Genomic DNA, 72089 nt, shown 5'->3' on the forward strand with positions numbered 1-72089 from the left:
CAGGTGCAAGGACAGTTGGTTCGGTAGTAAAAAGGTCTTTGTCTAACAGTTGAATTATGAAGAAAGCCAGACATGGGAGTGCATTGGAATGTGCCAATCGCAACTCCTCGTGCCGACAGTGTCTGGGACTCAAGGCCAAGCTGATGGACGATGGAAGATGGACGTAGCCGAATGGAAAATCACTGGAAGAAGACCTGGTCGAGGAGGTGTGCCAGAGGGCGTGTTCTATGTTTTGGGGTTTCGTATTAGGGACAGCGCCCCGAGGGTTGAGCAGTTGAGAGTAGGACAGCCCGAGCAGAAGAGAGTAGCCCAGAGCAGAGAGAAGAGGTAGGCGAGGAGCTAGAAGGAGCATTTTTAGATCAAGCTCTCCAAGTGAAGACTTCTTAGGAAGTTCACTTCTGACACCTTTTCATGATTTTTGGGTCTTCAGGGAATGTTAAGCAGGGACGTCATCCAGCATAGAGTAGGGACAGAAATGCTTTGGTTTAATGATTCCTAATATCGACATTAGCTTGGTAGTTATCTACCTCATGCTTTTAGAAGCTGTACTTTTGTTCATATTTAGTCGTATGCGGATTCTTCGTAGAGTGGCATTTGTATTAGTACCCATTTACCTGTTGAGCCTTGTGCTAAGGTGCTTGTATCTGCAGATGTTCTTTCTGATAATAAAATCCCGATAGAAATAGCAATTGGCTTCCGAGTCTTCCATTATGTCAAATTGCGGGAAGTATTCTTTGATAATTGTATTTGCTCCCTCCACGCTATTAGGCAAGTAAAAAGGTTCAGTCGACCAGAGTGGGTTCTTGAGATAAATGGATACAAGAAAATTGGTCCCCAGCACTATTTTAGGATTCTTTATAGGAATGGTCACTTATTCCCGACTATAAACTATCCCAAATATGGCAGACTAATTAAACTTCACTCCTAAAACTGAAAATGGCCATTAACAGTTGATTTTGACTGTCACAGTTAAAGTAAATTTTTAACAGGGATCCAAACTAAAGGGGGCTGCCTTAGTCTGAAACACATCTGCCCCTCCTCTTTCTCTGGTCAATGGGCCTCGTGACTCTGCCTATCAGATTCCCCTCTTTCCTGCTCAGGAATGAACAAGAGGTCAGAAAATATCCTTAATCCTGGGCATTGCAGCAAAGAGATACACCCCAGACTAACAGAGGGGCGGCCCTACCTCTGCCTCAGCCACATATAATCTGTACCTTTTCTGCTCACAGGCTCTCAGAGCAGCCTCCTGCTACACAAACTCACCTGGCATCTGTCCAGTCTATGGCACACACCTGTGCACGTAACTCTTTGTGACCCGCTGGGGTCATGTGGCCTCTCAGCTGGTGGTATTAGGAACCTAGGATGGGCTGCCAGTCCTTTCACTCTTCTCTTGGTACTTCTGTTCAACGCTTGTGCAGTTGTTCTTAATTCAGTTTCAATTTCATATGTTTACGTAAAATTAATTACAATTATGCAATACATTGTTTATTAAAACTATCCTTCTAAACTCCTATGATAAAACAATATGATTTGTAATTTAAAACTCATCCAAATAATTACTCCTTCAGCAAAGACGGAAATAGGGAAAAAAACATTATCAACTGGAGCCCTGAAAAGACGCATACGTGGTGCTGTGGTAATAGATCAGTCTCAGATAAAAATAAAAGCACCTCCCCAGGAAGGCCCTGACTATCCAAGGAAAAATCAGAGTCTCGGTTGGCATTTTGTTGGTACTCTTTACCCTTCAAGCGTAACAGGGCTACACCCATTAATTTAACCATTCATCATGTGAAGGTCCTCTCCCCTCAATGCATATTTTAGAGCGTCTATCGCACCCCTCTTTGTTAAAGAGTGGACTAAGCCATCTTTGTCGTTCAGGTAAGACAGCAGTGCAATTACCAATGATATGTATTAATTTTTTTTTTTTAACTTACGAACATCATGAGACATACAATAATGCATCCAATAGCAGAACGGTATCATGTCAGTTCTACACAGCAGAGAATGCAGCATATAGTGAACACAACAAGACTCTACAATGTATTAAACACAGGAGGGTATGATCATTGATAAAGAGACTGACAAGGGAAAGGGCAAATGCTATCTAGTGCCTTGACTGCCGAAATATGAAGAAGATGCAGCAGCAGGAGAATGAGGGGTTGGGCTCCGGGGGTCTGATTTCAGAGAGAGTAAATAAGCACGGAGGGGTTGCCAAATATCTTTAGGTCTAGCAGTGAGGGGGTTGTAGCATGGCATGAACTTCACTTTTCAGGTCACAGTATGCCATGCTATGTAGCATTGCCTTAATAGTAGGGCATATGCCACTGCCCCAGCGGAGTGCTATCTCTCTCTTGATGGAGCAAGGACTTGTTTGTAAGAGACTTGCTTGTACTCAATTCTCTCATCTAACTTATTAACATGAAATTTTAATTGTGCCTTGTGACTAATCATCACGCATTTCATAAACATAAAGGGTAGAGAAGCTTGCCTATGTGTTTACTACCCATTAATAAAGATAGCGGACTAAACGCGGCTGTAACAGGGAAAACTTTACTGCGCATGCGTCAATTGCATCTACGCAATGTGATGTCTATCAACTTGGAGGGAATTTGCTGCGCATAAGCAGAACGCATTAATATGACGTCTTTAAGACCCACATGCATGGCACCTGCTTTGCTGCTTAGAAAACGCTCTATTTACTAAAAGCTAATGCGTGGAAAGTACTAATAATTTAATTTAAGGGAAATAGAGTAGAGGTGGGTGGTATACAGTTTAAACCATTTATTTTTTAAAACAATATTTTCTCTTTTTGACCTTTCCATTAGTTCATAATTGGGTCTTCTCGTCATTACTTGAGTGTTCTGAGTGAAAGTCATCTGCGCATGTCCAACCGAGGTGCACCCGGAAGAATGACACGATTTTTGACTCACAGCCAAGGTCACAGACTGCTAAACCGTCGGAACCCAAACGTCAAGAGTTCAAATATTAAAGTCATATGGGACATTGTTGATAATTTGTGGCAGATATGAATAAAATCCGAATGAGAAAATAAAGAATGAATATAAATTAAGGGGATGGATTTATGAACAAAGGACAACTTGATGTGATGACCTAACACCCCTTGCCTGTCCAATAAGAGCTCCTAGTTTTACGATATTGCAACTTTTAGGGGGTGGTACATGAGTCCCAAAAGGTATAATTGGGGTAGATTAGTTAGTTAGAGTGTGTAATCGCTGCGGCTGAATGGAAGAGACCAGATCGATCGATGTGTGCGGTAGTGATGCGGTGAGCCATAGGTGCTGTTGGAGTGACGAGTGATGCTGATGAAAATCGATCCTACCTTAAGCAATTGATTAGAAAGAAGATCGCAGAAGAATCTCTAGGAGGAAGAGAGTGTCAGAGAGGGGTGCGACAAGTTCGTCGGTTCTAGAGAGGTCCACTATCCTGTCCTGATTCCCGTCCTGAAGCCTTTGTCGCCTGTTCTGTCCCAAGGGACCTTACCAGCACTTTGGTCAGGGAGTTGGTCTTCACACCATCTTTGGTAAAATACAATTTGTATATTTCTGATGTACTGCTCTCTCTATCCTCTCCGTTCTGAGCAAAATTCATTGCACTTAATCTGAGAGTGTATTTGATTAATTGAATTTTCCTTCTTTGATTGGTGGTGCCTGTAGTGTGCATTTGAGATGGTTCACTCACATTCAAAATTTAGATAAAGGTTTTTAAAACTTCTGTGCTTTATTTGTTTATAAAATCATAAGTAAATTAAGGTTATGTGCATTTTCACCATCAACTAGTTCCACCTAATTTGGTCCATCGACCAAATGGAAAGAACTTACTGATCAGGGAAAGGTTAGTTAGGATGAACAACTAATCTTGAGAAATTAATCAACTTATTATAGTGTTTAACTCTAGCGGTTTTACCAGATATTGTGTGTGTATGATTTGATGGGCCAGGTGAGTATATGGTTTTGCAGTATCTGTTGTTGGTGCGCCGCTCGATCAGTTTTCTGGTAGCAGAGCTATAGTTATTATTGACTAGTTTGGTGATGAGTATTGATTATTGATTTATGTTTTACCAAAAGCAGTAAGCGTCTCATTTTATATTGTCTGGAAAATTCCCAGGAAAGGAATAGAGGGTGGTAAATGGAAGCCACACTGCAGTGAGGTTACTCGTCTGTTGGAATAGCACTGGCTGGCAGTGTTAAATTAGGGACTATTTCGTATAAAAGTGAGAGTGATTGATAGCAGAGAGTTCGCTGGTGAAACTTTGGTCTTATATCTCCTAGTAAGAGTAACACCGAAGGAGCAGCAGGTTCGGCCGAGCTTGAATGAAGGGTAAACAGTGGTTTTATTGACAGTGAAAGGGGGGCAATTCTGAGTCTCCAAGAATAAAATTGGAATCTATCCTTTGGTTTTAGTGGAACAGGCTGAGTAGCAAATGTTTTTATATTGTTACTAGCGAAGAAATTAATGAAAAGTATTGAGAAATAAGTTTTCGTATTACCTTGTGAAAGGAGGGTCAGTCGTTGGAGCCGTACTGACGTCACAGAGTGCCGCACTGGGCTTGTTGGAAACAGCGGGTGTGTGTGACAAACGCAGATTGTAAAGGAGAGGTCAGTATTAAGGAGTGACGTCACAAAAGGCCGCGCTGGGATTGGTCAAGCCACGAGCGTGAGCCTGATTCTGATTGGAGAGGTAGAAGCCAGGCTAGGATTGGACAAAAGAAAATTGTATGTGGAATTCTGATTTGGCTGTTGTAGGGAATCGCCCTGATAGACGATTTCAAGGGTTTGCAGAAGACAATGTTATATCTCGGCCCTTACCCAAAATGTATAGAGAAGAGAGAAAAATGTCATTAATAAAGAAAATTAAGAATTTTTTTAAGAAAGATAAGCCTGTATTTACTAGAGAGGGAATTCTTATCCCGCCACCGAAAACACCTGCTTCATTTATGATGATGGAGAGGGGTTATCATACCTGTGTATGGTTGGAAAATTGGATAAAATACACCAAAGGTGATGGAGTGCTAGCTTTCACAGAACATCGTACATTCAATGGGGGAATTCTTCAGAGAATAAGAATGAATGATTTAGAACCAAGACCCAGGTTAACTCAATATGAAGCTTTGGAAAAGTGGGAGACTGAGTCATATGAGCTTGAGAAATCCAGAGGTGGTAGATATAAAGGATTTTCCCCTACATATTTAGAAAACGAAACATCTATTTGAGACAGGTTATGGAGAATCAGAGGATGAATTTTTGGAGGACATTTTAATTAAAAATCCTCCACCGTATAATAAAGGGACCAGTGGAGTAGTTACTCCAAGTGCACCAGCATTGGGAACACCCTTAGTTCCTCAAGTTTTACATGATAATTCTATAAATAGAGTATGCAATGAGAAAGAAAAAGAAGTTCTGCATAAAAATAAAGAAGAATTGATACAGAAAATAAATCAGATGAATTTGCATGCAGAGGCCCAGACAGTACCAGTGACTATAGGTCCTGTTATACCATTATTTGGAAATAAAATGAAAGTTCCAAATCCTCAAACTGTACCTATTCCTGTGGGTGAGCCCCAAAAAGAAATAGTAATAACAGAAGATCAAGCCAGTGAGTGCAGCTCAGTCATTTCTTTAATGGACCTCCCAATAAGTAAGCCAGTAATTGAAACCCCCAACAGAGTTTTACCTGATTATTTGAAAGAAAGGGGATCAATGGCACCTTCAGCATCGAAAAGAACAACAGCAGTCACCCCAGAAGATTTGGAAAAGTGGGCACAGGGAATAGAGAGACGAAGTTCAGTCCCAAAGATTCTAGACATTTACAAATTAAAAGTGGAATTGGAAGAAATGATTGCTGGAAATGTGGGAATATGGAGAATGAATTATTACAATGCAGAAGAGTTGTTTATATGAAGAAGTATTACTAGAAATGCAAAGGTGTATCATGAGAAGTTGATGGAAATAGCTGCAGAGATTGGAGTGGAAATAGGGAGATCTAAATTGTTTCAAAAGTCAAATCGAGAGGAATTTACAGACAAGGATTTGGAAAATATGAATGTGTCGGGTAGAAAACTGAAGGTAACAGAGTTAATGAACATTTTGCAGAAATGGGGAGACATTGACAAATGGAAAACTAGGTGGATTAGAAAGAAGGAGGAAGCACAAGCCAAGGAAGCATCAACATCTGCTTTCTTAATGAAAGACTCAGAGAAGGTAGTAAGGTTGTGTCCCATGAGAGAAGTACCTGGTGGTGGATATGTTCATGGTCTGTGGAGCAGACAGGATATTTAGTAATTTACAAATGATTTCCCGAAATTGAGGGAAAAAACAATGGAGTGGTACAAACAGGTTGAAAGGTTTGTGAAGGTTTCGAAGGTTTTGTTGAAAGACCTGGACGGTTTGTTTGATACTGTGGTGCCGGCAGATTTGTGGACAGAGTGCAAAATCACAGTTGACTGGCCAAGTGAGGAGTGTTCTAGAGATTCAAAGACAGGAGTACCTTCAGAGGAAGTGATGAAGAAATATCATCAAGTAATCACCTTCTTGAAAGGAAAGATTCCTTCTAAAGAAACAGATTGGGTAAAGATAGACAGAACAACTCAAGAATAAAATGAGTCTGTACATGCCTACTATGAGAGGCTGTTACAGGTGTTCAAGCGGTACAGCAGGTTTGAAAATATTGGTGATAAGGACATGGGTCATTTTGTGTATCGATTTGTGTATGGTTTGAAACCAGATATTAGTCAGATGATTCAGCAGCATATGCTTTGCTGGCAGAGCAAAAGCATTGATGATAATTTAAAGTGTGACGAATACTGTGGGGACGACATCGAGGCCAGGCATAAAAAGTTACAAGAGAAAATGATGTGGGCACAAGTGAAATTGGCAGAACAGCAGGAATTAAAATTAAATGCACAGACTGAAAAAGAGACAAACCAAAGTGATCAGGGAACGAATGGTGGTAAATGGAGAGGACAAATGAATAGAGAGGAAGCAAAAAAGAAATTTCCTTGTCATGGGTGCGGAAAGCTTGGACATTGGAAGAATGAGTGTAAGAGTATTCAGAATAATAATGGGTCAAATCAAAATTTAAATCACAGACGCAGAATGAAGGGGTTGTGAATCAGCCACAGCTGGTAGTTAATCCACAATATCAGGTGCCTCCAGCTCCTATGCCAAACTTTGTGAATGTTCAAAAGCACAGTACAGACGCCGGATTTCCAGGAGGAAGTGGTAAGAAAAATTTTGTGATTTCACAATATCTTTTGAAATGTAACAACAGCGATTCTGATGATCAATGACGGTGCCTGAGAGGGGAAGAAGAGGAGGGCGTGCTTGGCGCATGCTTGCCGGTAGATCAGTCAGGTCTATTTATTGATGGGAAAGTGGAAGGTAATGACATCACTTTTCTGTTGGATACTGATGCTACCTGTTCTACTGTGAGAACAGCAGACATCCCAAACCTGCCCCTCGCAGGAGATTGCATCCAAGTTGTAGGTGTATCGAATCAGCAAATTTAAACCCCACTTACAAAGCCAATCGAAGTGCACATTGGTAATCTTAAAGACATGCATAGATTCATAGTTTGCGATTCCAGTCCTGTAAACCTATTAGGTAGGGACCTATTGTGCAAAATGAATTGCACAATCTATTGCACACGGGATGGTGTCGCTTTCCAAACTCCCAGTGAAGATATTATATATAAGGTAATGCTTGCCAAGCAAGGTACCGAAGTAAATGAAATGTTTTCCTTGATGACTCCAAATGAATTACCAGAAGAGTTGATAACCACAGTCAACCCAGAAGTGTGGGATTTTACAGGAAAAGAAATTGGATTGATGGCAAATGTAGATCCAGTGAAAGTGACAGTGAAAGAAGGTGCAGTCTATCAAAACACACGACAATATAAAATGAGTCCAGAAGTGAAAGTAGTTGCTCAAGAAATTGAGCGAATGATAGAACAAGGCATTTTAAAAGAAATAATGAGTACTTCTTGTTATTCGCCCATAATATGACTTAAAAAGCCTAGTGGAAAATACAGAGTAGGAAAGGATTTACGGAAAATAAATAAAATTGTGGTGCCTTGTTGTCCAGCAGTACCAAATCCTGCAGTGATTCTATATCAGATACCTTAGAATGCAGGCTGGTTTACAGTAATTGATTTATGCCAAGCCTTTTGCTCTATTCCTTTGCATCCAGATAGTCAGTATTTATTCGCCTTTAAATTTGATGACCGTGTCTTGGCATGGTGCCGAGTTCCTCAAGGGTATACAGAGAGCCCCTCGATCTTTAATCAGATCCTGAAAAAGTGTTTAGTAACACTAGTCATACCCCGAAACTCAGTCCTGGTACAGTATATCGATGACCTATTGGTTGTATCGAAGACTCGTGAAGACTGTGTCACTGACTCAATTGCATTACTGAACCATTTGGCAGAAGGAGGACATAAAGTGTCTCCAGAGATATTGCAGTTTTGTCAACAAGCAGTGAAATATTTAGGTCACCAATTAGAAAGAGTAGTCAGAAAAGTAACTCCAGAAAGAATAAAGATAATCAAACAGATGTCACTACCCCACACTCAAAAAGAAATGAGAATGTTTCTGGGAGTAGTTGGGTACTCTAGGCGGTGGATTAAGGGGTTCTCTCGGTTAGCCAAACCATTAATTCAGATAACCCGGAGATGTGCAAAAGACCAGATTGTTTGGACTGATGAATGTGTTGAAGCATGTATGAGATTGCTAGATGGCCTGTGTGAGGCCCCTGCTTTAGGCATGCCTGACTATACAAAAGAATTTGCATTGTTCTGTTGTGAGAGAGAAAGTTGTGCACTTTCAGTTTTGACTCAAAGGCATGGAATGAGCCGACGTTCAGTGGCTTATTTCCCTGCTACTTTGGACCTTGTGGCTTCAGCTCTACCTGGCTGCTTAAAGGCAGTTGCTGCTACTTGTGTGAGCCTAGAGCAAAGTGAATCGATTGTGAGGAGACATTCAGTTAAGGTTTTCGTCCCACATTCAGTTGAGATTCTTTTAGCAAGAACTCAAACTCAGCACCTTACTCCCAGTAGGATGACCAAGTATGAGAGAGTGATTCTGGGAGCAGAAAATGTGACAGTAGTAAGGTGTACAATACTGAACCCTGCCACACTATGGCCAGACCCCTGTTGTGAAGAAGTGAAAGATGACGTGGATCATGATTGTTTGGATGTGACTGAAATGTGTACAAAGCCCCGACCTAACATTTGGGAGGAGCCCCTGAAAGAGTCAGATCACAAGCTATTTGTAGATGACTCTTACCTGAGAATTGAGGGAGGAGGACTTAATATAGCTTACGTAGTTTGCAAAATATTAGGAGTCATTGAAGCATCCCATTTACCAGGAGTCAAGTCCGCACAAGTAGCCGAATTGATGCCCTTAATTAAGGCATGCACATTTGGGTAAAATTGGAGGATAACCATATTTACTGATAGTCAATATGGTTTTGGGATTGTGCATGACTATGGCCAGATTTTGTTGCTGTGGGGATTTCTGACTTCTTCAGGATCTTCGATAAGAAATGGGAAAATTGTGAAAGAATTATTGGAAGCAATGCAATTGCCAAAAGAAGTAGCAGTGGTCAAGTGTGCTGCTCACCAGTCAGGAAATGACTATGTAGCAACCCGTAACCGATATGCTGACCACATTGCTAAATATTGTGCCAGAACTAGTATGGCACTTAATCGAAAAATTGAAGCAAGTGAAAACAGATGCCAACTTATGTTTTTCTCAGCTCCAGAAACATGGCATGAGGTGAGACAATTACAGGATGAAGTTGAGGTGAGTGAAACAGAAATCTGGATGAGAGCAGGTTGTACTAGAAGAGCAGAAGACGATGTGTGGGCTTATCCTGATGGCAGAACAGTTATGCCAGATTGCCTACTCTCCCCAATGGCCAGAATGTATCATGGTGACACTCATGTGGTAGAAATGCCATGATTAGACTATTCAGACAAAAATGGTACAATCCAAAGTTCAGGGTAGTCGCAGAGAGTCTTTGCCAGAGATGCTTAATGTGTCAACAGCAGAACCCAGCCAGGAAAACAGTAGTCAGTTGGGGAAAAATTGGAAAAGCGGAAGGTCCATTTGTGAGACTGCAGCTCGGCTTCATAGAATTGCCACCATGTAGAAGAATGAAGTATGTCCATAGTGTGTTTGTTTTCACAATGGGTGGTGGTATATCCCACTAGGAGAAATGATGGTCTCACAGTTGCTAAATTATTGTTGAGGGAGCTGATTCCTCGATTTGGTTTCTCAGTGAATTTGGATTCAGATAGAGGACCTCACTTTAATAATGAAATAATTCAATTAATCTGTGAAGCATTCAAAATTGATCAGAAACTGCACTGTGCATACCTCCCAGAGGCTTCTGGAGTGGTTGAGCAAATGAATGACACAATCAAGTCAAGACTGGCTAAAGTGTGTGCATCCACATCATTGTCATGGCCAGATGCATTGACTATTGTGTTGATGGGACTCAGTATTCCTGACAGGAAAACCAGACTAAGTCCCCATGAAATCATCATGGGTAGGGCAATGAGACAAGCATTTATTCCTGGAAACAAATTGATTAGTATAAATGATGATTTGGTATTGGACTATTGCAAGGGATTGGCTGACCTAGTGCGTTCTTTCTCTCACCAGGTTGGAGAAGACGCAGTTGCCAGGTAGCTAACCTAAGCACATGATTTTAATCCTGGAGACTGGGTGGTAGAGAAGAAACACGCCAGAAAGACGTGCCTAGAACCCAGGTGGGATGAACCTCGCCAAGTCATACTGGTCACTACTACAGCAGTGAAATTTGCAGTGTTACCCAATTGGATACATGCTAGCCATATCAAATGGGTTCCAGAAACTTCTGATAAAGAACTGACTGAATCAGTTGAAGTAGCTGGAGGTTGTGAAGTCGAAGAATCTAGAGTGATAGATTCAGAAGTAGTAGACTTGGAACAACCAAGCACAAGTCAAGAGGGATGGATGCCAGAAATTGATATCCCTGATGTTATTGTCCAAACAAGAAGCAGAACATGATTAGAAAGACAGGACAGTAGTGAGGACCAGATAGGTGTAGAAGAACACACTTAGGAAGAAAAGAACAAAGCAACCCTAGAACCTGAGCAAGAACAGATCGGGAAAGAAGAACACACTCAGGTAGAGGTGACTGAAACTGTTCACAATCCTGAGGAGGGACTGATAGGAGAACAAGAACACATTCAGGCAGCAGCCAAGCAAATTGAAATAAGACCTGATGAGGACCAGTTTGGCAGAGAAGAACAAGTTTGGGCGGAAGAAGGAAAACAATTTGAAAACAGAACCAAACAGGGCCAGCTAGAAGAAGAAGAAGACGTTCCGGCGGATGAAATAATGATAAAAAGACCTGAACAGGAACAGATAGAGAGTGATTAAACAGAAAAAGAACAGATTGTGCCTAGACCCTCTCAAAATAAAAGAACATTGAATAAAGACGAAGAGGGTGAAAGTGCAGTACAAATAAAAAGAGCCAGAAAAGGTGATAACTGGTCAGGAGGATGGAAAGACTGAGATATGTTCTGAGAAGAATAATAGAAAGACCAGAACAAGTAAATGAGATCTCAAGTCAGACCCGGACAAGACGAAAGAGGGAGAGAAACCTACGAAGAAATCCATGATTGAAATTTTCCGAATAATAAATAACAAGGCCCTGAGTGGACTTATGTGATATTAGAAGAATTTGAGAATCTAGACATAAGAGAGGAATCTGAAAATCAGAACCTTCCTCAGATTAAAGAAAAAGAGTGAGACTTCCTTAAGTAAAAATCTGAAATTCCTGGTGCCAAAAGTAAGAGGAGAAATTATCTTCTCAGAGTAAAATGGCAAGAAATAGTCACTGAGCAACCGAAACGAAGTTTTGTACGGAGATGTTGTAAAGCTTGCATTTGGTTATTCTTAACAGTGGCAGTTCCTTTACTTGTGATAATAAATAAGAAGAATAACACAGATACTAATGAGAATATAACTACATTTAAAAAAAAATAGGGTAGAATTACAAGCAGCAGATGAGACAAGTTTCCATCACACAGTAACAGATAATGACACATCATTAAATGTCTTCACAAAATTATTAATCCAGTATGTTGACACAATGGAAATTAGTGATTGTTATGTTTGTATGAAGTTACCAGCTTCAGTATCAGAAGAAGTAACATACCACCACATACCACTAACATATGGCATATCATGTAGTGTATTAGAAAGTCTGTTTTACTCAACTGGGAAATTACAGTATTATTATTCAAACTTAGATGTAGTATTTTCAGAACTTCCTTTTCAAAGGAACATGAATCCAGTACTTAGTGCGCAGAGTGCACAGTTCATGGGTGAATTCTTCCTGACAATGAAGTCTTTAGAGTTAGTTAAAGCACACAAGAATAACTTAACTTGTACATTACAAGAAGAAGAAAAAATATTTTTGAATTTAGTTGAAGAAAGAAGGCAAGACTTCCAAAAGAAAGCTGCTGAACAGAAAACTCATGTACCAACATGGGCTGAAAGGGAGGAAATGTATACCGCTGGCAAGGCTCATGCCGCAATATCCCTGGACTGTATAAAGAAAGGGAAGACCTGTATTCATAGATTAAAGACAGATTATAATAACATATTTATTGGTTCCAGTGACTGTGAACATAACTTCCTAATTTTGGGAGGTTGGGGACTAAAAGGGGGAACTGATCCAGTATTTCCTGGGGTTTACTATGTGTGTGGTAATAATGCTTATTATAAGCTACCTGCACAATGGTATGGAAACTGCTACCTGGGAATTGTATTTCCTAAAATGTAATATATTAAAAGAATCATTGGAAGCAATGAAAACACTAATGGACTAACACGAAGAAAGAGGGCTAGTTTTTCTGAAATAGTAGGTGATATATTTGGTGCACTGATACCTTCAGAGGGAGTCATATTAAATTCACGTAGAATGTGTCAATTGTCAACAGTAGTTGATCGTCTATCGACGTATACTGCTGGGGGTTTCTTGATGATAAATACAGAAATGGTTGCAATTAGATCAGTGATTTTACAAAATTGTCTTGAACTCGACATCTTATTAGCAAAAGAGGGTGGAGTCTGTGGAATGTTGAAAGTCCAACATTGTTGCACTTACAATCCAGACAAAAGTAAAGAAATTAGAGGGTACATAAAGAATATTACAATACTTCACGAAGAATTGAAACTACTGGAGGTTGAGAAAGACTAACAAAAAGTATAACTTCAATAGGGACTTGATTTACTAATATAGGAAAAGGTCTTTTAGGTCAAATAATCCTGCCCTTAGTTGGTGTGACAATAATAGTATGAACAATTATGGTTTGGTGTGGATGCTGTAGAAGAAGAAAATATAAAATAAATGAAAAGGGAAGGAAAAGAAAGAGGGAAAATGAAGAGATAGAATTAGAAGAAATGAAAGGCAAAATCTATAAAAAGCTGAGAGATTTTGAGAACAAAGGAGAAGATGGAAAAGTGAAAGAGCATATAGAACTTGAGGAATACTGAAACTGGCATCTGTTTTGGGATGGGTATTTTACAAAATGCCATCAGAGAGGGGATTGATGGAGCAAGGACTCGTTTGTAGGAGGCTTGCTTGTACTCAATTCTCTCATCTAACTTATTAACATGAAATATTAATTGTGTCTTGTGACTAATCATCACGCATTTCATAAACATAAAGGGTAGAGAAGCTTGCCTATGTGTTTACTAACCATTAATAAAGATAGTGGACCAAACGCTGCTGTAACAGGGAAAACTTTACTGTGCATGCGTCAATTGCATCTACGCAATGTGACGTTTAACGGCTTGGAGGGAATTTCCTGAGCACGAGCAGAACGCATTAATATGGCGTCTTTAAGACCCACATGCATGAGACCTGCTTTGCTGCTTAGAAAACGCTCTATTTACTAAAAGCTAATGCGGGGAAAGTACTAATAATTGAAGGGAAATAGAGTAGAGGTGGGTGGTATTCAGTGAAACTATTTATTTTTTAAATTTATATATTCTCTTTTTGACCTTTCCATTAGTTCGGGTTTGGGCCTTCTCGCCATGACTTGAATGTTCTGAGTGAGAGTCGTCTGCGCATGTCCAACCGAGGTGCACCTGGAAGGATGACACCATGTTTGAATCACAGCCAAGGCCAGAGACTGCTATACCCTGGGAACCCAAACATCAAAAGTTCAACCATTAAAGTCATATGGGACATTGTTGATAATTTGTTGTACATATGGATAAAATCCAAATGAGAAAATAAAGAATGAATATAAATTAAGGGGATGGATTTATGAACAAAGGACAACTTGATTAAAGTGCTATGCCATGTTGATGTGATGACCTAACACCCCTTGCCTGTCCAATAAGAGCTCCTAGTTTTACTACATTTCAAATTTTAGGGGTGGTACATGAGTCCCAAAAGGTATAATTGGGGTAGATTAGTTAGTTAGAGTGTGTAATCGCTGCGGATGAATGGAAGAGACCAGATCGATCGATGTGTGCGGTAGTGATGTGGTGAGCCAGAGGTGCTGTCGGAGTGACGAGTGATGCTGATGAAAATCGATCCTACCTTAAGCAATTGATTAGAAAGAAGAACGCTGAAGAATCTTGAGGAGGAAGAGAGTGTCAGAGAGGTGTGCGACGAGTTTGTCGGTTCTAGAGAGATCCACTATCCTGTCCTGATTCCTGTTCTGAAGCCTTTGTCACCTGTTCTGTCCCAGGGGACCCCACCAGCTCTTTGGCCAGGAGTTGGTCTTCACACGACCTTTCTGAGCAAAAGTCCTTGCATTGAATCTGAGAGTGTATTTGATTAATTGAATTTTCCTTCCTTGTTTGGTGGTGCCTGTAGTGTGCATTTGAGATGGTTCACTCGTATTTAAAATTTAGATAAAGGTTTTTAAAACTTCTTGGGTCTGTCCTTTATTTGTATATAAAATCATAAGTAAATTGAGGTTATGTGCATTTTCACCATCAACTAGTTCCAACTAATTTGGTCCATCGACCAAATGGAAAGGACTTACTGATCAGTGAAAGCTTAGTTAGGATGAACAACTAATCCTGCGAAATTAATCAACTTATTAAAGTTTTGATCTCCAGCGGTTTTACCAGATATTGTGTGTGTATGATTTGATGGGCCCAGGTGAGTATATGGTATTGGAGTAACTGTTGTTGGTGCACCGCTGGATCATCTTTGCCAGTAGCAAAGCAATTGCAGTAAACCTGCTGATGCTCTGCGGGGTGGTAGCCACATAATCATATGTATTAATGATTGAACTTCATAGCTGCAAAGACTATGACATTTAGGCTGATCTTTGCATGCCTAAACTCAAGTTAAAGGATACATAAGTATTAAATATGAATAAAACATTGCTCACTCTTTTAGCTAAAGGGCCAGAGAGATACTTAGGCAACTTCTTGGTACGGAGTCTCTCCACCATGTAACCTGCATGGTTTTTTAAATTCAAATTCTCGATGTTCCGAGTGACGGATAGAACCTTTGACTGTTTTAGCTACCTCTTCAAAGTAACCTGGGGAAGCTGCAGTGGCCAAGAATGTTTTCAAGTGCAAACACAGTGTTTAAATAGTTTTACCAAGGCAACTATCTCGTATGGCCTGTTGGAAGAGCACACCAAATAGAGCCTTTTAGCTTGAGTTCTTTTGCATGCTGAACTGCATAACAGGTGGTCAAAAAGTGGGACATAAGTTAAGCAGTTTCTGCATGTTAAATTCTAACCACATTTTTGATTGCCAGGTATACTCGGATGGTGAAAGATTTGCCGTAACAGAAAACACAGTGAATGAGTCAACCAGAGACCTGACTTCCCTGGAAAGGCTGTCAAACCATAAACAATAGCCGGTAGGAGCTTGGTGCCTGATTCACAAAGGGTATTCGCACTCGTGGCGGAGGCTCCGCAGTCGTGGGGTAGTCTCCACACTCGGACGGAATCTCAGTAATCTCCACAATGAGAATTCTCATTGCGGAGATCTGCCCCAGAGGTCCTTTGTGAATCCGGCCCATAGAATTTATGACTAAGAGTAAGCGGTTAATCAATTGTGCTTCCAAATTATTGTGAAGACTACGAATGCAATATGACAGAGGCAGATTTTATTTTCAAATAGTGCCAAAGCTCATTAAGTGAGCCATTGGCATCGATCAACACTCGTAACTAGTAGTATTTTCTGAGCTTCTCAATAAAGATGTCGCCAATTTGCCTAATTTTCACTTTACACCAATGGCAACTGAAAACAAAAACAGGTGATTTATCAGTGTTGACTACTAGCTTGTTCTCTTTATTAAATTTGTCAAGGTCCGCCAAAGACTTGTATGGACCTGAATCTGTATGTTCAAGGATGATCATACCGTCTGCGTATTGCAGAGACTGAATAGAGTGTGAGCCTAACCTTGTGTGATGGTTTCGATTCACTTTAATGGCATCAGGTAAATCTGCTACGTATAGACTAAATAACAGAGGTGCCAACACACACCCCTACTTCAGAACCATGTTCCCATGAGGCACAGGGTCAAGACTGATTTGCATATGGCTGGGTCTGAACTGGGGTGGCGAAGTGAGCTAAAGAAAGATGATGGATTCAACCCAGATCTATGACTGGGGGTGAGTGTCTGAAAAGTTTCAGCGCTCCGTCCATCATCTCCTTGTGTTTGCTTTGTTCGCCCTAAGTTGACAGGGTATGCCCAGACGTGGATCCCTTCCTCACTTTGCCACTGGATTCAAGCAAGCCTGGCTGATGAGGGTTGTTACCCCGAAACCGGTCCCAGGATGCTTGTTTCCGGTCCAGGGAAGACCTGGCTTGGCAGTTCGGTCTGGACTGTTCCCATGAGGCACAGGGTCAAGACTGATTTGCATATAGCTGGGTCTGAACTGAGTTAGTGAAGTGAGCTAAAGAACGATGATGGATTCAACCCAGATCTGTGACTGGGGGTGAGTTTCTGAAAAGTTTCAGCACTCCGTCCATCATCTGCTTGTGTTTGCTTTCAATGTAGGTTGGTGCAAAGGGGGACGCTTATCCAGCTGTTTTATCTACAGACAACTTGTCAATGGGGCTACCCCAGCTTTCCTCAGGAATTGAATTGCGTGGTTTCATTTGCATGTTGACTGCAAAGGTTATTTAAATAATTTGCCCACATTTTTTGGGGCCTCCCGATTGACATATTTGCATTATTCTTACGCATTGTGTTTTAATATAAGTCCATACAGTGGTGCAGTTTGCTTGGGCGGCCCCTTCTTCTAGAAGGGTCTAGATCACTGTGGACCATTCTTCTATATTTAGCCATTTTGTTAGTCTGACTCATGTTTCCTTAGACCATTAGAGACGCTTAAACATATTGTGGCTGCTTGGTTCACCTACTGTCATGACCATTTGATGTCTTGGTGGATGATATGTTAGACCTAGTTAACCACATTAAATTATGGCAGACTTTATTCGGGATGGGAGCCCCAAAAGATATTGTAACTTACCTGTCACAAATCTATGCCTCATTATCTTCAAGTGTACGATATGGCCCTGCAGGAGAATGTACAACGCATTTTAGAGTCACCCGTGGTATTAGGCAATGATGTGTCCTCGCATGACTTCTATTCTCCCTTTATATTAACAACGTTGATACATCCCTGCAAAGCTTGAACACGGATGCCCTAAGAGTTGGTAATCGTGCTATGCCAGTTCTCTTGTATGCGGACGATGCTGACCTATTATCCAGAACATCAAATGGACTCCAATATCTAAGTGAAAAGTTTGCACTATTCATGACTGGAAAAGACTTGATGCTTAATCTTGGTAAAGCTTTCACAATGGTATGTGGGAAAGGGAAAACAAAGAGTAGAAATCATCAGATAGAAGGTATATATTTTGAAAGAACATCATCTTTTTCTTACCTAGGACAACCTTTTAATGGGAATGGAAGCTGGGACACACACATTAATTTATGTAAATTGAAATTTACATGAATAATCGAGGGCATCTTTAGATTTTCAAATAAAATTGGGAACAAACCAGTGAGAGAAATCTTGACCCTATACAGGAGTAAGTGCCTCACTGGTATGTGTTATGGTGCAGCACTATGGGGAATGGTAAACCATACTATACTGCAAATACAGGAAAATAAATTCCTAAGAAGGCTTTTAGCTGTGCTCAATTCAACCCTTTCGTATATAGTCGATAGGATATTACCAGTTTACCATATCAGAGATTATATTAGTATAGCAGCCCTAATGTCTGGCATAGGATCTGGACTAAGGAGGAGACTAAATTTACGAGGGAAATGGTAATGGACTGCCTTGCCCTTGACTATTGTAAAAACATTCCCTGGTTGCAGTATATTTATATATTTATAAACTGCTAATTGAATGTAAGGTAGATGCCGACCCTACAGAACCAATGATAATTCAGAACTATAGCAAAAGGGACCTAAAAATGAGATTAGTAAAATCAAGAGAGTCATCTAGAGAAGTAGCAGCTTGTCTGAAACAGACTGTTAAATCATATCGTGAAGGCCCACTCTTACTGGGTATCCAACCATACCTTGTATTGATAAGAAATTTACAACATAGGTTCTACCTAACAAGGTTATGGCTGGGTACCCTCCATCACCTAATTGCATTCCCTGATATGGGCAAGTGGAACTGTAACCCTCTGAATTGCCCGTGTGATGGGAAGTCAACACAGTCTACACTGCATTTTATACTATCAGGAAGCACATTTTACGATCCCTATTTATTGACAATAAATTGTATTTTTATAAATCTGCTTTTAACTATATTTGTATTTTAGAAAATGGAAAAACTTGTAACGCAGTAACCGTCTTTGAGCAAATGGCAATCAGAAGAAGAAAAGACTATTCCCACCTGGTAGCCATAACATATGAGAAAGATTAGGCCTCTGTAGTATAGGATGATGCACTGGTTATGAAATACTTTAAAACAAATTGAGCCCATTTGAAATATTTTTTATACTTTTGAGCAGTTTTATGGCCTTCTGCAATGTACCCTGATAATTATGGATTGTATTTCTGTGAGTCGTGTAACTAGTTGTTATGATTAATAGTGAAGAACTTTCTAAGAATATCCGCTGGATGTACTGTATAAGTAATTACGTATGATGGTTTAGTTTTAGAATGCTTTTATGGTTGTAATTTATATACCGGATAAAGCTTGAAATTGAATTGATATGTTAGATGCATCATTTGAGCAGCATGATCACTCTCAGTTCTTGCCATGAGTTTAAATCCAGTGATGCTGTGAAAATGCTCTGCAGACACCACATTGCAATAGTTAGAAAAGTGCTTGTAATTCATCAGTTTGTCTGTTGAGAACCTACCAGTAAGGGAGTGTAGATTGAGTGACCGAAGTGCCCTAAGCAGGTTGTAACTCGATTCATTTCAAACCCTATGATCCTCAATGGTGGCAGGTGGAATGCCCCATTTAGAGTCTGCATACACATACAATGGTCCCTATTTTAAAGTGATTAAACATATACTTGAAAATGATATTTGTTGACATTTAATAATGTATCATGAGAAATAATCTATTAATATTAACCATCCATTAGGGACATGCTTCAATAAGGTGAAAAAACATGCTTGGAGCTAAGGCAAACTGTTGTGCACACGTGTAATGTACAACTAATAACAAGTATATGTATCACTATTCATGAAATAATGTCTCTTATGAAAACTAATACATTATAGTAGAGCGGGTCTACTTTTATAGTTGACGGCATCAAGACTCCACTGTAGCAAGAGCCCCAAGAGAGAACTACATAAAAAGGGAAGGCAGACAAAGAAAAGACAGCAAAGGGGGAAATAAAGTTATGTATTGCATAAACAATAAGAGTGTAAGGTCAGACATATTATGTACAATATATGCACATTGTTGTAACACATCCAATTTTCACTTTCTTCTGAGCATCGCTATTTGAGGACTTCATAATGGGAGGAGAAGCAAAACTGATGTCCTTAGATTCTCCTGCTCTTGTAACATTGGGGTCCTGATGATGATCTTGTTATCGCAAGGGATCGAAACGCTGTCGACTGTAATAACGAACCGGCTCTACTATAATGTACCATTGTTTGTGGAAGGCCGCATTTCATGATTAGTGATGCACGAATATTGTTGTACATTACACGTCTGGATCATAGTTTGTCTGAGCACTGGCAATGCTTGTTCACGTCACTGCATCTTGTCTTTTATTACTGGTTAATATTTATTGATTTTGTATGGCACATTAATCAAAACAAACAAATATTGCTTTAGAGTATCTTTTTAATCACTTTATAAAAGGGACCACGGTGCTAGTTATATATTGAAAACCCAGTTCTCTAGTAATCCCTTGTTTTTAGGAGCATACACATACAAAGGGTCATTCGTTAAATTATAAACCAAAGTGAGATTGAAGTCGCCGGTGATTATAGAGCAGACATTCCTCTTGCCCTCTTAGAGAAAATTAAGAGTGAAGTTGAGGCGTTGTATATTACTTGACTTAAGGTGTTTGGCAGGATGAAGATTAATGTTTATTAAAAGGAGCAGCAAATGGCCCCCTCTTTTGTGTTCCATGATTGCTGCAATTCCTACTAACTATCACAAACCCGATTAATGGGATTAACCATGCAATTGAGAGTATTTGACACATACATGCTCAAAGCACCCATAACCCTACCCTTCTTCTTGACTTTACTAGCATTCACAGAGAAGCAACTGCATCCCAGAACAGGAAGGGGATCACAGTACCAATGTTCATGTTTGCAGATTATATTGTTATGTAACAGAAAGGAGTAAGAGTCCTCATCTTTTAGGAGTCTTTCCAAGCCTGTCACATTCCAAGAGAGCAAGAATACTGATCTTAGGCCACACCCAGTTTGTGTTATTAGTGATTGATTACTGTTCCTCTGCTGAGATGTGCCTCAGTGTAGTGTGGTGACCAGCCAGCTCCAAACTTCTCCATGGGCTAAAACCTGATTATAATATTGTTTCAAGCGTGCCTGTCTCCATGTTTGTTGGCTCCATTTAATTATCAACTCGTTGAAAGTTGACACAGAATATAGAAAACCTTGGTTAGCATTAAGAATGGACTTGGGACTTGGGGTGACGTCTCTGCCAGTGGCTTGATAGGATTACAAATGGTTTGGGATATCCTACCATTGCTTCTTTTGACATTATGTCTCCATTTGGCAAAAAGTGCCTATATCTCCACACCAGATTAGCTATGTCCATTTTAGCCCAAATTACGTTTGTCGACTCCTTCCTGGGAATTATGGCCCCTTTCAATAAACTCAATCCCTTCCACACTATGTGGTCAGGGCCTTCAAGTAATTATGTGATTGCAAGAGCCTAAATATGTTGCAGCTAATTATTATATCATGCTGACCCAGTGGTTAATCTGTAAAAACAAATACGTACAGGGGATCTTTTCAAAAGGCAGCTTACACCAGCCCAGTTCTTCTGTTAACGCCGCCTAAAACAGAACCAACTACAAACCATGAAAGTATGTGGCGTAATGGCCAGAGCTGAGCTGGGGAACCAGATTCGAGTCTTGACGTTAGCTCAACATCCTGTGATTCGGGGCAAATCACTTACTCTCCCCATGTCCACCATAAATTAATGTGAATATGTCCTTATATGGTGTTGATGATGAAGTGTTGGTGCTGAGCACCGGATACCACCAGCTCAAATTAAGCACTGTGCTGACCCCTTGAATTATAATCAGGTGTCAGAAGGAGTGAACGAGAATGAGTGGCAGTGAAATCAATATTGTCTTATTTACATCAAGGATGGGATGCTTGTATCAGAGGTGACCGCCATTGTTGTCGAATTAATTTGCCCTCTTGGCCTTATCTAGTGTGATGCTGATCTGGTAGGTGTGTCTGTGTGCTAAGGCTCAGTGAGGGTTGTTACTCCATATCCTGAATGCAAGACCATGGCTGCTTGTTTCTTGTTTTACTGATTTCTTATTCTTGATGCTGATGATGCTGCAGCTCCTTGTTTTCTGTTGACCTCCTGAGATGTTGAGTTTTATGGCCATGTGACATAGCTCGCTAGTCGTTGCTGGCCTCTGACTGAATCAGGAGGTTGTGAAACTGATGCAGGATTGATGTAAGAGCTGGTGGATGTCAACGGCTACTCAGAGAAGACCAGCATGTAATGGTTATCTCAACTATGAGCAGTTTTTGGCATTGTTTGTTCAGGCTTTGATTACTGGATTCAAAGTGGTACACCAATGATGACACTCAATTTGAAAGGACCCACAAGAACTTTCTTAATTTTGCGTAATCTCAGCGCAATGGTTGGGCTGCACTGAGGCATGCTTTGACAGAGGTACACGGTCTACGTGACTCAAACAAACAAATTATCACTACCTATGGTCATGGCACGTTGTTTTAAGAGACAAGATGCACTTTGCATTTAAAAAGCAAACTGCACAACATGTGCTGGCTGCCTAAAGCCCACAGCTTTCACAAGTTCAACTGATAAGATGTTTTAAACTATTAATATAAATAACCTCATATCAGGGATTTCACCATTAATATTTCACAGAATGTGCAGGAATAGTTCTCCCAAGGACGGAATGTTTTCTTTAGTTTGAGTGACAGCTTCCCCCCGCCTTCCCTAGGATACATGCCCTCTACCCTATAAATACCCTCTGGCTTTTCACGCTACCTCAAGCCGCAACAATGTTCAGGTTTTTGCTTCTCGCTGTCCTCGTAAGCTGCGGTAAGAGCTTTTATTCTTCCTAATCTTCTAAAATTAATGGATTAAATGTCTTTGTAAGACTTTAGGAGCATTAACTTGCCTTATGTGCTGCTTTCATTAATAGCACATTTACAGCATTTATTTAAACGGCAGAGACAGCCTGGACTTTTTTCATCTCAACTTAACGTCTCCATCTGACATCCACCTTAGTCTTAACTCAAACCGCGCTCTTTATTGAAAGCTTCTTATATTATTAGAATCAAGAAAGGCTTGTCTCCATCTTCACTTTCTCACATATTGATCTTCAGGAAGACTCTGTCATGTCTCATGGTGGTCCTCTACCTCAGACCGTAAGAGCCAATAAGACTTGATCATGTCACACCTGAGCTTTCCTGGATCTCTTCCTCCACAGCGATTCTATCCCATTTCTTAGTTCACATTTGTCTCTATTACTCATCTCTAGGTTCGTTGTGTCATGTATTCGACACATTACCTACATAATATCTGAACCCAGTCATATTTATTAATGCTAACTCATATCTCTGAGGTACCTGTGTACAGAATCCATCTTAACTGGACATGCCCAGCTGTCTTCCAGTTTAGCTTCCCTCGTTTATCTTTCAGGTCGATTTTATCTTTTATTCCACATGTTTCCATCTCAAGATACCATGCTCCAGGGATATGACCTCTTACCCAACAAATATCTCCCACCTCATACTCATGCCACGGTTTCCAGGGAGGTGTTGTCACATCTCCTGCCTACAGCCTGCATCGGTACCCCGTATTCTGCAGAATCCCCTTGAAGCATCCCAACTGTTTGCTGTCTCGAAGGAAAGCGCCTTGTATCCTTTACCTCCACCTAATTTTGACCATACATCAGCAAAAAGCACAGGTTTAAACCATAGCACGTATAGTTGCCCCTCTTCTGTGTTTGGTGCCTCTGCTCTGGGTGTTGAATAGCCATCAATGATGTGCATCAGCGCTGCCTTTCGAGTACCTCAATTCAGGTCCTCGGTGGTAGACTTCACCAGTCCGCTTCCAACTTCTGGTGACTCATACTCCTGAGCTGGAAGAGATCTTCTGACATTTGTAAAGTAGATGCTCAGAGTTATTCCCTTTATTTGTTTGTGCTTACATAGCACTCATGTCACCTCGAAGTGCCCTCACTTGAGATGTATAATGCCAAGTAAGTGATTTAGTTACCTACAGAGGGCAAAAGACAGATGAGTTCTTGATACTTCATATCTCCAAAATGTTTTGTTTTTAAAGCTCTTTTATGGAGTTTATACAACACTGGACAGGGTCTTTGGACAACTGTGATGTGAATTAATGTCCAATGATGTCTCAGGATCAGGAGTGACAGACTGAGCATCGTAAAATAGAAATCCACATAGTAGGATGATTGTCGTACAATAAATAGAACATTATTTAACACAGAAATCATAGTAAATTATTTATGAGCAGACTCCACAACTTATGATAAAGAGTAATGTTGTATAGTATTGAATGACCTTACTTGGCTGGTGTCCCCAATCGCAAGCTATATATCTGCATCTATCAATTTGCGTACTGGCTCTGAGGCCTTAGAAAGATGATCCGTGTAGACAGTGATTTAGAGACTTCCCTAAGAGGAGGTTCTCACAGGGAGATGTCAAAATATTAGTTAAAAGAGGTGCTTCAGAAAAATCTCAAGTGAATAAATATGGAGGAGCTAAAAGTACCTACGCCTGAGATTTAGAAATCAGGGCCTTGAATTTAGAGCAAAAGAATGAGAGATCAAATCAAATAGGTTTCTTCTCAACAGGAAGAACAGGGAAGGAGTGATAGAAACACATGCCATCCTGCAGCTGGCTGGAGGTGAGGTAGAGGGAAAAGGGAAGACTCACTGAAGAGATGATTGAAGCAACTGAACTGATACATCTGGGTTTTCGTATTGATGAAGCGATGAAGCAGTGAAGCGGGAAGGCTTGAGCTATGGGCCATGAATCCACCCCCAGGATGGAATGATGGATTGTCCACATCCACTAGAAACAAAAGTAGCACGTTTTTGTGTACGACACGCTAGTTTGAGTTGTTGGGAATACAGCATGCTGATTATTCATCACAAACTTTTTGTGTATGGCTGAGGGGGCTGTATGGGCGCAGTCATGAGAGGCGTGTGAACAAGATAGTGTTGTCTGCATTTATCTTACAGGCTGTCCATATTAATGCCACCAGGATTCCAAAGTAAAGAGTTTTTAGGGACAATGAAGGAAATCCTTACAGTCCAGGCCTGGGCAGTCCTTGTGGAGAAGCTCATAGTGAACCAACGAGAGGCGGGGGCAGGGAGGACCAGCAGAGCCCAGAGTCAGGTGGGCTTGTTGCAAGAGACTTACAAAGTGTGAGGGCATCAGGTCAGGTCTACTGCTGGGCAGCCTGTATGTGGGCGCAGGGTTCCAAGGACCAGGGAGGGTCTATAAGGCATGTTGTCTCAGTTTCCATTTAGCGGGTTGAGAAATTGCTGTTCTGGTGAGGTCTAGTCACAGAGTTCTGAAGGATTTAGAGCTCTGATGGGGGTAAGCGCAACACCTTGACATTGAGGCACTGCAGGCCCATCAAGTGTAGGTAGACATTTGAAGAGAGATCCCACCAGTTGAATGGTGATCTGGTCTCAGGGTAAGAAAGTATGAAGCCTTTTGGGGCTGGACGGGTTTAGTCTTCCTTCGGCTCCAAGTGAACCTTGTGGTGCATTTTGCGCTCTGCCAATGAGTTTGGCTGCACCCAGCCTTGCCACAGTGAGCTCTTCGTCACAGGGCAGAGGGGGCGCTGCTGTCAAACTGAATGAATCCATCCTCCACCATGGGGCCATTTTGGGATGCCGGTTGGTTTTGAAATCAAGGGTGAAACCGAGTTGAAGGTCGCAATTTCACCGTTTATAAAAGTGCAGTTTTTTGCAATGTACACGGTACATTTGCCTGTTTATCAGTATTAGTGGCTCGTGTATTTTTCGTGTACTCTGGGACACATTAGGGATGAACCTAGCTGGTGTTGGAGTGTGCTAACATGAAAGCCAGGTGCGCACAGCTCACTTCTCACGACTCTTGCACAAGTACAGCATGTCCCGGAGGTGAAGAGCGTTTCAGGCAGAGCAAGGGCAGAGGAGGAGGGACAGGAGAGTCAGAGGTGGGACCAGCGAAGGGCAGTCACCGCCTCCCAAAGAGTTGTGGTAACACTTGTCACCCATGGACCAAACCCCTCTGTCTGGGTGAGTATTTGTAATGGGAGCGTAAACACTAGTCTGTTCTTGTGACGCACGAAGCTGAGGAGCTGCTCTCTTCAGTTCCAGAAGATGGAAAAGTGTCAAGCTGATCTGAGGAAAATTAGGACTCCCCAGGTTAGACTTCAGATTGTCCACATCCTCGAAGATCTACCAGTGCCCAGTTAAAAAAAACTCCACTCTAAGGTACTCTGTTAAGGCATCTCCCATACAGTAATGGACACTCCTGTCACGTGTCTGCTAAGAGTGACGAACTCTAGCACTTTACTGTGAGCTCCTGTCCTGAAAGGCCTATGATAGGATGAACATATTCAGTTCTTGGTATGGCTCGATGCAGGCATGGTCATGATCTTGTATTGTGTTTCCTCCACTGACGTGCTGTGTGACATCAGGCACATCACTTTATGTACTTGCTGTGTAGATTCTCTACTGAGAGCACATAGAAGCTTGCAGAGGTGGCATAAAGGGCAGCACAATCCTCACTCACCCTTACTTTACATTTGAAATTTGAAATGTCTGTTGTTGCTTTCTGTTGCAGCCTACAGCTGTGGCGCGCCAGCCCACCCACCCAGCACCTCCAGGGTGGTGGGAGGTGAGGATGTGAGGCCCAACAGCTGGCCTTGGCAGGTAAAAGAAACAGCAGTATCTTTCCAGATGTGCCCCTGTCTGTCTGGCCCTCTGAGAAGACACTAATGGCTTTCACTGCTTTCCAGATCTCGCTGCAGTACCAGAGCGGGAGCAGATGGGGCCACACCTGCGGGGGGACCCTCATCAGTGAGCAATGGGTCCTGACAGCTGCCCACTGCATCAGGTAACAAGCTCTACTCAGATCTCTGAGGTGGGGGGGGGGGAGTTGTTGCAAAGCGCAAACTCTACGAAGAGGTGTCTCTGGCACGAAAGGGTTAGGAGGGTCTGGAGTTCTCAATGGAAAGCCTCGATCTAGACAAATATTGTGGTGGCCATTTCTTTGGTAGATGGTATGGACCAAACCAGAGTCAGACTCTAAATACTGACACGGTGAAGGCTTGTTTTTCAGTCAAATGTAAAACAAGACTCGGACCTCAAAGGAGAAAGTCTTGTTCTTCTGTAGACCAGTGATCGCCCTGTGTAGACATGCATCACTATGAGAATACCCTGACGCCATTTTAAATGTGCAACTTTAGCAATATTCACTGTTTTCTAATGTTTATGAATCTACAAAGTACAAAGATCTTATAGAAGAACTAGAGGAGGGGATATAAGGAGGGAAGTAAGAAAGAAAGAGAGAGAGCTTGTGCAGAGGACACTGTGCTTACTTTGTGTATTTGGTGCCTGTGCTGGGTACCGCCACCAAGGTCTGGACTGGCCAGTCTATTGGGCATTTCTGGGCTGGGGGCAGGAGTTGTCGAGTGCCTCTGTCACTTTCAAATGCCCATCTAGGTTCATTGCAGCAGCCACTGTAGGGGACTTTAAGACAGATAGATCAGAGAGGAAGAAGAGAGAGCGAGAGAAGGGGAGTCATAGTATAGGTGGATGGAAAGAGAAGTGAGGAAGGGGCGGGGCTGGTTCAAAATGTTTGTATCTCTTTGTATCACAGCTTTCAGTGGAGCCAGGGAGGTTTTGGGTGGTCCAGTCCAGATAGCCTAACCACTGCCTAGAAGAAGAATTAAGGCCATGACTCACACCACCTGTTTGAGGTCTTCATCTGCAATCATGAGCTTCCTTACCTCTGCAGTTTCTTTTATTTCTACTATACTAAATTGAGGCTGAGATGTTTGTTTGCTACACTTCACACAGAAAAGCTGCAGGCTGGATAGGAAGCAGGACAAGTGTGGGTTTGGAATTTGCACTGCACCCTAGAAGTCTATTGTGTGAAATAAAAACTGCTAGCTCAGGCTATCAATTTCCATGAGAAGTCCAGTGCGTAAGAATTTGTTCTTTATCTGTCCTTGATTGGGCTTAGCTGCTCTGTGTCCACAGTAAATATGTTTTTAACATGATGTTACATCTTTTTTTGTTTTTGCAGCAGCTCCAGGACCTACCGGGTTGCTCTGGGGAAACACAGCCTGAACACAGCAGATGAAGAAGGATCAGTCATGATCAGTCCCGCCAAGATCATCGTCCATGAAAAGTGGAACTCCTTCCTCATCGTGTACGTCTAGCTACATTTAATGTCAATGCCGCTAGATAGATACAGCAATGTTGGAGGCTCTTCTTTCTAGAAACCGAGGACCAATTCAGGGCGCGGTAAAACAGCGATACAACACTTTTCACTGCGCCCTCTATGCGGCACCATGGATGCGCCATATTTACTGTACGGCACTGCTTGTTGCAAGGATTGACAGATGCGTTAGGAATCCTGATGTATCTGTCGGTGCAAAACTCACGCATTGTTGGTGTTGTGTCGTAAGCATGACGCAACTCCAGCAATGCATTAGGGAGGCCTATATCTATTGCACTGCGTCACCCTTACGCCTGCTATGAGGTAGGCGTAAGGTTTTGACGCAGTGGCGTCCTAGAAGTGGCGCAGTGAAATCTGATAGATTTCACTGTGCTCCTTTTATGAGGCTTTCTTGTGGGGAAACGCCCACCCTCCATAATTTATACCTGATGCAGGTATAATGTGGTGCAGGGGTTTACAAAGTGACGCATGTGCCTAGATGCGTCACTTTGTAATTATGGCACACCGTGGCGCGTTATTTACGCCACCGCTGCATCACGAAAGTGACCCAATGGTGGCGCAAACGTGTCACAAGGGGCTCATAAATTAGCCCATCAGTGTTCCTGTGAGTGCTCTAGGGGGCCCTCTTGTGATGTAGCTTAGAAATGATGTCTCAGAGAATCTCGTATTGGATCAGTTGTATGCAGACAACAGTTGTAACTCTTGTATTATGTGAAGTTACAAAGGATTGGAGGATAAATAGCTTCCCCGTAATCACACACATTTTGTTCAATTTCGAAAGCCAGGATTAGCACCATATCTCTAGGTTCCAAAATTCCACTTATGTATCTACGTAAAGAGCAATAACAGCAGGTTTTCTTGTGAAATAGCACTGTAATGTCCTCACATTGATCCAAGGAAGATTTAGGGCCTGAAGTTAATAATTAAAGCTGAAGCCTCAGGGCACCATTTCTTTTACCCTGTAACGCCATGTCTGAGGCTATTTTGTTTCTCCCTCTCCACTGACACTTTTTACCCACTTTCATATCGTGACTGGGACAATTTATAGGTGCTCTGTGTGATGATTTTCATTAATGCCCTTTATTAATTCCCAAACCTCTCTCTGGTGACCCTGGTGAATATGTCAAGATTCTTTGTCCTTGACATCTGTGTACTAATCCCTTCCCTTTAGTTTGCAGGATCCACTAACAAACCTTCTTCTTCTTGCAGTAATGACATTGCTCTGATCAAGCTGGCTGAACCCGTACAGGTGTCGGACAAGATTGAGCCGGCATGCCTACCAGCCTCAGGAGCTCTGCTGCCGAATAACTTCTCTTGCTTCGTTACTGGATGGGGCCGTCTCTACAGTAAGGAAAAATATATCACCCCCCCCCCCCCTTATTCAGTCAGCAGTTGTCCTTGTTCACCTCATAAGCACCTTTATCTGGGCTCGTAATGAAGATGGGCGAGGGACCTCTTAGTCCAGCTTAAATTCCAGAAATTGAGAGGGGAGGAATCTCAGTATGTTGAGAAACTACATCCTGCATAATATGCCACTGGCCTGGATGGTGTCCTCCAGAAGGTAGACTAAGAAATCCTAGGTCAACAGTAAGCCTTTTGTATACTCCTTACAGGATTCTTGTTAGCATTCCTATAGGAAATGTCTGTGAGCAAAAAGAGCAGTGGTAAGATAATGTGATGTGATAGCAACCACTTGGATATCCCTAGGCACATTTTTATTTGGGAAATCGGAATAAAAGAATCCTAAGAGTTTCTTCAAGAGTTTTGCTTTCCTATAGTATATCCATAATATGAATTTGTACAGGATTTCAATCAATCAATCAATCAAAGCCATTTATAAAGCGCACTACTCACCCGGAGGGTCTCAAGGCGCTTGGGATGGGGGGGGGGTGGGGTGCCGCTACTGCTCGAACAGCCAGGTCTTGAGCTTCTTCCTGAAGGGGAGATGGTCTTGGGTCAGGCGCAGGTCGGGAGGGAGGGAGTTCTAGGTCTTGGCGGCCAGGTAGGAGAAGGACCTTCCTCCTGTTGTCGCTCTTCGGATGCGGGGGACGGCGGCGAGGGCGTGGCTGGTTGATCGGAGATGGCGTTTGGGAGCGTAGAAGTTGAGGCGGTTGTTGAGGTAGCTCGGGCCTTGGTCGTGTAGGGCTTTGTGTGCGTGGGTGAGGAGACGGAAGGTGATTCTCTTGTTGACGGGGAGCCAGTGCAGGTCTCTCAGATGTCCGGAGATGTGGCTGCTTCGGGGGATGTCGAGGATGAGTCTGGCTGAGGCGTTCTGTACCCGCTGGAGTCTCTTCTGGAGCTTGGCGGTAGTTCCGGCGTAGAGGGCGTTGCCGTATTCCAGTCGGCTGGTGACAAGGGCCTGGGTGACCGTCTTCCTGGTCTCGGTGGGGATCCACCGGAAGATCTTCCGTAGCATGCGCAGGATGTTGAAACAGGACGAGGAGACGGCGTTGACTTGTCTGGTCATGGAGAGGGAGGAGTCCAGGATGAAGCCCAGGTTTCGTGCGTGGTCTGTCGGTTTGGGTGCGGTGCCCAGGGCGGGGGGCCACCAGGAGTCGTCCCAGGCGGAGGGCGAGGAGCCCAGGATGAGGACTTCCGTCTTGTCTGAGTTCAGTTTCAGGCGGCTGGTCATCATCCACTCGGCTACGTCTTTCATCCCTTCGTGGAGGTTGGCTCTGGCGGCGGCGGGGTCGTTGGTCAGGGAGAGGATCAGCTGGGTGTCGTCGGCGTAGGAGATGATGTTGAGGTTGTGTTGGCGTGCGATGGCCGCAAGGGGGCTCATGTAGACGTTGAAGAGGGTGGGGCTGAGTGAGGACCCTTGGGGGACGCCGCAGATGACTTCGGTGGCCTCTGACTTGTACGGTGGTAGGCGGACTCTCTGTGTCCCGTCGAGGAAGGAGATGATCCATTCCAGTGCCTTCTCCTGGATTCCGACGTTGCTGAGGCGCTGTACTAGGGTGCGGTGGCAGACAGTGTCGAATGCCGCGGAGAGGTCTAGGAGGATGAGGGCCGCTGTTTCTCTGTTGTCCAGCAGGTCTCGGATGTCATCGGTGGCAGCGATGAGGGCGGTCTCTGTGCTGTGGTTGGCTCGGAAGCCAGACTGTGAGGGGTCGAGGGATCCATTCGTCTCGAGGAAGGCGGCCAGCTGCTTGTTGACGGTCTTCTCGATTACTTTGGCTGGAAACGGGAGGAGCGAGATGGGGCGGTAATTCTTGAGTTCGGTGGGGTCCGCTGTTGGTTTCTTTAGTAGAGCGCTGAGTTCGGCGTGCTTCCAGCTCTCAGGGAAGGTGGCGGTGTCGAAGGAGGTGTTGATGATGTCCCGCAGGTGGGGTGCGATGACAGCGTCGGCCTTGTTGAATACGTGGTGAGGGCAGGGGTCGGTCGGAGATCCGGAGTGGATAGAGTTCATCGTGCGGATGGTGTCTTCTGTGTTGATCGGGGTCCAGGCGCTGAGGGTGGTGGTGGGGGGCGTTGGTGCGGTCGTGGGGGGCGTTGTTTGTGGGATGAAGCTGTTGTGTATGTCAGCGATCTTGTTGTGGAAGTAGGAGGCGAGGGAGTTGCAGAGGTCTTGCGATGGGGTGATGTCGTTGTTTCCGGCGTTGGGGTTGGAGAGCTCTTTCACGATGTTGAAGAGTTCCTTGCAGTTGTGTGCGTTGTTGTCCAGCCGGTCCTTGAATGCAGTTTTCTTGGTGGCGTGGATTAGTTGATGGTGCTTCCGGGTGGCGAGCTTGAGGGTGGTCATGTTGTCCGGTGTTGGCTCCCTTCTCCAGGCTTTCTCGAGGGCTCGGCAGTTCTTCTTGGAGCTCTTGAGTTCGTCGGTGAACCATGGGGCCTTCTTGCTGCCGGGTCTGCTGGGCGGGATCCTCAGTGGGGCGAGTTCGTCCGCGCAGGTGCTGATCCACTTCGTGAGGTTGTCGGCGGCCTGGCTAGGGTTCGCTGAGCTGGCTGGAGGGTGCTGGCTCAGGGACGCGGCGAGCTGGTCGGCTGTGATCTTGTTCCAGCTTCTTCGAGCATCCTGTTGCCGGTGGTGGTGGATCGTGGTTCTTCTGAAGGTGAAGTGGACGCAGCTGTGGTCCGTCCAGTGGAGTCCAGTGGCGTGGCTGAAGGCGATGTCTTTGCTTGATGAGAAGACGGCGTCGAGTGTGTGTCCGGCGAGGTGCGTGGGGGTGGACACCAGCTGCTTGAGTCCGAGGTTGGCGAGGTTGTCAAGCAGGGTGGTGGTGTTGCGGTCGTTGTTGTTCTCCAGGTGGAAGTTGATGTCCCCCTGGAGGATGTAGTCAGCGGAGGGGAGGGCGTGCGGGCTGATGAAGTCGGCGATGTCTTCGCTGAATGGTGTGCGTGGTCCCGGGGGTCGGTAGATCAGGGTGCCTCTGAGGGTGGTCTTAGGGTCGGTGTGGATCTGGAAGTGTAGGTGTTCGGCGGTAGTCAGGGTGTCGTCGGTGTTGGTCGTGATGCGGATGGTGTTCTTGTGGACGATGGCGATGCCTCCTCCAGTCTGGTTGTTGCGATCTCTCCGGGTGATCTTGTATCCCTCTGGGATGGCGATGGCGATGTCGGGCGCTGAGGAGTCGTTCATCCAGGTTTCCGTGAGGAAGGCAACGTCTGGAGATGTGGTGTCGATTTAATTTACATGAATAGCCTGTAAAATAATTTGTTTCTGAATGAAGATTGTTGTGCTGCTGTAGCTCAAATTTCCATTTGTTCTGTTTCAGCCAATGGCCCTATTGCTGACAATCTTCAGCAGGCGCTGCTGCCGGTTGTCGATCATGCCACCTGTGCTCAGCGAGACTGGTGGGGATCAAATGTGAAGGAAACCATGGTCTGTGCTGGCGGAGATGGAGTCGTGTCTGGCTGCAATGTAAGTATTCTCAGTGTCATGACCAGTCAATGTTCACTTCGGGAACAGGACATGGATTTATGTCACCTTAGGCAACGTTGCATTCTTCTGTCCCTTCATAAGAAGCAAAAGAACGAGAACAGAACCCCCCTGCTACTGATAACTGGAAGCAGAATATCTCGCTATTCTCTGGGGCTAATATTCCCAATATGACCAAGCCACAAAAATCAGAAAGATATAAAAGATAAAGGGCCCGATTCACAGAACTAACTTAAGACAAAATCCTAAACTTACTACCATTTTGGTAATCACAGAAGGCACTTACTCATTTCGGTATTCACAGAAGTCATTTAGGAGTCCTAAAGTTAGGGGTCCTAACTTTACTACTCCTACATTGAGAAAAATCCTAACTTTAAGACTTTCGGTATACACAGAAGGCATTTACAACGGCTGCAGAGTATCGCATGCAATAGCACCTGCCCTGAAGGAGAGGCAGACCTATTACGTGGGTACGTCATAGGCACTGGAACCTGGGGAAATTAGTTCCAAATTCCACCCCTCAACAAGAATACTCCGAGGAAATGAGCTTATCCCTGTGCCTTGGATCCCACACCTGTAACAAATGTGAAGGATTAGAGCAAACAATCTCCTCCTCCAGTGTCAGTACTGGATAAAGTGGATATTCAGATATTTTGCATAGAACAAGATAACTTTCTAATGGACTGGGCTCACCAGCCAGTTTAATATCTGTTATGACGTGTTTTTTTAAATAATGTCAATTTTTTTCCATATATACAATAAACAGTACAACAAGAACATACATGGTTGTGTCAAGGACGTGGAGGGACATAGTCAGGGCAAACACAAACCATGAATACTTCATCACAATGGACATCAATGACTGAGGAGCATTTTACCTCCTCCTGTTGAACCTCAACTAATCCGCAAAACCTTTGGGTGAGAAGCAGGATTAAATATCCTCCACAGAGAATCAGCAAGACCCATGATAGAGCTCCCAGGGATCACAAACCTTTGGAGACATCCTTTCTTGTATCAGCATCTCAGTGGCCTTTCGCCAACATATTCCCACCTGCAGTGTCTGGGTGTCCTAGCACTCCCCTACTCTTGAGCTATGCCTAGCAGCGCTACCATGACTCCAACTAGACAACGTCGTATTGTGTCTTGGGAGCGTCAAGTGACTCAGTATACCCAACACAGCAATCTGTTTAGGTAGGAAACTTGCTATGAAATGTTTCAGCGGAATGTGCCTGTTATTAGGCTTGTCTGTTTTCAGTTGTTACTTGTGTCCATGTGCGCTTCCTTACGGTACTCCTAGCTGTTTGCCTTCAGGTGTGCCCACAGCACAGCAGCCGACAAGAGTGAGCTGAGAAGCTAAATTATAACATTTTAATCCTGTTTTAAAATATTCGGTTTTAACTTTCCACAAACTATTCCAGGACTGAAGTTAGAATAGAAAAGAATCTTCCTGGGCTATGTTGGGGCCATCAGGAGGATATCATTGGATGTAGATGCAGAAGCCGGTGAAGCACTCAGATTGATGTCATGGTGCGGGAGTCGCCTACTGGGAGGGCAGGTTAAAATGAGCCCATTGAGAGTGGCTGTTATTGTGATACTCTTATACTCCTTGGAGCATTGTAATTTACAAACACATTAAATGAAAAAAATTATATAATTCCTCCCGGGGGAGCAAATATAACTAAACTGAAACTGATTCCGAGTACATGGCTTCTAATAGTTACATTGGCTCTGGCGGCCACACATGTTCATTTTTGGTAGCCAAAGACTTGGACCCCTCTCCTGCTCTCTTCTCCACCTTACTAACAATCATCTCCCTCTTCACAAGGCATTGAAGCTCATCTCTTATCCTTCTGTTAAGCCTCGGTGATCTGTCCTCGCACCAGGATGTCCTTATTGGGCGACGGCGTTCTCTATAAATCTCAAACTACAGCAAGGATAGTTCAGAAGAGCCTGCATGTAAGGATGTAATGTGATCAGGTTGGGACAGGGGTGAACTTGTCATTCTTTCATATAATAAACATGTATTTAGCAAAAAGGGCATCTTACCAACACAGCGACCTACAACAATGTAGACTCCAAGTTATCGACTTGCACAGTATTGTTAAGGTAAGTACATATGGAGTGTGAGTAGTATTTGGGAGTCTGATTGTTGCAGTAGGATATGTTTGTGGTACCAGTGCACTGCAAAAATCATTAGATGAGTCTTACTTAGAAGGTTGTTTCCTAAATGTTATAACTGAAAGTTGGAAATAAAATGTACAGTTGGATTAGGAATCTATTAAAGAGTTTATATTTGGTTTCATGCACAAAAATGAAAAGAATTCTTGAACTTGATGACCATAAAAGACATACTACTGTGTTATTAGCATGATAGTGGGGTTGCTTTTTTATGCGCATAATGCTCCTGGTGGTGAGGATGTCTGGGATTTGTCTTTGAGCTACACTACACAATGACCAAAGAGGAACATCTTGTTCACCAACGAGGTTTTAAATTCAATTATTTGATGGATGGGCAGCTGTGAACTGTTGTTTCGCGACAGGGTCTTGCAACCCTGTCAAATAAAGGGATGGGAGTGAATTTCCTTAATCCACCCCCTCTCTTGCCCTCCCGTCATGAAGGTTTATTGGCTGAACAATGTGTCTTCCATACTTTGAAGAGTTGTGAACCCTTACATTTTAAGTGCAGGCTAAATAAATTGCTCCTTTTTTTAAGCCTATGTAATAGCCCCAGATTAGCGCCTAGAGTCTGCGTTTAAATTTAGGAGGGACTCTTGGGGTACCATGCCATGCAAGGGTCTAAGGGTCTAAAAAACATTGGATATCCCTAGATATGGCTTTTAAAAACTCCAGGCTACTCTCCACGTCAAGACAATGACCTCTATGATACCAGCGTTGTGGTTACATCTGTAACATACAGTACACCATACATACATTGAGACCTGGATTGGAAAACAATAAAGCACATTTGCAAATCATCAACTCTGGTATTTTTCTCCATATTTTCTGTGTATCTTGGTGCCAGGACGAGCTGGAACAATGATGTCAAATTATTCCTTTTGTCTGTTACAGGGAGACTCTGGTGGCCCTCTGAACTGCCAAGGAGATGATGGCGCTTGGGATGTGCACGGTGTTGTGAGCTTTGGCTCAGGTCTGAGCTGCAACTATGCTAAGAAGCCCACCGTCTTCACTCGCGTCTCCGCTTACATCGACTGGATCAACGACGTGAGTGCATAGTTTTCATTTCCGTTTAAACCAAGGTATCATGAGGAATTCATTATAAAAACCAATTTTATATGACACAAATTATACAACTAGCATGTGCCTCTGTTAGATTGGATGGTCACAGATGTAGATTTTTTGTTGTATGTCATTAGTCTATCTGTTGTCCGTGCATGGTGATTGCAGCCATTTGCACATGATGCAGCTAGATGGACATCTTGACCATGAGCTCATTTGCATGAACTGAATTATTTGCACGTCCATCTCACCTATGTTAAGCTTTATACATTGGAATCTGGCCATTTGCCAGCTTTATCCTTTTTTTATTGAATGCTGGGTTAAGTGTCGCCTGCCTTAGGTCGCTACCGATCAACGGCTGGAGAATTACTTTCACCCTCCATTGATCCTGCGGGATGAGTCGGTGTCAATTCCACTCCCTGCTTTGTAATATTTCACCAACCTCACACAGCTGTGTGTGGAAGCAAGCCATGGGCCAACCAGAGATGGAGGCTGAAGGCTGCTCCGCCCAAACACTCCCAGCGCCCTTTATACCTCGTGTCATAACGAGAAATGACTACCATGTTGATGTTTAATGTACAGCGTCATGACCGCAGTGATGAATCAGATACAGATTGTCAAGATGTGCATCCAGTACACTGCTATGATGTCCAGGACTAGGGGCAGATTTCACAAGAATTTTTCTCGGGTGCAAAGCCATGCAAAGTGACGCAAAGCAGTGCAAACTCTCGCCAAAATATTACTTTTCAGCTCAAAACTTTTTTTGACCTGGAAAGTTACCCTTAAACTGTGCAAATAGCACTTTGTGCTGCTTCATGTTACTTTACCTCAAATGGATGTACATGGTTCGTACATTGGCATTCCTACGCTACCACCTGTGGTTTTTGACGCAAAGCCATATCTGCGAAAATTGGTAAGCTGGGTTTTCTACCAAAAAATAATGCTTCCTTGAGGCAGACCTTGAGAAGAATTATTTTCATTGCTACTGACTTTTCCTAAATTGCATGTGTTCTGCACTACACGGTTCAGATCCAATGTGTGGGACATTTTAAAGTTAGTGTAAGCACAGTATATTATACTGAACGATCACCCGTCCAGTTCAAAACCTGCGCTAGACATCACAAACACCTTTGCACTATGGTGCACAGACCTGTGCGTGGCATTAGGTAGTGCGTATATGCACCACCGCTGATGAAGAGAGCAGTAGTGGCTTCATATATTACTAGGTATGGCTCGGCGATCTTCCCTTCCCCTAAGCACTACTTTGGTTGCTATGATGCATTGTGCTATTTTTTTTTATTAATGTGCCCTTAAGTGTGACCACCCTAATAGTATAAACTGCCCAAACAATCCTAAACTTCATTAACATTGTTCTTCCACTCTCCTTCTCTTCCAGAAAATTGCCTCCAACTAAAGCGGGAACCTACAGCGACCTGTTGTCTGTAAATGTCATGCATCCGAACCCAATAAACTTTGATTATCAAAAACAATTTTGTGTGATTGTCAAGAACAATAACTCAGTATATGTGCTGGATTAGTTTTTTGTGTTGTTATATCTCAGACAAAAATTTCACAAAGTAGGGCTTGTACACAAGAGTTGTTTAAAGTATACCCAGTGATGCATCAAATCTTTCATTTACAAAGAATGCACTGAGTTCTGCGTGAATGTGGCAAAGCTAAAAATGTGTAGTGCATATAATTTAATGGGTTGTTATCAGAGCAGGATTTGATGATCATTGCTGAGGAATGGTGGAATCACTAAACAGACAAAAGAAGTATAGACAGCAAAAGCTGAGCTGCAAAGCAAACACAAACAGATTTAAAAAAATATATTTTTATTATGTTTTGATAAAAGATTAAACAATAACAAACTCCCCCAATACAGAAGGCATGTGGACAGGCGTGCGGCCATCTATCTGCAATGTTTCTCATGTTTGCTATTTCGGACTGCTGTTTATGGCACAAAACCCTCAGTTCCTCAGTGGGTCTCTACCTACCTGGTATTGTCTGGAAAGTACTAGACAGATCACCCATCCCAGCAATCCTTGATCTTCTCCTGGCAGTCTACCGCCACCCTTCCTTCAGATCTATCCATGGGATCCAAATTCTTTTGAACGTCCGGGGACATCCCCATGCCCGGTACATTTGCCGTTCCGCCACCAAGTACTAGTCCATACTTTCCTACCACTCACATCGAGCTGGTAACGTATTTGCTCCCCAATATTTGAGAAGGTCATGACGGGCCACCATCAAGGCCAAGTTACTGAAAAGCTGTGCAAATCTATCTAAGGATTGTTCCCCTAAGAGTTCCAGGGCGATCAGTTGTGAAGCAAACTGTATCTCATGTCCCAGTGTTTCCACTATTCAGGTGGCAATCCGCTCCCAATACTCCTGAATCTCCGGACATTCCAACAGTGCGTGCATCTGGGTGCCCCTCTTCCGTATGCAGTGCAGGCAGAGGTCATCTGCTGCCCTGCCAATCTGAAACAGGCGGGTGCCCGTGTAGTATGCCCTGTGAAATATTTTAAACTGAATCAGTCGGAATACTGCCCTAATTGCTATCTCTCAGCTGAATCCCTGGCTCCAGTCGTCATCCTCAAGTCTGCCTAATTCCGTCTCCCATTTCTCCCTGAGTGAATCCAATGGTGGAAGACTATTGTTGAGTAGGGTGGAGTAAATCTTGGACACCGCATGTTCTGTCAAGGGAGCCCGAGCACCCTATATTCAAGTGAAGAATCCTCCTCTATGGTGACTTGTAGAGCCCCATCCTTCTCCAGGATGTGTTTCATTTGCTGGTACCTCAGTACCTGACTCCATGTGAGCTCATATTCTCTGTGCATGCCAGTGATTGAGAGTAGTGCCCCATCTTTCCTGACATCACCCAACTTGGCTTCCCATGCCCTTCCACCCTACATAGTCCGCCCAGAAGGTCCGAGTCCCACAGGGGGTTCATCAGCGTCAGTCTACCCCACCAACCAAACCTCCATGTGGCCTGCTTCCACATGGTCACTATCGTCTTCATAGGGCAGGGGGGCATTCCTCTCCCTCCATACAGTCTCCGCAGGAAATACTCCTGGGCAATTGCCACCTTGTCTGCCCATTGAGAGGACTTCTACTGGGCTGAGAAGGCCCAGTAGTTTATTACCAGCAGCTGGGTGCCCCAGTAATAGAGTCTGAGGTTCAGAAGAGCAATACTCCTGTCCGCCTGACGTATAGTCAACAATGACAACGCAATTCGGGGATCCCGCTATTCCACAGTAACCCACTTGTGATTCCATCAACCATCTAAAAGAATTTCTCTGAGTTCAGAACGGGGTATTCTGTAGCACATATAAAAATGTCAGCAAATAAAACATTTTGTAAAAGGCTGTCTGGCCACCTCTCCACATTGCGGTAGTAAGCCTCAAAGGCCCTCATCAGATTTTTTTTACAGAAACAAGTCGCGATCCGGAGTCACAAAAATACCCAAGTATTGAAACCCTTCAGTCACCCACTGGAACTGGTAGTTCTTTGTGTCATCTGGGCCCCCCTTCCTATGGGATTTGTGTCACTTATTCTAAGTACCAAGTATGCGCCAACATTTTCTAGGATATGTAGGATTCTGCGCACAGAGTGTGGTGGGTCTGCCAGATATAAAAGGATGTCATCTGCATACAAAGAGATGACATCTTCCAGTCTGGGACCAGCAGAGGTCTCTGATATGTGCTTCCCTGCGGATCCAGGCCGTGAGCGGCTTTATGGCTACCGCAAACAATAGTGGGGACAACGGGTTTCCTTGTCTGGTGCCCCTGGAAAGTTTAAAGCTACTAGACCGTGCCCCATTGACCTGCATTCTCGTCACCAGATTTGTATGCAACAGCCACACCCAGGTAAGGTAGTACCCACCAAACCCCATTTTCTTAAACACCGCCAGCATTTATGGCCATTCCAAAGAATAAAAGGTATTTTCGGCATCAAGGGCCAGAAGGAGCCATGCTTTCTCAAGACAAGCACTGCGCACCACACACCCCATCAAGCACCGTAAATTGTGTTACGCGGCCCTGTATGGTATGAACCCAGAGTGGTCTGGGGTGCCCACGGAGTTCACCCCCTGCGTGAGGTAGTATGTCATTATTTTTGCCTAACCCTTTGTCTCAACGTTGATTGGGGATATTGACCTATAGGAGTTACAGTTGTTCACAGGTCTACCCTCCTTGTGAATTAGGGAAAACATTGCTGCTCTAAGATCTGGAGGCAGTGCACCCATATCCCTTTGCCTTGATAACAATTTTGAGCATTGGCTTCACCACCTTGATTTTTACGCATGTGAAGAATTATAGTGGAAAGCCATTGGGGCCAGGGTCTTCCCACTACTAAGCTGGGATCACCCTCAGTGATTTCCACTTCAAGTAGATCTCTCTGGTCAAAGCTCAGGCACGGGTCAGGAGGTCAGCGATGAAAGCTCCCAGCTCCCTCCAGTCAGTCGTGGTTCATGCCCTGTATGCATCCCTCCAGGTAATCAGCAAAGGCTTGTGCAATTGTTTTGAGCGCCTTCAAGAAGTTCCCCACCAACCAACTTTACTCCCCATACCCACCTATGTCCCTCCTCCTTTTTAGCTAGCCAGGCTAGGAGTTTCCCTGCTTTGTTTCCTACCTCATATAGTCTGTCCTGCATAGCTTGAAACTGACCCTGTCTTCCTGGTCAATCAGGTGCACTTATTCTTGCCTCACATCCTCTATTCTATGTGCAAGTTCCCTCGATGGTGTAATGATGTAGTTGCCTTGCAGTCGTACTAATTGTTCATCGAGCAAGTTGCACTCTTCCTCCCTCTTCTGCCTATTGCTCACTACATGTGCTATTATGTATCCTCTCAGCACGGTTTAATAAGCCTCCCACAAGGTGGCCAATCGGGTATCTGTCCTTGGCTGCTCCCCTGTAATCGTAACCCTATCTATGTCCCATTGTAGGGTCAAATTAAGATTGCCCCCATATGATTGCCACCCACATTTCTATGCGTTTCAGACTTTTAGTCTGCAGACTTGGGGGGGGGGGGGGGGGGGTGGGGGGTGGTACCAAAAGCTCAGTACCAGATCCTCAACATAGCATTGCCCATATATTGCCACTTTACATCCATCCTCACTCATTAACCCATGTTTTGTGGACTTACAGCGGGAGAGATCTATAGGCCAGGATTGCCACTACCCGAGAGTTTGGGGAAACCTGCATGTGCCAGCAGGGTATATCTAACTCGGCCCAAGATTCCACAATTGCTACACACATGATACGTCTCTTGTAACAGAACCACGTCAGATTCATGTCTTAATAGGTACTTACTGACTACCCCTCTATTGAGTTTATTCTCCAGACCATTCACATTCCAGAAGAGGATCTTCAGGGCTAGGCCTCGGTTTGGGCTCCCTAGTGTCGTACTTCACATAATGTGCCCATGCTATCAGCCCCTAACTGCCAGACCTCACACCCTAACCGAGATGCCTTTAAACAAATGTTGCCCTCCCATAATTCCCCCACCCATTTACCTTGTGCTGGTGGCTCAGAACTAACCACCTACTCAACGCACCAGTGTCATAACTATAATCAAGGATAAAAAAAACCACATAAGACTCTAAATGCGATTTGTGACCAGTTATTAACCATGGGGGTTGGGGGATGGCCCTTTAGACCATCAATTGTCCACCAATACGTATGTCTGGCTAGGCATGTTGACCATCTTACCAGACCCCAGAGCCAACTCGGGATCACCATCTTCAAACCAATGTCTGCCATCATGGAAGTCACTTCAAGCAGGTCCTTCTTGTTTCTGCTCTGGTGGGAGCCTGCAGAGCTAGGTGACGATCCTCCAGACTGCGCCAATTCCACCCACCTATTGCTTGTGGAGAGGGGGCGACCCTACTGCAACGTCGCCATCACTCTCATGCTCTCGATTCCCTCTGATCTTTCATCTGGCTGCTTTTGACCTTCAGTGGGGTCCTCGTCACGACCTCGGTGCTTGCTACCCATCATGTTCTTGGTAATTCAGTGCGTCTGATCACGTATAGCCCCTGCCCTCCAACCATACAGGGAGCAATTTGGTCTGCAATCCGCAGTCTGGCTGGGTGGAGGAGTGCACACACAAACAGATTTTAACACCAAATATTTCAAAATATTGAAGACAAATAAGGACTGAAGCCTTGCCCCTGATTAAAGTTTAAGTGCAGATGTGTACTTTCAAACTGTCCAAGCAGATCTTGTAAGATAACAATCAGTGGTCTTATATTCAAAATTGTAAGTCTTATTCGAGTCTAATCTCTGCTTCCAGGAGTCCAAGTTGAAGATTTACAGACAGTCTAATTATGTTCCCAACACAAAGTAAAAATACCTAGGCTCAAATAAACGACAGTAAACAGCTATACGAAGATCCTGAACCTGCCATGCCTTGCTGTCTCTACAAAATCCCATTGAAAGGAGAGCAGGTCTAAACACCCCAATGAACCTTTGCACTAGAAAAAAATGCAATAGTTGCTCTCACCATGGGATATGCCAGTTGTAAGCATTAAACATGAAGAGGAGCTTAACTTTCACACCAGAATACCTGGTACTTTTCAGTCGGGTCTCAATGATTGGGGCCTGATTTAGAATTTGCATGTATATTAATGCACTTGTAATAAAGCAGATGGTTCATCTGTCGCATTTATGACAGAGTACCCGTCCGCCAAACTGTAAATTTGCTTACAAATTCCACACAAATAGAAGAGGTCAGGCTTTCATTGAGTAAAGTAGATTGGACCAGGGTTATAACAACACTGTATGTGAATATTGTTCATATATATGATAACGAACAAGAAAGCTACCTTTGGATCCCATTAGTACTGCTTGCTCTTTGGTCCCCTATAGAAGACCAGGGGAAATCGACACTTGAGCAAATGCTACTTAGATTAAACTCTTTATGGAACCTTTTAAGACCATAAACCAAAATAATCTACAGAACAAGGAGCCAGGAACTTAAAGAACTTCACAGACTTCAACATGTTCAAAATAGCACTTCATATCGTGGAGCATCAGAAATGATCTTAAAGTGGTCGATTTCCGTTTTACATTTATCTATCGAGTCCCTACTCCCAATCCATGTTTCCAGGTTGTAACTCTAACAAATCTGATTAGCTGCTCTCCTTCGCCTTTTGTTCTCAACCTTGAACAAGATTTAGTAAATCCTCTAGTTCTGGCTTATAATTGAAAGTGCCTTGTCTTTTGTGAATATGTGTGTGTGTGTGTGTGTAGTATTGCGCATGGGCACATAGGTCAATGCAAGAATGATCCAAAGGATAGATGAATAAACGCTTCCATCTGTTCATTCATAACATATGTGTATTTGTAAAGCGCACATTCACCCAAGCGTATCTTGGCGCTGAATAACAAATGTTTATTGTTACTCAATTCAATGGTAGTCATTTTATCGACCTTAGAGAAGGAAAGGCTCAGTGGACCTGCTGGGATTTGAAACTGTGACCATGAGGTCGAACACAGGCCCCTACAGTGGGCGCGTTAGTCTCCCAAGCCACCATTGACTGGTACATCGTTCAAGTGTTACTCAATCACTCACCATCAATACAATTTGTCACTCCTCCATTCATTGTTGCACCCAGTCATTAACAAATTGACATATTCCTGCATTCACACAGTTCTCTGCCTACAATACCACCCAGACAAGCTTACCTCAGCAGGATGGAATGGATTTACCAAGACCTCTATTGGGTACCTTTTCTCCTGTGACCTCAGCCGATGCCGCATCTGCTACTGTGCGCAATACTGCCCATGATGCTCGCTCAGTGATGATGCATGGAAAATCAAAAACCCTCAGACCCTTCAGTTTGGCTCACAAATTCTCCTAATTGGCTCTTCAGCGATCCTGTTTGGCCCTTGGAGTCCCCTGCATGGGCCCATGGTGTCCTCTGTAGTACCAGGCTCTGTGACTGGGCAGGGCAGCTGGTTTGTTCTACCCAACAGCTTCTAATAACTGCAAACCATTCACAATTCAGGAGGGGATGCAGGGGAGGTGGTTATAGGCCACAGGAGAAGCTGTTCCGAGTCTAAACCCATCCAGTAACTTTACATCTCTAGCTCCTGCTGAAGTATTAGAACAATTAGTATTGGCTGAGGCCAAGTCCCTGAGTAGGACTTTGAGCATCGCTCTCTCAAGGGGCAGTATCAACACCAGGAACACTTGGTAGTTTCTCTCTTCAACCAACGAGGCACAACTTGGACATAGCGTCTGGCCATGTACCTTGCACAGAACGTGGCGACCAAGCGTCTTTTGTCATTGGCCGCCACCAGCTCTCTTCACAGTGCTGATAACTTGTTGTACAGTTGCACTATGTTTCTCCAAAGCATATTAAAATTAGCAGTGGCAAAGTCAATAGGTCTTGCTATGTTTAAAGACTCAATAGTATTCACAATGTAATGGCCTTCAGAAACTGAAATTATATTTTCCTGATGCAGGCTGCAGTACCTGAGGCCTTTACTAGAGGTCTCATGAGAATAATGTGCCCCTTTTTCACAAAATTACTACCGTAGGGTAGGCGTATGAGATACATACTGTAGAAGTGAATGTTGGTTAGATATGGTAATTTAGTAATGGTGGGTAAGTTGAGTATGGTAGGTATTTTATGTATGATAGGTAGGATAGGTATCGTAGGTAGGTATAGTAGAGACAGTATGGTATGTTAGGTTTGGTAGTAGGTAGGTAGATTAGCAAGGTATGTAAGTTATGGTAGGTAAGATATTGTGGGCATTTTAGGTAGTCATTGCAGATTAGGTATGGTAGGGAGCTATGGCCATTAAGTAGGTATAGAAAGACAGAAAGTATGGTAGGTTTTGTTGGTATGGTAGGTAGATTTGATAGGTCTGGCATGTTAGTTTATGTATGGAGGTGGGTTAGGTGTGATAGCCTAGGTATGATAGCTAGTTTCTACAGGTATGGAGGTATGGTAATCTAGCTATGGTAAAGTAGGTTAAGTATGGTAGGTTAGGTATAGTAGATAGGAATGCTAGGCACATAAAAGTGGCAGGTAAGTGGACATAGTAGTTTGGTTTGATAGATTTAGGATTGACTAGTATCATGGTTAGGCATGGTATGGAGGTACGGTCTATAGGTATTAAAGGCAGGTTATGTATGTAGGTTGGTATGGTAAGTTGGATATAATAGGTAGGGAGCTGTGGTAGGTATAGTAGGTTACATATGGTATATGGGTATTGTAGGTATGATAGGTAGGTAGTAGTAGGTTAGGGATGGTGGATACATGTGTACAGTATGGTAGGTTAGGTATGGTATGGTAAGTAGGATAGAGTAAGACATAACATCTTTGTCTGATAATTAAATGTTTGTGCTAGAAAACATTTTCTAGAATTATTTCTTAGAAATCATAGCATCGTTAATGATAAGCAGAAACGTGCTGTTGATTTGTATACAAATTACAGCGCGAAGTATAAAAAATACAGCAATTCAGGGAAAAAAAAGAATGGTACAAGCAGAAAAGATTGCATTAGCAGAACTATGCATCAATGAAGACTTTATGAATTGCGACAGAAGATTAAGTTTGCATTCAAAGTGGTGAATTGCAAAGATTTACTCAGCAAAATATTGCACAATATGTACTTTTGACAAAAATAACCAAATCTTCTGTGCTCCTGAAAAATCTTAGTGTGTTAGCACATATTTACTTTGAGGACAAACTAATGTACAGTAAACAACATGTAATAATGACATCAAGCTAAATCAAATGAATGTGTGAGGGTGACTACTGAATAGCACAGTGCCTTTTTGATATGACAACCTTAGGCATCCAAATACCAACCGGTAAAATCATAAACAAGGTATTAAAATGGTGTTGAGTCAGCAAAACAAAAATTCAAAAACAAATTGTGTCTCAATTTCAACCTACATATCATTTTGCATCTGCAGTTTAGGATGACTTAGGCAGTGTTCTTCAATCTGTGGGGCGCGCCACCATTCCAGGGGGGGCGCGCACTCCACACGAAAATCTGATGGCTGATATTTGGCCGTAACGGAGGTTTTGAAAACAGCGGGATGGCAACCCTCACACCTTCAGCCCTTGATGAGCTGTTAAGAGGTGCTTGAAGGTGACTGAGAGGGAGGGGCTGCAGCTTGAGGCGCAGGGGCATCTATTCAGATGCAAACAGCCCTGAATGCGTCTCTGCAATTTAGAGGGGCCTCACACATTCCCTTTCCGTCCAGGGCCCCAAACATCCTAGACCCGGCCCTGATTACCCCGAGGCAGCACGTGGGTGTCTTCACAGAGCTTAATTACTGTCACTAAATTGTAAGCAAACCTCGGTTCTGCAAACATGCAGTCTATAATTGGAATAAAATTAAGAAATGGCACAATCCCACCCACACTGATTAAACAAAGTATGGAGGACAATCAGTTAAATCAGTTCTCGTGGAGTATCTCCTTTAAGTACTGTACATCACAGTGGGGGATGGCAAAACTAACATTTTGGAAAGAGAGCCTGTCTTCTCGTTGTCTTGTCCAGGAGGGGGTGAGGAGCCCTACCCCTCCCTGGAATACTTGAAAACTGCATGCCCACCACTGTGCCCACCCTGGTGGATCCTGTCCAAGTCCTGGAGTGGCTCCTGCAGTGAGGGTGAAGTTCTTGATGGGCCTCTTCTCAAAAAGGCTCAGCTCAAAATTAATATGAAAAGGTGGGCGAGTGAGTAAGTGAAGGGATGGGTGGATGGCTGGATGAATTAGTGAAAGGGTGAATGGATGAATGAAAGATTGAATAGATGGAGAATGAGAGAGGATGGATGGATTGATGAGTGAGTCGAAGGATGGATGAGAGAAAAGGTAAATAGCTGAATGTATGGGTGGAAGGGTAGCTGGATGGGTAAAAGGGTAGATGGATGAGTGAAAGGATGGATGAGTGAAAGGATGGATGATGAGTGAGTGGGTGGATGGATGAGTGAAATGTTGGATGGATTGATGAATTGATAAGTGCAAGGGTGAATGGATGGAAGGATGAGTGAAAGGGTGGATGTAAGGATGGATGAGTAAGTGAAAGGGAGGGTAGATGAACAAAAGGATGAATAGATGAATGAAGGAGTGAAAGGATAGATGGATGAGAGAAAGGATGGATGAGTGATAGGGTCAATGGATGGATTAATAAGTGGATGAGTAGATGGGTGAGTGGGTGGATGGATGGATGGAAGGAAGGATGGCTAAGTGAAAGGGTCGATGGAGAGGGAAAGGGAGGATGGATGGATGACTGAAAGGGTGGATGGGTGGAAGGATGAGTGACTGGGTGGATGGATGAGTAAGTGAAAGGATGGCTGGATGGGTGAAAGGGTAAATGGCTGGATGGATGAGTGAATGGATGGGTAGAAGAGTGAATGGATGAGTGTACAGATGGATAGGGTGAAAGGGTGGATGGATGGATGATGGATGAGTGAAAGGATGGATGAAGGAATGGTTGAGTGAAATGATAGATGGAAGGATACGTGATGGATAGGTTTGCAAATGGTTGAATATGTTTGGATTTGGCTGGGCTTACTTATACTATGGCGTGACCTCCTCTGATGTGTCTATAAAACGTACCTATTGTCCTGAAGTTTTGTCCTGAATTTTGACCTTCTGTCCTGAATTTGTGTCCTGAATTTTGACCCTTTGTCCTGAATTTTTACACTCACCGTTGGCAGTAGCAAAAATCCATCCACAGATTGACCGTCTCTGTGGTGAAAAACAGGCACACCCGTCACATTAATGTTGGTGGTGTTATTATCAATCTGTCATGTGTAAAACAAAGCATCCTAGTAAAAACAATTTGCACACATTTTATCTTGGAACATTTTGTTTGTTTTGAGCTGTGTAATAAGCCTGTCATTAACCACACCCACTCACAAATCTACAGTTCACTAAACTCCCATTGCGTTGAACATTATTTGCCGGATATGGCCCTGGATATGCGGGTGGCAGTCAATTATGTAGTGTACAAGATGCCAGAAATTTCTGTCAGGTGGTGGGGGGGCCCGACATTTCAAAAAATTCAGTTGGGGGGGCTCAACCTACAAAGGTTTGAAGACCTCTGACTTAGGGCCATATGTAGAAAGCAAAATTGCGATCGCAAACGCCGAAATTCGCCGAATTTCGGCGTTTGCGATCGCAATTTTGCTAAGTGGGATGTAGGAAGGAAAATCTGCATGCAAAATAAGGAATCGCAAAATTTGCGATTCCTTATTTTGCAAATGCATTTAAGGAATCCCAAATAGCGATTCCGTAAATGCAATGTAGAAAGCAACCAAGTTGTGCTATTTTGGCTTAAGGAATCGCAAATTACCACCAACTTCAGGTTGATGGTAATTTGCGATTTCTTTCAATAATGCAGTTTTTTGCATTATTCAAAGTGCCATGTGGCACACATACATGCCCTTAGGGCATGTATGTGCGCCACATGTGCACCCATGCTCATTACAGGGGTGCAAAAGGGTGTCATGTTGACACCCTTGCACCCTTGAAATTGCATTCTCAATTTGCGATTCTCTAATTGAGAATCGCAAATTGAGAATGTCTTCCTATTCATTCCTATGGGCCTTTTAGCCCATAGGAATGAATGGCAAGGTATTCCTTATTTGCGATTCTCAATTAGAGAATCGCAAATAAGGAATAGGTGGGATTCGCAAACAAAATTGCTAATCCTACCTACATAGCGTTTTGCTATTCTCTAATTGCGATTTCCTAAAAATTGCAATTAGAGAATCGCAAAACACAGCCTACCTACATATGGCCCCAAATCCCTTCACCAAAATGTAATGAATGTGAATATATGTGGTTTGTAGGTTCTCCAAAAACACATGATACCCAGAGGCAACAACTGAGCGGCACCTCACAACCAGCATACAACAATTCATATGGTAAAATATAAATAGTGAAAATGGGTTTGAAGGAAACCTATGTACTTCTGAAATGTACATACTGAGTTTGGGAATAGTGATTGTTTGTACCCCTCTGTATTTGCGGATACCCATACTATAATAAGATTTAGAGGCATTTTTCCAAATGCATTCTTTCGTGCACACTAACTTACCTTTGGAAGACACAAATCTAGACAAATCCAATTGGTGTTGGTTGGTTACTATTCTGTGTTGCCATATGTCTCCTGCTAAAAATGGTACCTCACTTCAGTGGCTGGCCCTCACGTCATGGGGATGGACTTTTATTTGACTCTGATTTGGTCCATCCCTGTCATGGGCAGCAGGTCCAGTCACAGTAGTTGGGTAGCATTTCTATCTACAAAAATCAATGGTAGAGCGGATCACTGGTCCTGGGAAACCAGGGTATTGCATGGACAGTACATTGTACCGTATAAAAAACCCTCATTCACGTCTTTGCTGGGATCGAGATTAGCGGTATATCTTGATTCTCCGCTGACTGTGGTCTTTAACGTGATCGCATAATCATTGGGTCAATCCAATGCTTCCTCCACCCGGAGGCTTTTAACCACTGGTTAATCACAGTAGTGATCGTGAATCAAAAAAGAAGGGTGAGGTGATCGTGATAAAAGGAAAAGTGTATTAAAATTCTCGTAAAACCAGTAGATAATTTATTGGTACTGGGTTCGAGACCAAGATAAAAAAGTATTGTCGTTGTGCACGGGTCTGACTGATTATGGTCAGGTGCACTAGTTAAAAACTGTGTCCAAAAAAGGTCGACATGTTTCAGCCCTCGTCAGCCCAAAAGGGTCTAGCGGGCTTTCTTCAGGACCTGGTGCAGAATGGGGGCCCGTGTTATGGGCTCCCTTGTGGATGTGCAGGGAACTTTATCCTATTCGAATGCACATTCAATCTTAATCCAATGGATTGAAAAAATGGTTGTGGGGGGAAGGAAAGAAAGAAAGAAGGAAAAAGCATAAAATCATTGCGAATTCATTCTGTATGCAATCATAAAAAGGCAAAGCTTTGTTTAAGGGAGACCCCCAGTGGGGAACCCCTGGTATGGCAAAGTTCGACCCTCCTTTACTAGTAAGATGCAGATCTCGTACACAATCCATTTTGTCATATCCCAAGGCAATAGTATTTAGTACTCCGACCAACTCCTCATGTCACAAACGATGTGTGTGCTCTGTACACCCCTATGCGTCAAGTGAGGCTGAGGGGTTTGAGAGAGTAGCACCTACAAACGTCTGGTGAGGGCGGTAGGATCTCTGTTATCGCTTGGGATCAAGTCATTAATCAAAAAACGCGTTAGCCCCCACACAGAGGTATCTCGTCTATGCATTTAGTTAAGACAGTTTAAGCTAGGTGGTATATTCATGTCAGATATGAGTTCCCCAGTGAAAGCGAGAAAATCAGATAGGAAAGATTTGTTGACTAGTGCAGTTCAATTATTTTGTTTTTGTCAAGCGGCTATAAATCATAATGAGACATAGTGATACATGGGGCAGGGTGAGAAAATTTCGTCATTACCTTGTCTCCTATGTTGCAGGCCACAGCGGGTACTCTAGGGGAGTCGCATCACGCTCTAGTTGTGTTTAAAGAAAGAGCAATGCTTGAATAGAGAGTTGTTAGGGCAATACGTTACGTTTTTGTTGTGTGATCTCGATTCCGGCTCTCGGCGTTCTTGATCTCCTGCCAGTTACCTCTTCGGCGTCGGTCTGGGACCTGTGCTGACTCTGCCTCCTAGGACCCGGTGAAGACACTGGATCCGGGTCTGTTCGTTCTTTAATAGGCGGAGTGGTCATGAATAATGAGGAAAGACTAGGAGTCGAAATCTGACTTAGAGAAGAAATTTACTAATATATTTAAAACGAATTATATTGTTCAAACGTCAATTTGCGATCATGTAATTTGTCGGTTTTTTGACAATCAGCTCCTACTATGCTGGAAATAGTCGTAATGCTTGTATACAATTGTCGCATCGTACCATGTGACTGTTGTAGCTGGGATTACTCAATTATAGAAGATCCTGTGTTTTGGACATTCCGTGACTGGGTTGGTCGTGTATGTAATTTGCTTAGTACATTGGTCAGTTCCAGTTATGTAGGGAAACGGCTCTGAGTGACAAAGTATCGCGATCTCTCTGATGTTGCATTGGTCATGGTGCTGAGTAGTTAAGGATCCGGTGAGAGGGGGAATACCATTTCGCCCAGTCTCTTCTGTGACAAGCTGAAACAACACGGTGTTTTAGTCAGTGCCTGAAAGATCGTATTTCTTTCTTGGTTCGTTGAAAAAACAGTTAGTGTCGAGAGGTTACTGGGGTCCCCAAAATACTCTCCCTCGATATATATCATGTATTTTTCAAGCTGAGCCACGGAATATTGTCGTTCAGTCCTCGTTTGTGTGTCTGGAGACGGTACACCCATCTTTGTTCCTTTTCGAACAGAATTTTGTCTGCATTGGAGTTTTTGTAGGCTAGAGTCTCTAAGATTACCCATTGTAGATCATCTACTGTGTGTCCTTGCTCTATGAAGTGACAACTCATCTTTGTAGTCTGTTTCTTACATCTTACATTGCTTCTGTGTTCTCCCATTCTCATTTTGGCTTTTCTTGTGGTCATGCCGATGTATCTTAAACCGCAAGGGCAGGTAATCATATAGATTACATGCGTAGTATTGCAGTTTGTGTGTGTTCTGATTGTCCATTTCAAGTCAGGTAGTAGTTGTATTGTTTTAGTTGCTTTCGTTAGGTGGCAAACTGAACAGGTGCCGCAAGGAAAATGTCCTGTTACGGGTGAGTTATTCCATGGTCCTCGTGGAATTTCATTGGTGGTTCTCTCTGGAGGTCTTGTGTGCACAAGTAGATCTTTTAAGTTCCTGGTTCTCCTATTCGAGAACCTTGGTTTTGGCCATTTGAGAGATCCGGAGGTCAAGATCTTCCAGTTTTTGTTTATGATTTTCTTGATGTTATTCGAAGCAGTGCTATAGGTACTCACACAGGTGATCAGATCTGGTGTTGGTTGTTTTGGGACGGTTTCTAGTAGTGCTTCTCTCTGTTGATTTTTGGCCCTCTTACGGCATTTTTCAATGGTCTTTCTTGGGTAGTCTCTTGCTTGCAGTTTTTTGCTGAGGTCCTTGGCTTGACGTCTGTAGTCTCTCATCTCACTACAGTTACGTCTCAGCCTGAGGAATTGCCCATAAGGCAGATTGTCTCTTAATGGGCGTGGGTGGAAACTTTTGTAGGACAAGAGGCTGTTCTTGGAGGTTGGCTTGAAGAACGTTTTGGTGTGTATCGTGTTATTCTCGATGAAGATAGTTACATCAAGGAAGTCCAGACTGTTAGGACTTGCTGTATAGGTAAATTTTAACCATATATCCCTTGCGTTCAGCCAGCGGTGAAACTCAGTTAGAGAGTCTCTGTCACCTTCCCATATGAGGAGCACATCGTCGATGTAGCGTTTCCAGAAAACTATTTTGGTTCGAAAGGGGTTTGAAATGTCAAAGATGTGGGTTGTCTCAAAGTCACTGACATACAGCCCTGCCACACTAGGCGCAAAGGTGCTCCCCATAGATGTTCCGTGGCACTGTTTGTAAATTGTCTTGTTGTATTGGAAGTGGTTCTCTGTTAGTGCCAATCTGCAGCATTCAAGTACAAAATGTCGTGGAGTTTTGTGTTCCCATGGATGGTTAAACAGAAGTGCCTCCAGGGTCTCTAGCGTCTTCTGTTGGGGCAAGCTTGTATATAAGCTTTCAACGTCTAGACCAACCAGAAGCATCCTATCTTCAGAAAACTGTAGATTCTGAAGGAGGTTCAGGAGGTTTTTCGTGTCTTTCAAGTAGGTAGCGGTCTGCTGTACTAATGGTTTCAAATAGTAATCAGCGAATTGCGATAATGGTTCTAGGATAGACCCTATTCCCGAAACAATAGGGCGGCCTGGAGGTGGTCGTTTCTCCTTATGGATTTTGGGAAGGGAGTAGAAGTACGGCATTCGGGGGGATCTGGTCAGTAGAAAGTCTGCTTCTGATTTCGAAATCCAGTTATTGGTCTCTGCTTCATCGACCATTTGTGCGATCGTGTTCTGTAGGCGTGGGGTAGGATCTACGGTGATCACTTGATAGAATTTGGTATCGTTTAGAAGGTCTATGCATTGTTGGTTGTAACCTTCTTTGCTTAGTAGCACGATGCCCCCACCTTTATCTGCTGGCTTGATCACCAGTTCACTGTTCAGACGTAATGAGTCTAATGCTTTTTGTTCAGTGTTTGAAAAGTTGATGAAAGGTTTTTTGGTGGTATTCTTGAGATCTTCAACTTCCTTCATTACTGCCTGTTCAAAGGCGAGGATCTCCACTGGAACCTGATGGTTTAGTGGGCAAAAGTTCGATTTGCGTCGAAGTGTTGTATCTGCATCTTTGGGTGTTTCTTCCTGGTTACTGAAAAAAGCTTTCAGTTTAATTGTTCTGCAGAAATCTGCTATTTCGCATTGTGATTTGAATAAATCAAGTCGCAGTGCGACAACCTTGTCTTCAACTTGACCGATATTCCACTCACGAAAGAACAGGAAGACGTCCTCAACAAAGGCCTCAGCTATGTCCCCACACCCCCACTTGATTTATTCAAATCACAATGCGAAATAGCAGATTTCTGCAGAACAATTAAACTGAAAGCTTTTTTCACTAAACCATCAGGTTCCAGTGGAGATCCTCGCCTTTGAACAGGCAGTAATGAAGGAAGTTGAAGATCTCAAGAATACCACCAAAAAACCTTTCATCAACTTTTCACCGTAGATCCTACCCCACGCCTACAGAACACGATCGCACAAATGGTCGATGAAGCAGAGACCAATAACTGGATTTCGAAATCAGAAGCAGACTTTCTACTGACCAGATCCCCCCGAATGCCGTACTTCTACTCCCTTCCCAAAATCCATAAGGAGAAACGACCACCTCCAGGCCGCCCTATTGTTTCGGGAATAGGGTCTATCCTAGAACCATTATCGCAATTCGCTGATTACTATTTGAAACCATTAGTACAGCAGACCGCTACCTACTTGAAAGACACGAAAAACCTCCTGAACCTCCTTCAGAATCTACAGTTTTCTGAAGATAGGATGCTTCTGGTTGGTCTAGACGTTGAAAGCTTATATACAAGCTTGCCCCAACAGAAGACGCTAGAGACCCTGGAGGCACTTCTGTTTAACCATCCATGGGAACACAAAACTCCACGACATTTTGTACTTGAATGCTGCAGATTGGCACTAACAGAGAACCACTTCCAATACAACAAGACAATTTACAAACAGTGCCACGGAACATCTATGGGGAGCACCTTTGCGCCTAGTGTGGCAGGGCTGTATGTCAGTGACTTTGAGACAACCCACATCTTTGACATTTCAAACCCCTTTCGAACCAAAATAGTTTTCTGGAAACGCTACATCGACGATGTGCTCCTCATATGGGAAGGTGACAGAGACTCTCTAACTGAGTTTCACCGCTGGCTGAACGCAAGGGATATATGGTTAAAATTTACCTATACAGCAAGTCCTAACAGTCTGGACTTCCTTGATGTAACTATCTTCATCGAGAATAACACGATACACACCAAAACGTTCTTCAAGCCAACCTCCAAGAACAGCCTCTTGTCCTACAAAAGTTTCCACCCACGCCCATTAAGAGACAATCTGCCTTATGGGCAATTCCTCAGGCTGAGACGTAACTGTAGTGAGATGAGAGACTACAGACGTCAAGCCAAGGACCTCAGCAAAAAACTGCAAGCAAGAGACTACCCAAGAAAGACCATTGAAAAATGCCGTAAGAGGGCCAAAAATCAACAGAGAGAAGCACTACTAGAAACCGTCCCAAAACAACCAACACCAGATCTGATCACCTGTGTGAGTACCTATAGCACTGCTTCGAATAACATCAAGAAAATCATAAACAAAAACTGGAAGATCTTGACCTCCGGATCTCTCAAATGGCCAAAACCAAGGTTCTCGAATAGGAGAACCAGGAACTTAAAAGATCTACTTGTGCACACAAGACCTCCAGAGAGAACCACCAATGAAATTCCACGAGGACCATGGAATAACTCACCCGTAACAGGACATTTTCCTTGCGGCACCTGTTCAGTTTGCCACCTAACGAAAGCAACTAAAACAATACAACTACTACCTGACTTGAAATGGACAATCAGAACACACACAAACTGCAATACTACGCATGTAATCTATATGATTACCTGCCCTTGCGGTTTAAGATACATCGGCATGACCACAAGAAAAGCCAAAATGAGAATGGGAGAACACAGAAGCAATGTAAGATGTAAGAAACAGACTACAAAGATGAGTTGTCACTTCATAGAGCAAGGACACACAGTAGATGATCTACAATGGGTAATCTTAGAGACTCTAGCCTACAAAAACTCCAATGCAGACAAAATTCTGTTCGAAAAGGAACAAAGATGGGTGTACCGTCTCCAGACACACAAACGAGGACTGAACGACAATATTCCGTGGCTCAGCTTGAAAAATACATGATATATATCGAGGGAGAGTATTTTGGGGACCCCAGTAACCTCTCGACACTAACTGTTTTTTCAACGAACCAAGAAAGAAATACGATCTTTCAGGCACTGACTAAAACACCGTGTTGTTTCAGCTTGTCACAGAAGAGACTGGGCGAAATGGTATTCCCCCTCTCACCGGATCCTTAACTACTCAGCACCATGACCAATGCAACATCAGAGAGATCGCGATACTTTGTCACTCAGAGCCGTTTCCCTACATAACTGGAACTGACCAATGTACTAAGCAAATTACATACACGACCAACCCAGTCACGGAATGTCCAAAACACAGGATCTTCTATAATTGAGTAATCCCAGCTACAACAGTCACATGGTACGATGCGACAATTGTATACAAGCATTACGACTATTTCCAGCATAGTAGGAGCTGATTGTCAAAAAACCGACAAATTACATGATCGCAAATTGACGTTTGAACAATATAATTCGTTTTAAATATATTAGTAAATTTCTTCTCTAAGTCAGATTTCGACTCCTAGTCTTTCCTCATTATTCATGACCACTCCGCCTATTAAAGAACGAACAGACCCGGATCCAGTGTCTTCACCGGGTCCTAGGAGGCAGAGTCAGCACAGGTCCCAGACCGACGCCGAAGAGGTAACTGGCAGGAGATCAAGAACGCCGAGAGCCGGAATCGAGATCACACAACAAAAACGTAACGTATTGCCCTAACAACTCTCTATTCAAGCATTGCTCTTTCTTTAAACACAACTAGAGCGTGATGCGACTCCCCTAGAGTACCCGCTGTGGCCTGCAACATAGGAGACAAGGTAATGACGAAATTTTCTCACCCTGCCCCATGTATCACTATGTCTCATTATGATTTATAGCCGCTTGACAAAAACAAAATAATTGAACTGCACTAGTCAACAAATCTTTCCTATCTGATTTTCTCGCTTTCACTGGGGAACTCATATCTGACATGAATATACCACCTAGCTTAAACTGTCTTAACTAAATGCATAGACGAGATACCTCTGTGTGGGGGCTAACGCGTTTTTTGATTAATGACTTGATCCCAAGCGATAACAGAGATCCTACCGCCCTCACCAGACGTTTGTAGGTGCTACTCTCTCAAACCCCTCAGCCTCACTTGACGCATAGGGGTGTACAGAGCACACACATCGTTTGTGACATGAGGAGTTGGTCGGAGTACTAAATACTATTGCCTTGGGATATGACAAAATGGATTGTGTACGAGATCTGCATCTTACTAGTAAAGGAGGGTCGAACTTTGCCATACCAGGGGTTCCCCACTGGGGGTCTCCCTTAAACAAAGCTTTGCCTTTTTATGATTGCATACAGAATGAATTCGCAATGATTTTATGCTTTTTCCTTCTTTCTTTCTTTCCTTCCCCCCACAACCATTTTTTCAATCCATTGGATTAAGATTGAATGTGCATTCGAATAGGATAAAGTTCCCTGCACATCCACAAGGGAGCCCATAACACGGGCCCCCATTCTGCACCAGGTCCTGAAGAAAGCCCGCTAGACCCTTTTGGGCTGACGAGGGCTGAAACATGTCGACCTTTTTTGGACACAGTTTTTAACTAGTGCACCTGACCATAATCAGTCAGACCCGTGCACAACGACAATACTTTTTTATCTTGGTCTCGAACCCAGTACCAATAAATTATCTACTGGTTTTACGAGAATTTTAATACACTTTTCCTTTTATCACGATCACCTCACCCTTCTTTTTTGATTCACGATCACTACTGTGATTAACCAGTGGTTAAAAGCCTCCGGGTGGAGGAAGCATTGGATTGACCCAATGATTATGCGATCACGTTAAAGACCACAGTCAGCGGAGAATCAAGATATACCGCTAATCTCGATCCCAGCAAAGACGTGAATGAGGGTTTTTTATACGGTACAATGTACTGTCCATGCAATACCCTGGTTTCCCAGGACCAGTGATCCGCTCTACCATTGATTTTTGTGAATATTGAGACAAGGAAGCTGAGTGGATCTAAGCCCTTCTTTCTCCCACCTCATTGATTTCCGAAGCATTTCTATCTAGACACGGTGAGTGGTAGGAATTTTCTGGATCCCTGCAGGATCTTAAAGTTTACATCACAGAAATGCAAGAACAATACATGATTTTAGACAGTTTGAGGCTTGCAGGAAATGGTGGGTAAGAAAATGTCGTTGGATCCACCCGAGGCATACCAGCCTGGACTCCCCTTGAGGTCTAGTTTTCGGGAATTGTCTTAGTTTGGTAGGTTTCCCCAGGTGGCGGCTGACCCAAGCTAAAAAGTGCAGTCCTTCAGCAAGGCAAGTGGAATGATAATGGAATTTAGCCCCACTCTGCAGGCCCATATTTAGAAACAATGTCTATGTCTACATAGGTAATTTATAAAACGCAATTGTTACTCTGAGGAGTGTCCTGGCGCTATTTCATAGGAGCTGTCTGCAGGGAAGGGAAGGAGAAGAGTCTAAGTGGAGGAAAAGAGCCAGGTCAATACATAAAAGAATCAACATTTCCTCTCACTTGCCATTGGGATGGGGATGCAGGGGGGCAGAAAGACTGTTGGGGGCTTAGTTGTGAGGATGGAGCCTGATTTCGGGGGTGGGCCAGATGCCAACCCATTATTTTATAAAACAACATATTCCTGGCATCTAGGGGTCTATCTGTTGTCTTCTGGCGGGGCAGAATTGTTGCAAACCCTTCTCTGCCCCCTAGGAGGGCCGAAAGACTGGTTTGCTACTTTCAGGGGGTGTTGGGTTTGCCAGGGTTCAAACCCACAAGTTTCTTTTCCCTATGGGTAAAATCACTCGTGCCCAATAGTCTTTCTGCCCATCTGGGGGGCAGATTCGGCACAACGTCCCTAATCAGGAGACTCCTATCTACTCACAGGAGGCAGGAAAGACACTGTTGCCCCTTCCGTGGTGGTGGTGGTATAACTCAATGCCAGAGTATTCTGCCCACATCCTATTGCAGAGTGGGAGGCCTGCACCCTGTTCTTCAGCCCAAATGTAAAAGTCAATGTAAAAGTCTATGGAGCTTATTTACAAACCCATGTGCGCTACCGCACATGGGCTTGTAAAGGGTGCAATGGAACATAAATAAAAGCAATGGGCCCCTAGCACCATTAGTGACTCATTCTCGGTTTACCCCCAATACTCTGGCTCCCATTTCCAACATCAGAGGGCCATGGCTAGCTACTATTCCTCGTCTTTCTCTGGTTAATGGCCTCGGGAGCTGTGCCTACCAGATTGGTTATCCGCGTTCCCGCTCAGGAATTAACTGCTAGTCATATCAAGCATTGAAAATGCAATAGGTCTCACCTTTGATTAAGTTAAAGCCATTTGCTTTGCTAATGGTATTGTATAGCAAAGTAAATGGCTTTAACTTAATCGAAGGCCAGACCTATTGCATTTTGTAACTCCGGCTCACGGCCGACCGGAGTAATGTAAATAAATAAATAAATAAAACAAATTTCATTGCGCGCGCTGAAACGCATTTGGCGTTTCAGCGCGCGCAATGAAATTCGTTTTATTTATTACTCTTACTCCAGTCGCCCTGCCCCTCCCCCGCCCCACCCCACCACCCCGCGGACCTCCCTCCACAGGCCGCTACTGATTGAAGGGACGGGGATGGTAGAGGGGAGTTGTTTCATGGCATGTGATGTGGGAAGAAAGAGGACTGGGGAGCAACACAGAGCATGTTTGGGGATGGGTTTGAAGGGGGAAGCAGCGAATTAGGTGAGAAAGCAAGAAAACTAGCTCTCCCATGGAGAGCTAAATGCAAAAGAAAACATTTGAGGTGCAACTCATTCAATCAAAAGGATGGCAAAGAGGGTATGCTCCAAGGATGAGACAAACACAAAAAAAAAGAGGAAGGAAAGTCTTGAATAAGGGGCAAGCAAATGAGTTTGACAAGAAAGTCAACTAATGGCAATCAATGGACTGACCCAAACTCTTCTGTAGGTATTGGTATTGCACACACACACGTCTTTCGACAACAAGCAGCTACAGTGGTCTGTAGGTCAGATCTACGAAGGCATGACTACAGCATCCATTATTGACACAGACAAGGGGCAGCTGTACGGGGCCTAACAGATGTAGCTAAACTCCAAGGCATATAGGATGTTTTTTTTGAAGAGACTAGGCTGTCTTCCGCAAACCTGTTTTCATTATGTCCACTCTAAATTTCACCTGCCTCATATTACGGACCAGGTCCGTATCGCTCCTATTTTATTGTGGCATTCAATTTGGAAGAAAGAAACATTAAGCCCAACTAGAGATATATTAAAAGACTGCCTGAAATGAGATGGGGCATCTAAAATACGATGGTTAAAATATATTGAGTCCAATTTGGAAGAAAGTGGCCTCAGAAAATTGTTTAAAGATCCTAACTTATGATTGACAATTTCAAGGAAAGAATTGAATGGCCAATTAGTGGATAGACTGGGCAGAGATAGGTGGGAGAGCAATTGTATCAAGGTCACTGTTCAACAGTATTCTTTTACCACCTAGCATACACTATACGGTGTCTTCATACCCAACATTTGTTTCTAACCTTCAACATAGATATGTATCGCTGCAATTCTGTCTGAAATATATCCCCCTGATGCTAGGCTACCCTGCCAAAACATATTCTATTGATGCCCTGTCACCTTGCCCTTGTGATGGACAATCCATGCAGACTGATCTTCATTTTGTGTTTTTCTGTAACTTATTCGCTGAAGAAATGAAAAAAATATAATCTACCGCTTATGTGCAAATTTAATTTCTGGCAATGTCACCCAGCCTTGTATTATCCTCAACTATTACCTAATACCTTTGTTAGTTATTGTGTAGCCTCTTTCTGCCTGCTATAAGAAAGAGTAGATTAACTTCATAGTGTGGGTGCACATTTACAGCAAGAGGAGGTACACTGGCACACGCATATGAATGGTCTGTTTAATGACATGATTCATTTGATCAGTCTCAGTCTCAAAAACGTTATTCGATTCAGAACAAAGGAATCATAAAAGTCAAACAATTTCATTTACAAACATTATTTCAAAATCATTTTTTAAAAAGGCATTCTTACAATTATAACACTAAACTGTTAAAATTCATTAGCTAAAATAATCACAAATAAAACCCCATAGCTGTTACTTCCAATCAAATTAAATGATTTCATTGGCTCTTCATGCCAGGGCATACATTAAAGTGCCGGTCAAAACAAATAGAGAATCAGAAAATCACGATGCAATGATATACAATATAGATAATCAAGGGTCAACTTCATGGTGCCCGATTTAGCCGTAACGTTTCCTGATCAAAAGTGACATCCGTATAAAATTTAGCATTGCACAGCAAACACCAGGTGAAGATAGGGATAGTAAATGATCATAGCCCTCTTCATAATGGCATGGTTGCTTTTCCTTAAGGATCGGCTTAATAAACCTGATTCTCGGGTCCTTATATAGGGAACAGAAAAGAACAATGTGCATCGTGCTTTGGCTATCTTTGTCATTACAAGGACAGGGTGGCAGTCTCTCACACCAACCCCCCTGTTTAGGAAACGCAAAGAGAAAATGCAGGGTGTGTAACCTAAACCTTGTCAAGTAGAATCGCCATTGCACATGGTTTGTAAAAGATAAATAAAACTGGTGCAGCAAAGTAGCCTTAGGGGCATAAGGGCTAACCAGGGAATTCACAAACGGTGATTTCCAATAAGTTGTTTTAATTACAGCTTTGATGTTTCCCTGTATATTTTCGGGGTTGTCAAATATGTCACCCAGGCCTAATTTATGAAACATTTCATTTACCTAAGATAGCCAGGGGATCTGTTTCATGTTTGCCAACTTTAAACAATCCCGGAGGATATCTCTAGTAAGCTGTAAGTCCCCATAACAATAAAGGGGAAAGGCGAATGGTGTCACTCACGTAACTTAGACCTAATTCGTTGTGGACAAATCTGTTTGAGGAGCCTGATGGAGTAGCCAATACACGCTTTAAAAATTTATTCTCCATAATCTGTAGTGAGTCAGGGCTTTCAATCCCCCAAACTCCTGCCCCATAAGTAGCAACCGACAAACATTTAGCTTTATACAAAGTTTTTAAATGTGTGACAGGTTTTTGTCCTAGTTTGCCACAGAAACGGAACAGACTCTCTATAGAGCGACTAGCACTTTGAACTCGGGTCTGCATTAACGGGGCCCAACTTAGTTTGTTGTTAAAAAGGTTACCCAGATAATTAAAGTTTTCAACCTTTTCAATGGTAGAGTTGTTAACTACAAACTTTCTAGTCTTAGTGCCCTTTGGGCCACAGACCATGGCGAAGGATTTGGCAAAGTTAACCTTAAGGTCTAGGTCCAACATGAATTTGTGGAAGGCATCAAGACAGTGCTGCATACTGTTTCCTGTGAGTGTCATAAGTACCGTATCGTCGGCGTAAGAAAGCATTGGAATGCTCCTGCCGTTGACCTTTGGAAAGTCATAACAATTATCCAACAGATATTTTTCCAGGCCATTGGTGTACACAAGAAACAGAAAAGGAGCTAATATGCATCCTTGTCGGACGCCCTCAGTTGAGAGGATAGACTTAGTTTTCTCTCCCCCTGGCCCAAACCTTATGGCTACAGTAGTTGATTCATGGAGTCTACGGAGCAAGGTGACCAAGGGTTCCTCGAAGCCCATGACCTCCATCATTTGCCACAACTTGCTCCGACACACAGTGTCAAATGCACTTGAAAGGTCCATGAAGGCAAGGTGGATGGAGGATTTCCTTGCCTTCATGTATTTACCTATGATCAGGGCCAGGTTCAGGCACTGTTCTACAGTACCTTTACCTTTCCTGAACCCATATTGGGAATCCACAATAAGGCCCACCGAATCTGCCCAAGTTTCCAATCTAGCTAAAATGACCCTACCCAATATCTTACACGATGCATCAATTAATGAAATTGGGCGATAGCATCGGGGATCTGATCTATCGCCCTTCTTAAAAATTGGCACCACTATTGCCTCCTTCCATGATGCCGGAATACGGCTAATAACGACTGCTCTAAAAACATTTAATAACAGGGGGGCCCAAACCTTAATATTATGTTTAAAAAAGTCCAAAGGCACTAGATCAGGGCCGGGTGCTTTTAATGGTATGCCTTTCGACAGAGCATCTTCCACTTCCTGTAAGGTGAACGACGCGCTCAAGGACAAGGAAGACTGAGAGACCACCAAATCCCTAACATCTCCTTGTGATGGTTCATTGGATAGAGTACCATGTGGGTTAAAAATCTTCCCAAAGTGTGATTCCCATGTTTCACATGCAATCTGCATCACAATGTTATCCTTGCCATTACTTGTAAAAAGGGGGCGATTAATAACTTCCCAAAAGAGCCTGCTGTCCTTCAATTCCGAGGCCTTCTCTAAATCTTCCCAAGCTTGGTTTTTTAGGTCCAGCTTCCTTGTTCTTATGGCTTCTTTGTATGCCAGTCTAGATGCTCTAACCACTTCTGTGTCCCTGGGTTTTTGTTTTAATGCCGCTTTCAAGGATCTGTGTGTTGCCGAACATGCGGCGTCAAACCATCTAGGACCAAGCATTTTGCTTTTACCAATTGGTTTTGTGAGGCGTTCGGCTACATACCCACATAAAGATTCAAAATTCCCTATAACCTTTTCAGGTGTGGTTGTAGGTGTTAAACATGCCTCGAACTCAGAGCTATATCTATTTAGGATCTCAGCCTCAAGACCTACCGCGTCTATTTTGCCCCATTTAAGTGTAATACCTTTGTTCCTACTATACTTTACAGGTTGCTCCCAGACAGAGTGTTTGGGTTTAACGGGACAAAGCAAGGATAAATTTAGAGGATTGTGATCACTGGCAGCATTAGCGATTACTTCCAGCTTGTCAACATGATGGAGGTGTCCACTAGAGACAATTACAAAATCAATAAAACTCATCATACCTCTACTTCCCTGAAACGTCGGTATTGGAGCAGAATTTGGACCAACCCAGGGTTCCACTATACATAGATCATTTAAGATAATGATGTTGTTTAGAGCGTCCCCCTGTGGTGTATGTTTGAAGTGTAACAGGGGTTGGTCATGGGAGTCATTTGATCATTTTGCATGATTTTAATAGTTTTTTATGCACTTGCATGTATTGTTTGTATTTATAATGTTTTAATGTCATTGATTGGATGGTTATTTCTTTATCTGCATAATTAGTATTGAGAGCAGGTTTACAGGCCTTCCTAGGTGGATTTGACTGCAAGCTCCTACAACTGTAGGCATTCACATTCTCCTTTCAGGTGGCTTTCCTGTCTGAACAAGCCCTGATTTACTACTTCCGCTGTTTTTCCCCTCAGGGAACAAAATATAAGTAAATGTGGTGAAAACTCACATTGGTGTTACATTAATGCATGCGGAACTGCTGTAGATAGCTGCACGTGCATTCTCCTGGGATTTTAATTTAATCCCATGAAGATTGAAAATCTGCTTCGATAAAGTGGTAGGTAGGTACAGGCTTTATAAATCCCCTAATCACGTTCTATTGGTCATACTAAAGTGATTCAGATGTTCAACATCAAAGCAGTCATGTCTTTTATGAATGCATGTGCTGAATACTGCTCTGTAGCTCTTCACAAGACCAAGCGAAGAGAAGGCCAGACGACAAACCAGCAATCTTCATTACGCTGAGTCCAAATCATGGTCATTACAATCCTGCTTCCCACTCCCCACTCCCAGGGAGTGGATGCAATGCATGGCTCTTCTTGCTTGCTAGGATGCTGCTGGGGTGACCAGCATATATTCATCTCTTTGAGGAAAGAGTGCCAAAAATCGCGTTTATAGCACTAGCTCCATGAGGTGCCCATCTCCGGGGTGGGGCACCTGTACGGATAAGAACTGGGACCAGGAAGAGGGACAGCGTGGAAACGCTCTTTCTACAACTATTTTAGCACATACATTAAATAGATCTATGAGTAGTTAAAGAATCCATTAACAAAACACCCATTACCTCTACCACATTAGCAGTACATTATCACCAGGATTTTTTTTTAAAGTTTATCACTTTTGCCCCTCTCACAATCAGCCCACACATACACCTTTGCAGTACAGTTGTGGTAGCCCACCATAGTCCATGCAACACAGAATGTAGCTAAGGTTTTCTAAAGATTGTGGGTTTGTTGTTTAAGGGTTACAGCTATTTTTATTGTAACAGATGGCAACGCCAAATGATTCCAGGGGTGTGCTCACAAAACCACACTAAGTGTAAAATTAAGGACCCCCACAAAGGAACACAAGAGAACAAAAGTGTCATTACTGAATTTCAGTGACGATTACATGCTCATTTCTTGGACATTTTGAAAGCACAGCAGGTTTTCCCGTTTGGTGAGCCGGGGTGCCCAGCCGTGAATTATATTGTTTAGATACACAACACGCTGTCTATATTGTTCATTTAGAATGCGCCCTTTCCCTTCAATGTGTAAAGTCCTGGATAAGACGGCCCCTTTGACCGGTTTTTGACAACCAATAACGATGGGGGACCTGCTTTTTTGAATTAAGGTTGTACAGTACTCGTGTGCATAGTTAGCGCAGAAAGTGGCTTGAGTTGCCTACAGCGGATCTTGCCCAAGGCTGTGTAAATTAATGAACGTTCTAACGCGGTTTCCGGTTAGAAAAGGAAAACAAACTAAAAGGCAACGGGTGGAACACACTTTACTGCAGGGATGGTAGTACACAATCATTGGGTGGCCAGTAGATGGCAGCACTTCTACACAACCGAAAGCACACCATCCCAGCTAGCACGGCACGGCTCCGCTGACAATTACCAGGGCCACCAGTCGCACTGAAGGCTGCACAATCCAGCGGCCCAGACAGCTATGGTGCGGGCCCTGGCAGCACGGAAGTCAATGCCAATTTTCAGGCTATTTTAATCCTGTCCGTAAACTATACTTTGCCGAAGATGTTTAGAATTACTCCGGCCTAGACTTACTTTTGTATAAATGATGCAAGACATGATTAACATTGCTATCACGCTCTCACGAGTATCAATACTTCATCCACTCTGTTTCGTTTTCAGAGTGGATAGGTTTGCCCTGCTTTGTATCGTCCGAACGGCAGCTGAGCGAGCTTTAAAAACAATTAATAAAACCAACTCCAATTTAAAACAAGCGCTCGCCATTGCCTTGTCCTCCTCGTGACCCCGTGCGCCTCTGAGCTCCGTGCCTGCTTCACAGCTGTCATGAAGACTTTTCTAATCTGCTTGTTAAATAAACAAGCAGATAAGAAAAGTCTTCACGACAGCTGTGAATCAGGCGAGGCAGTCCAACAAAAAGCCAAAGAGAGGCAACCGAAAACCCTCCTTTTCAATGGGAAGCCAGCATTTAACATAAACGCTGATGCTACCCAATGAAAAGGAGGGGCGGGGCTTAGAGTCCCCTTCTTGAAACTGACTTCTTACCATAGCTCTCTCAGGCGAGAAGCGCATGCGTGCTCCAATGCCAGGCGAGACCTAAAAAGATCTTCACTCCTGGGCCTTGCAGCAGAGATATCCCCCCCCCAGTCTTCCAGAGGGGCAGCCCTACCTCTGCCTCAGTCAGAAGCTGCCCTGTCTGTGGCACACACCTGTGTGCTTACCTCCTTGTGACCCCCCCAGGGTCTTGTGGCCCACAGCAGCTGTCCTCTCAACTGGTGGCATTGGGAATCAAGGGTGGGCTTCCAGTCTCCTCCCTCTTCACTTGGGACTGCTGTTCAAAGTTTGTGCAGTTGTTTGCAAATAAATTTGAATATACAATTTCAAGTGTTTATTGTAAAATACAATTAGATGATACATTGTTCATTAAGAATTATCGTCCTACAGTACCATTATACAACAATATGATTTATGATTTAAAACCCATTCGAATGATTATAAACATATGATTGCTTTCGCAAAGGATAAAATAATAAAATGAAAAAAACCCTCATCACCTGGAGTCCTGAATAGGTGCATCCGTGGTGCTGTGGTATTAGAGCGGTCTCAGATTCTAAATAAAAGCACCACCTCTGGAAGGCCCTGACCGTCCAAGGAGAGGGCAAGGACACAGTGGGCATTTATTTTGTTATTTTGTTATTGCTTCTGCTGCAGAATCTTTACCTTTTAAGCATAACAGGGCTAGATCCATGAATTTAACCAAAATCACTGTCATTTGACGGTCCTCTTCGCTCAGTGCATATTTTAGAGCATCTATTGCATGGCTGCACCTCTTTTTAGGTTTCGCATGTACAGCGCTTAGGCTGTGCTTGTGAAATCCCTTGTAATCAATATACATCTTAATAAAAAGGAAGTACAGCCCATCCTTACATTTCATTCGATCGTGTGCTTGCCACTTGGATTTCCTCTGTTTCTGTTGGTTGAATCATGCTGTTTCCTGTTGCTCTTTGTGTGTTTTTCTTATCAATGGAGTTTTGCCCAAGTGCTCCTTTTCATTCAAACTACTTTTTTCTTTGTGAGCAAGCGTGTTTAGAGGCTGCATGTGATTTGTGCTGCTTCCTTTGATCCTCCTCCTTTTATGGCACTACTTTAACTTTGTACTCAAGCATGTTTGGCGACTGCATGTTATTTGCGTAGCTGTTCTTTAAAAAAAAAATTCAGTCGCTCTTCTTTACCCCTGGCCCTCCTCTCGCTGTTCCTGCTCCCTCTTGTGTTCGCTGTCCGTTTCATTGTTTCCCAAGCGTCACACTCCTCCCTCGCCGTGCTTCCCAGCTTCGAAATTACCATGTTACACGAAAGACAATGCGCAGGTGTCAGAAACATATTTGCGCAGACAGGATGTTTTTTTTCTTTTCACACTGGATGCAGGAAGCGAAGTACACAATATAAATGAAAACCACCAGAGATGAGGCCTCACTTTACACTCAGCACTCATCTTCTTGACAAATAATTTACCTGAGAGGAATGGCAGTCTTAGTGGAGAGGATGTGGGGTAATGGGCAGAGTTGCTGACTTTAGAACTGGGGGACGTGGTTCAAGTCTCAGCGTCATCTCAACATCCTGTGATTCTCTGCAAATCCATTAATTTCCCCATGCCTATGAACAGAAAATGAATGTTTCCTTGTGTAATTTATTTTTTGCTCATATAAATCGCTCCAATGCCTTTGGTTCATGTTCCCGCAATATAGGACGGCAAGAAAGAAAATAATAGTCCTTGTCTGTTTTATTAATTTGATATCTGCGCCAATTCAAGCGGTAACTGCAAGGCACTTCTAAGCAAGACACGCATGTGGCTTTTATGAACTTAAAATAAAATACAATTTGCACTTTGTTAAATTTTTTGTGAAGATAACTGGGTTTTCTTTTCCACTGCACCACCGTTCATTCGATTAGGGGGTATTCCCTTTCACTTGTGGTTGCTGTCTGTCTTTACCCCACTGACCATTGTTTCCCATCTGCCACACTACTCCCTCACCTGCTTCCCAGCTTCTAAATTAAGGTTTTCCCAAGCTGTGAGCCGCACCCACTGGAAGCCTCATTTGAGGAGTTCACTTATGGGTGTGGTCTTTGTATCACTTTAAAGGGATAAAGAACAGTAGCACACCACCCTTTCCATCAGCAGAAGCCTTTGAAGAAGAAGGCAATCCTTCTAAACGTGTCAGGCAGGAGCCGGCGGACCAGCTGTCAAGCGGATTCATGGATGGAATGCTGTTCATACCTAATGAAGGCCTCAGGCTTCGAGTGGGTGTTAGAGTGCGTCTCACAGCTTGGGAGAACCTTGGAGCATGAGATATTGGGCAGCTGTCCCCGCCGCCGAGCACGCACCACCCCACAACAGGGGGCCATCCGGTTTGATATTTACCAAGCCGGACTTTGGGAGTACCTGCTCAGGATTTAGGACGGCATCCGCTCTTGAGGCCCATTAGAGGGCTTGTAAATGTTTTTAGCAGACAGGAATTAGTGCCGCCATCCATGGCCATTAACTCTCCGGGACTTCAGTACCCAGCATGCCCTATGTGACACTCGTTGGAGGAGTTCACCTATGGGTGTGGTCTTTGTATCAGGGACGAACGGTAGCAAGCCACCCTTTCTGTCAGCAGAAGCCTTTGAAGAAAAAGGCATTCCTTCGACACGCGTCAGGCAGGAGCCGGAGGAACAGCTGTCAAGCGGATTCATGGACGGAATGCTGCTCATACCTAATGAAGGCCTAAGGCTTCGAGTGGGTGTTAGTGGTGCAGTTCGGGTTCTTCAATTTCCCCCTATTACCACGGACATAGTGATTTCGCAGTCACACACACACACATACACATCATACGCTGGTGGGGCCCATAACACCAACATTCATTCTATCAATCTATCCGCACCTACTCAGAAGGGAAACATTGGTTCCGAACCACACTGCTTCCTTGATGGGAACTTTATCACTTTCCCTCTGTATCAAACCCTCGCTTCTCTTCCCATCAAGAAAATAGGTCAATGAATCATTTAGTTGGGTTTAGCTTAATGACTCCTTAATTCTCTAAAACATTTTCAATAATACATTTCAATAAAAGAACAACCCGACACATGAATTCAATTAATATTTCTTTATCTAAATCAAATGCAGGTTAAATCCTAGTTAATAACTTTCATCTTTTGTCATATTTACCTATTCTGGCTATTTGTCGTTTTCTAAGTCAGAATCTGGTCCTCAGTCAAATCGTCAAATTCTGTTCTATCATGCAGAGTCACCGTCCTCTCCGTCAGCATAACATCAGGATACTGGAAATGACGTTCAAGAAGTGGCGCTAATACCTCTCTAGTCTACCATTATTTATACTAAATTTTACATTCAAAATGTTGCAATTGACATTTTCAGAGATTCTCATTGGTTAATTGAAATACATTCAAATGCATCAGGAAACATTCGATGTCGTTCCCACATATTAAAAGTTCCAAACCGAATGTATGGGAATATTAGCAATCCATAGTTCAGGTTGCAACAATTTCTGTTGAAGGGTTGGCCTTTCGCCCAGAGCAGCCTTGATGGGCACAGTGATGACAGTTCACTGGCAGGTCGCAGCTGCTGAAGTTTGCGCAGGCGCATTTCTCCTTTCCCTTCATTGATATTACTTCGTAAATGTCTGATTCAATCGGCGGCCATTTTTTAGCAGGCCCAAATGGTCAACTTAAGCAAAGAAACACAAAAACGTAATTAATACATTGAAATGGTTAAACAGTGTTATTTCCCTTGCTAATACCCATATGTGTGTGCATTTATCTAGCCATATGCAACGTTCAAAGCCATTAATGCTCGTTTATTTAAGCATAATTCACGATAACATCACATAAGCAACGTTTATCCTATTAATATGCATACAAACTTAGTTTACATATTATTTTAGCCATGCAAAGCAATCCCACGTGTATTCTCTCAGTTAATAAGGTTGATTAGTTTCCATACAACAAACTGTTAATTATTGTGATTAATTATTAATCGTTTTAATACAAACATACATAAATGGATTGGGTACATAAAAGGAAAACATTTTACCCGCTCCATCAATCCCCCCTTTGGTGATTTTATCACCATAAAACAAAACCCACAAAATTAATTTATTTTCCCCTTTTACGGAAATTCAAATGTTTTCTTGCTCAATTATAATTCTGTTTCCCCTTCATCTTCTCCTTTTGTTTTGTCATACATACTCTCCTTCCATTCTTCCAACTCTATTTCTTCAAAATCTCTTTCTTGTTTCTTTTCCTTCTTTTTGATAATTTCTCGTCTAATTTTCTTTTTATTTCTTTTATGTCTGCAACACATACATCCTAGTCTAAGTATTAATAATATGAAAATTACCCACGTTAATGGAAATAATATTTTCCCTAATATAGTACTACCTAATTTACCTTATAAAGTCTTAATAGCAGCCATCTTATTACTAATTTTAGTCCAGATACTTTCAACCTCCAGTGGTACTATTTCATCATGCAATTCTGTAATATTTTTTATATAAACCTTTAGATCTTTGCTTCCATCAGGAATGTAAGTACAACAATGTTGAACTTTCAGCATTCCACAGACTCCACCCTCTTTCGCCAATAAGATGTCAAGGGCAAGTCGATTTTGCATTATCATAGCACGCAGAGCAACCATTTCGGTGTTTACCAAAAGAAATCCTCTAGCGGTGCTTGTTGACAAGCAATCCACTATTATTGACAATTTCCGAATATTATTTGCATTCAAAGATATTCCCACTGCTGGTATCAAGGCTTCAAAAATGTCACCTGCAATTTCTAACCAAGTTTCTCTTCTACTACGCATTAATAGGTTATTTTGTCCATTATTTTCTACTCTATCATGTGAAAGATCTTTGGAAAGACCAGGCCAACATAACATGTGCCATACCAATGGTCAGGCAACCTGTAATAAGCCTTGTTCCCACAAATGTAGTACAATCCAGGAAAGACTGGATCCTCTCCGCCTCTAAATCCCCATCCGGATGCAATAAAATATGTATCATGGCACTCACTAGTCCCTATATAATAATAATCATATTGGGATCTTTCCCTCATAATACATAATTTGCCTTTCTGTGGTGTATCTATAGCTATTGTTGGACTAGCTTCATTTTTCAGCTCCTTTTTTCCGTCTATGTCCCAAGCATTTTTCCTTAATTCATGTCCTTCTGCCTTTTTATGCATTCTTGATCTCCTTTCTTCAACCATATCTAAAAATGTTTTCTCTTCTTTCTTCAAACTGCAAGTTAAATTGTTTCTAAAAATATATTCTACGGTTAGTTCTTTAGTTTCTATAAAAATCTCACCTAATACATTAGCAGTTTTAGCAGGATTCAATTCGTTATTCATGGGCAATTGTCCAAGAATGTTATCTATATTTGACAGATTATATTCTAATTTCCCTACTTGATAAAATATACTTGTTAAAACACTACATGTTATTCAATAAGTTGCTGAGAGGTGATGATAAGTCACTCCTTCTGAAACAGAGGCAGGCAACTGCATACATACGTAGCAATCCCTTACGTCCATTGTTTTTACATATTCATACAATAATTTTGAAAACACATTGCTAGAAAAATCAGTTATAGACCTATCCTTGTGTATATGTTCAGTGCTTGTTTTAAATGGAACTACCTTTTGTGAATTCTTCACTATGTTAGTCATATTCTCTGTATGCCCTTCTAGTGTATCTAAAGTTACCTTGAAAGAGATCAATAGAGCGAGTACGCTCCAAAGAAGCATTAATAATCCTGTACAACAACAACATATCTTACACCATCTTCTCATAAAGGTGCATCTACTCTTGTTATCATCTATGTTAGCCATCCTGTTAAATTGACCGTGTCTTTTGACTTAGCCTCTTCTACTCCACTCCTTGT

General features: G+C 43.0%; 1 protein-coding gene across 2 annotated transcripts; it reads left to right on the plus strand.

Moving 5' to 3' along the window:
- The first annotated feature begins 22654 nt into the window (after positions 1-22654).
- LOC146821821 (chymotrypsin-C-like) lies at positions 22655-37778 on the plus strand. Of its 2 annotated transcripts, none has more exons than XM_085612866.1 (8): positions 22655-22779; positions 26553-26641; positions 26728-26825; positions 28023-28145; positions 29385-29521; positions 32888-33033; positions 36121-36273; positions 37685-37778. In XM_085612866.1, exons 1-8 carry the CDS (start codon positions 22740-22742, stop codon positions 37700-37702), a joined length of 804 nt encoding a protein of 267 aa, XP_085468992.1. In that variant the 5' UTR covers positions 22655-22739; the 3' UTR covers positions 37703-37778. The 2 variants fall into 2 exon arrangements, with proteins under 2 accessions (XP_085468992.1, XP_085468991.1); XM_085612865.1 differs by having other exon boundaries at positions 22657-22779; positions 28020-28145.
- The last annotated feature ends 34311 nt before the right edge of the window (positions 37779-72089 follow it).

The sequence above is a fragment of the Triturus cristatus genome, chromosome 6 (assembly GCF_964204655.1).
Source record: "Triturus cristatus chromosome 6, aTriCri1.1, whole genome shotgun sequence".
NCBI lineage: Eukaryota > Metazoa > Chordata > Amphibia > Caudata > Salamandridae > Triturus > Triturus cristatus.

Bases quoted from the DNA above. Each gene is read 5' to 3' on its own strand.
- LOC146821821 (XM_085612865.1), top strand. From the start codon at position 22,740: ATGTTCAGGTTTTTGCTTCTCGCTGTCCTCGTAAGCTGCG. The intron at 29,522-32,887 runs GTAAGGAAAAAT...GTTCTGTTTCAG, and splicing joins TGGATGGGGCCGTCTCTACA to CCAATGGCCCTATTGCTGAC. The intron at 33,034-36,120 runs GTAAGTATTCTC...TGTCTGTTACAG, and splicing joins GAGTCGTGTCTGGCTGCAAT to GGAGACTCTGGTGGCCCTCT.